At 50.0% G+C, this 70,059-nt stretch overlaps 3 protein-coding genes and 2 long non-coding RNA genes across 7 annotated transcripts in view; 2 read left to right on the top strand and 3 right to left on the bottom strand.

Moving 5' to 3' along the window:
* IP6K2 (inositol hexakisphosphate kinase 2) overlaps positions 1-11,299 on the bottom strand; it is a 22,700-nt gene extending 11,401 nt beyond the window's left edge. Inside the window, exons 1-2 of one of the 2 annotated variants that reach the window (XM_015641160.2) lie at positions 11,211-11,299; positions 5,977-6,100 (exon numbers count right to left, since the gene is read on the bottom strand). The gene's annotated coding sequence lies outside the window, so the exon portion shown is untranslated. The remainder of the gene's footprint in view (positions 1-5,976; positions 6,101-11,210) is intronic. The other variant, XM_015641162.2, reaches the window with a different exon arrangement.
* A 27,145-nt stretch (positions 11,300-38,444) lies between these two features.
* On the bottom strand, positions 38,445-53,298 carry ABHD6 (abhydrolase domain containing 6, acylglycerol lipase). 2 transcript variants are annotated; one of them, XM_015641394.2, is made up of 10 exons: positions 53,193-53,298; positions 49,771-49,840; positions 47,960-48,107; positions 44,621-44,777; positions 44,108-44,221; positions 43,773-43,905; positions 42,374-42,531; positions 41,529-41,583; positions 40,996-41,096; positions 38,445-40,286 (listed from the first exon to the last, which is right to left on the bottom strand). In XM_015641394.2, the coding sequence occupies exons 3-10, from the start codon at positions 48,076-48,078 to the stop codon at positions 40,110-40,112; spliced, it is 1,014 nt and encodes a 337-aa protein (XP_015496880.1). In that variant the 5' UTR covers positions 48,079-48,107; positions 49,771-49,840; positions 53,193-53,298; the 3' UTR covers positions 38,445-40,109. The 2 variants fall into 2 exon arrangements, with proteins under 2 accessions (XP_015496880.1, XP_015496882.1); XM_015641396.3 differs by lacking the exon at positions 53,193-53,298 and adding an exon at positions 49,980-50,271.
* Positions 53,299-53,357: 59 nt separating this feature from the next.
* LOC117245052 lies at positions 53,358-56,976 on the top strand. The gene is made up of 3 exons (XR_004499213.1): positions 53,358-53,441; positions 55,918-56,058; positions 56,733-56,976. It is a non-coding gene; the product is annotated as an uncharacterized LOC117245052 (long non-coding RNA).
* Positions 56,977-60,151: 3,175 nt separating this feature from the next.
* Positions 60,152-65,726, top strand: DNASE1L3 (deoxyribonuclease 1 like 3). The gene is made up of 8 exons (XM_015640449.3): positions 60,152-60,380; positions 61,786-61,874; positions 62,470-62,562; positions 62,850-62,962; positions 63,450-63,562; positions 63,875-64,032; positions 64,872-64,968; positions 65,204-65,726. Exons 1-8 carry the CDS (start codon positions 60,234-60,236, stop codon positions 65,318-65,320), a joined length of 927 nt encoding a protein of 308 aa, XP_015495935.1. The 5' UTR covers positions 60,152-60,233; the 3' UTR covers positions 65,321-65,726.
* A 1,065-nt stretch (positions 65,727-66,791) lies between these two features.
* On the bottom strand, positions 66,792-69,287 carry LOC117245067. The gene is made up of 2 exons (XR_004499233.1): positions 68,666-69,287; positions 66,792-67,743 (listed from the first exon to the last, which is right to left on the bottom strand). It is a non-coding gene; the product is annotated as an uncharacterized LOC117245067 (long non-coding RNA).
* Between the last annotated feature and the right edge of the window lie 772 nt (positions 69,288-70,059).

Raw genomic sequence — 70,059 nt, 5'->3', positions numbered from 1 at the left:
GCTGCAGGGTGCTGGAGCAGACAAAGTAAAGCCCCTTCCCAACCAGGAAGAACCAGGTTGCAAGGTCTTGTGGTTTGACACCGGCACAATGCCAGGTACCCACAAGAGTCACTCATTCACCTTCCCCTGCCACAGCTGGGCAGAGGAAAGACAACAAGAAGTAAGGGTTCACAAATGGATATGATGACCAGGAGAAACAGTTCAAAGGTGAAACAGGCTCAACATAAGGTTGTGAAGTGAATTCATTACTAACAGAATCAGAGGAGGATAATGAGAAGTAAAATAAACCCTTAAAACACCTTCTCCCCCCAACCCCTCTCTCCTTCCCACCAACAGCACAGGGAGACAGGGCACAGGTGATTTTGGGTCAGTTCTGCACTGAGGTTTTTCTTCCACTGCTCCAGGAGAGGAGTCCTTCCCCTGTGAGACTGTGGGGTCCCTTCCACAGGAGACAGTTCTCCATGGACTTCCCTAGCATGGGTCCACTCTCATGAACAGCAGCCATATAGCACCCACTGCAACGTGAGTACCTCCCATGGGGCAGACAGTCCTCTCAAAACTGCTGCAATATGGGTCACTCTTCCATGGGGTGCAGCCCTCCAAGGACAGGCTGCTCCAGCCTGGAAGCAGGGCCCCCTCTTTCCACTGGGTCTCCCACTGGATCACAGCTTCCTCCAGGCACCCGCATGGCACCTCCCCTACGGGCTGTGGGTGGATCTCTGCATCCCCCATGCATCCCCCGTGGATCCCCATGGGCTGCAGGGGCACAGCTGCTTCACCATGGTTTGCAGAGGAATGTCAGTTCCGGTGCCTGGAGCATCTCCTCTCCCTCCTTCTCCATGGACCTTGGTGTCTCCACACCAAGGTCCATTGTTTCCCTCACAATGTTCTCACCTCTTCCTCTTCTCTGACTAGAAGCAAAACTCTGTGATTTTTTTTTTTTATCTTCTTCTTAAATACATCATTACAGAGGCATTACCAATCTCTCTCATTGACCCAGTTTTGGCCAGAAGCATGTCCATCTTCAGAGCAATCAGAGATTGGCACTGCTGGGCACGGTGGAAACTTCCAGCAGCTCCTCACAGAAGCCATCTTTGTGGACCCCCTGCTACCAAAAAGCAGGCCCAAGCAATACACAAAGAAACAGAAGAATGGCACAGTCAGCCAGCCAACAGGAGAGAAGAGTATCAGTGACCTATTAGATCAGCCAAAGAGAAAGCTGCTTCAGCCCAAAGAACATTCAGGAAGAAACAACAAGGTTGAGAACTGGCCACAGGAAGATGCAAGTAACAAGGTGGAAAACACACAGTATGTTTTTGAGAGCCCACCCTACCACCTGTTTCAAGCACAACACTGAAAAGGTACTTGAGTTGACTTACTCTGAGTTAGCAAGTCATTACATTGCTCCAAGAGAACGAACTTTCACAACTGAAGCAGAATAAATACATTATAAGAGCCTACAATAATACACCTATAAACCAAGAGTGGTTATAGGAATTTCTCAAGTCCTCATATGACTGAACTACTTGTTCCTTACTAATAATGTGGTACTTTACAAATAGCAAGGTACATTCCTCAAATCAAAGAAAGCAAAAGATGCAAATTTAGAGTATTAAAATCATTAGATATGTTAAATATGCTCAGGTTCAAAGGTCTTGCACAGCTTGTGATTAATTTTGATGAAAATCAATGCCATTCCTCCACACAAAACACTGTTTTATTAGCAAATATGCCCAGAGTAACATTAGCAATGATTTGCTTCTAACATGCACTCTAGCTACTGCTTGGTTCAGGAACTGAAGTTACTCTGATGTGTTCTGTTTTCAGGAGTTCTTAAGATTAGAATCTAGATATTCATATCCTCTAGCATCCAGTCAGCCGCCTTAGAACAGTATCAGAAATACATTTAAAAAATTAATTGCATCACATTAGGGAGCAAACATTTTAAAATAAATGTTTCTAATTCTTAACAGAAAAAATGAACTCTGAATTAATTTATCACAATTCTTTTAAACAATTCCTGATTTTGAGGATTCATTGTACCTCTACAAGTAATGCAAATTCCACTGTAGGATACTTTTTGAAGCCTTCTGTACCTGCAACAGAATTAATATAACTAAGTAGTAAAAGCTACAGTTTATTATTTTTAACTCATTGAGAGAAATAACTTTTTAACTCATTGTGAGGCAGAGCCCACATAATAATGTGCTTGTATGAATCCTACTGTTTTGGGAAAAATCTTAAGAGCAGCCCTAAATTTTCCATGATTACAAAAAGCAAACACTTATTCTGGTAACTAATACGGAGGGGAAAGTTTATCTTTGGTAGAAAAGCGCACTGACATTGTCAGTTCTCAGATTATTTTTTTTTTAATAAATTAAGTATTATAAGCAGCAAATAATTCAAATTTAATAAAGCAAACAATAGTCTTCAACACCATGAGAGGTAGAGGGACAGTGTCATAGCATCAAGGGAGAGGAAATACTAGAGCCTTTCTTTAAAAGAAAGGCTGGGGGAGGAAAATCCCCCTTTTTCATTGAGTACAACTTGAAACAGGCGGTTGTGATGACGAAATGATGCTGAGCTGTAACTTTCTCTGAAAGTCAAGGTTATTTAAGCTCTTTTGCAGCAAATCAATCAATATAATCATCATTAAGTTACACGACTTGTACTCAGGGATGAGTAAGCGCGACGTTTTGTAAAAACTCAGCAGAACACTTGCAAACTCAAGAGTAACTAACTCCTTCAGACCTATATATTCGGTCTATGTGTGCATTCCCTTTGGAAATAGAAACACTTTTACTATAGCTTTTAGTGGCAAATCATGAGGGTGCTGGGAGTCAGACACTGTAGTGGCACATCCATCATAACCACCTACAGACACAAAAAGCCAAGAAAGAGCGCATTTTTCTTGTTGCATGTTATGTGCTTGGGGCTAGACCAATAAAAGAAGTCACTTGATTCTTAAAAGTATTGATATAATGTCTTTTTCTTTTTTTTTTTACTTATCTTTACTAAATGGCTGGTAATTGCAGCTCTCCATTGTTGTAGTTTAGAAAAATTAAGGAACGTCTGCAGATAAATAAGGAAACTAATCCCTTGGATTAATTTCATAAATTAAGGGCTATGCACTGCAGAGGCACAGTGGTTGTCAACAGAAAATTCTGAGTTGGGAGGGACCCAAAAGGATCATCATTTACTTAATCATGCATAACAGATGGAATACAGAAACCCAGAATTACACATGAACTCATGCACAAAATTCCTGCAAAACACATTTGCAAAACTCTTTGGAAGCATGACGACTCCATAGCAGTCTTGGCCCATCAAGGCAGAAATCTAATCCTGTTTTTACCATTAGGTTTCAAAACATTAGCAAACAATGTCAGCAAACAAAAGATTCCCACCAAGGAAGAATGCATTTTCCTGCTTTCAAATTGCCAAAAAATATTTTGAAATGCCCTAGCTTCTTCTGAGGATGCCAGCTATATCACATCTAAAGGTACTGCTCCTTTAGATATTTCTTCCACTCTTAAAGGAGAGGGACAGTCCAAGAGCAGTTACAATGGCAAAGAACTCACAAGTGCTACATTAAAGTCCTGTTCTGCTGTTTCTCAGGAGTGTAAGACAGCACCCTGAGATATCTTTTCTTGTAACCAGAGCATCAAGCCTTTTCTATTCACTAAGAATTTTGTCTGTAATACAGAAACAAAAGACAATGCACTGAGGTAAGAAAAATGTATAAATATGCACTCTTTCAATGCAAAACATTTTTTTAACTAGCAATGTGTTTATCCTATCTCCTTTTATTCCCTAAACATGGAGTTCGTTTTGTCTTCCTTTAAATATAACCCAAACACAGATATAAACACTGTCACAGAGATTAAGACATGTATTTATACCTGAATATTTAACACCATAACTGCAGAGCCACCTCCCATACCAAAAAGACTTTTGAATACAGCTTTAACAGACAAACTGAAGAATTATGAGACATTAGGTATAACATATTAAGGGAGGAAACTACACACAAATCAATCTGAAGTTGCATAATGTTCTATGACTATTATTCCTCATGCACAATTATTTCTATTTTCCTTAAATCAGGTCTACACTATTAGGAGAAATTCAATTCCCCAATAGTTTTGTCTAGAAGAGCAAGGCAAGTCACTAAGGCCATCTCCAAGAATTTCTGGCTTTTTTTCATAAGCATGCACAGCAACCCCTCAGCTGCAATTTCTTAAAATTCAGCAAGGAGGTTATGTGCCCAGTGCAATTGGTATTTCAAGATGGAAAAAAAAGCAACAGCTTTCCGTTTTCTTGACACCATTTGTAATCTGTAATCTTAACACCTACATACACAAAGTTCTGGAAAAAAGCCAGTTTTACCTCTCAAGTGAAGCTATTTTATCTCCCTTTAACTAAAATAAAGCTAAGTTACTAAGCATATTCAGATAGAAAAAGAGCATGCAATTCTGACCCATGTAGTTTTTTCCGGGATTGTGTAATTTAAGAACCAGTCTCCTTTCCAAGTAAAAATGCCATGGAAATTAAGAAACCTGAACCACCAAAACTAAGCTACTTAGACTTCCTATTTAGAAACTGATCCATCTTAAAACGGTATTCTGGCATCAGCAGCCAAAATCACTAGCTGCTACAAAAAGACAGTACTGCCCTTTGTCATGGAGAAACCAAAATAGCACTCAGCCTTTAATCTTCTGAAAATATGACAGCAAGAGCTAAATTGTGCGGATTACACACATGAAAGTATTATTCAAGACACCAACACCCTCAAAAAATTCCACCATTAAGATTAAAATAAAACCAAGGCTATGCCTTTCTCATTACCATGAATTTAGCAGTCTGGGAACCGTATTTTGAGTCACTCAATGAAAGAATATGGAACCTTTGTGACCAGCCCTTCAGTTGTGACCCATTTGCCATATATGATAAGAAAAATAATGTTAATGTAGGACAAGTGTCCTTAATCAGTCCACCCTAATTTAACTACACAAAGAGTTTCTCTCCATGTAATTCCTTTAGAAAACCCAATTTCTAATATTTTTCATACCATAAGCACTAGGGGCCCAAAGGACAAGACTATTAAATTAAAGCTTTGATGCCTAAATCCTACAATCCAAGGTAATTCCTTGAGCAAGAACTTCCAAAGGAATGCACAGCAAAGATCATTAACAAATAAATCATTACAAGAAGAATGGTACTCTAAATGCACAGTTACCTATTACATGTTTCTCATTCATGTGTATATTAACCTATACCATTCAATACACCTCAAAAGAAGTTTAGTCCCTTGATATTGAAAAATTATTGAAAAGCAGCCCAAAGATAATCATCATGTTTTGGAATGCCCAGCCCCATTTTTAACTGTAGTTCTACAAATGTAGGTTCCAAGAATACTTCTGATGATTAAGATAAATGGAGTTTTTGCTCCAGAACAGCTCACATTAATGAGACACATTTAGTATATATTTTAGAACTGTATTTACGTTTCAAAACATCTCAAACTACTGCAAACACACCTCAATTCAGATAACACAATGCAGATTTGCATCTTATAGGGAAGAGTTTGTAAGAATCAGTGACCTTATACACCAACTGGGACCAATTACAGGCTTAGCATAATAATCTCTGCCAAAGAATTAATCCATTTTAATCTCAAACAGTGTACATATTCAAACAGCAACACAAAACCACTTGAAAAAAATCTTATCAATTTTGGTAATCTAGAAAAGAAAGCTTCATCAGGAGTTTGGCTGTATTGCCCTTACCCTTGCAGCAGGATGAAATACATTTAATGATACACAAGAGCTAGCTAGTTTAAACACCTCAGGGCAATGGGACACAGCTGAAATATGTCTTATTCCCTTAAAAACATCTGTTGCTTTAGAGGCAGTTTTCATAGCAGCCAGCAAGTGTGCACTGCACAACTGTCTTCAAAGAGACACCATTACTCACCAAAAAGGGAAGAGTCAGGCAGGATGATTGCCAAAAACCTATCTTTTCTTCAAAACTCCAGAACATAGCACCACCATCCACAGTGTGCTGATGTTCCGATTCTGCATTTCCAAAAAACAGCACACTGTGAAGGGGAAAAAAATATTTCAAGAAGAGTATGGAAAAAAGCACTTTATTTTATGAAAGCAAACTTAGCACACAGTGATATTAAAACATTATTTGCACTTTAAAACATAATCACGATTCAGCACTTAGGTTTAAATACGTCAAAGACTTTGTTTAAAAGGAACAACTTGAAGTCAGTCATCCTCTCACCAGGGAATTCACTGCAGCTCCATCAGCATTTACTTCATCTACCTTTATTCTCAAGAGACTACTTATCTATCTCCACAAATTCAAAATGACACCCCCAACCATTTTGTTCCCACCCTGCTGGAAATGATACAACTTTAAATTTTTTCTTATGTAACTTTGGTCAGGGTTATCTAGAACTATACTCTCAACTTTAATACTCACACATGTCTCATCAGAAAACTGACTGGCTCTATTAAGCCAGAACCAATTTTCCTACGGTATCTTAAACAGATTCCCAGTTACAATGACAGTTATATTAGTATGAACACACCTACCCATCAATTTAACCTTGTATCTCCTGTAAGTTGAATCAACCTTCTGAAACTGCTAACACCTTAGAAAGATCAAGATGATGCCTATCATGTCCGGCAGTTTCACTTCTCATTTCTGTAACCTCATTAAACTGAATTATGTCATTAAAAAAAATAAATTGCCATCACTGTCACATCATTGTCTCCATATATCCAAAGCACAAAGCAAATAAATTGCCCTTTTTCTGGAAAAAGATATGAAAAAGGAAAATAGCAAATGTCAAAAGAAAAGAGGTCATCTTCAGGAAGCATGAAATTAAGCAGCAAAATTAAGCACCCAAAATTCCTGATAAGGTTTCAGGCAGCGTAGAAAATTTCTGCATCACAGCACTGCATAGCTATTTGGATATACTTAAAGCCCTCTGTGCTTCAAGAAAATAAAACCATTTTTGCTATGCTCATTCTAATACAGGCTTTGGCATAAACCCCCCGAACTCTTTTTTCATTAGAAAAAGAATCTCAATAATTGTATCTTCTGACCTTGAGTCTGTTCATTTTAAGTCTCAACAACCTGAGGCACTATTAACCAGCTTAAGCAAGTTATCCAAATGAAGTGCTTTGGGTTTTTTTTCAGTTCCTTCCAATCTTCTGGATGCCAGCATGGCAGGACAGAAGATGGACCAAGAGAGGCAATATAGCTGAATGGCTACTATGTGAATTCAGTCTATTTGGGCTCTTAACTGGCAGATGAGCATGTTCTCAGCTCCAAACCAGGCTTGTGCCACCTCTTGCCCTATCATCCACCATCTCCTACCATCCACCATGGCACACACACAAAGCAAGACTCTCAGTGGTCAAAACCATTTTATAAGCAAGCCTTTCTTTTTCCAGTAAAAATGCAAAACTGGGGAGTAACTGGTTCCAGCTGTCTCCAACAGAGAATCCTCCACATGCAGGAGCAATCCAGACAGAGGGTCAAAGGCTGCACGTTGATCACTGATAACAGCAGAGTGGTACACTCTGTACCGATTATGAAGATTATCATTCCCTTATTCTAACACAGCCCATCTTTCAGAGACACAGTCAGGGCTAAAACAGCTTTGTGCCACACAAGCCAAGAATTGGAAGATTTCAGATTCCAAGCTCTGAACACCTGATTAAACACAACCAATGACAGACCTTCATTTGAACAAACAATTTTGTTTACATTATGCCTTCCACTATTTCAGATTTTGCAGGAGAAATTTCTAGCTGTTTGCAGCAAGTGGTACAATGTCAGACAGCTTTTTGCAGAAGGGGGGAAAAAAAGAACTATTTTGCAATAAAATAAGTTACTATGAAAGGCCCTAAATTAACATTATAATGAGATATTTCTAGAAAAAGTTATAGAAACATATCTGCAGTTATACCTTAAAACTCTTAAAATATAACTTCTTGGTATTTGTGAACTATCCCTGTATTGTTTCAAAGATGCATTGACCTTGGGCAAGACAGGAGGCCAGATAGAAGAATTAGCAAGAGGAAAAATCCTCTCCCCGCAATGGAAAATTTTCATCTCTTCAAGCAAGGCAGAGATGCTCAGCCGGACCTGCGTTGCCTGGAGACCAAATGCAGCTTCTTGCCAAGAGGGAGGAGCTAAGCATCAGCAAATTCAACAGCTGATAAATGGATGAACTGAATGAGAGGCAGCAAGGTTTTTCCACACCAGTGTAAAAACCTGACAGTTTTCAGATAACGGTTTGAGCCCATGCTCACTAGATCAACAAGAATTATTATGAATGTAAAATGTCAGCTTAAGAAAGCTTCAAACTGTTCTATATTTGGCTCTTACCCCCATACCTTGGGTACAACTAGAGCAGTGAATACCACACAAGATAAAAAATTTAGCTGCACCTCAGTTTCTGCCCTTTCAATCTTTGGATGTGGTATGTGAACTTTTGGAGTATGTTTCTACCCATTAAACAAGTTCTGTGTTTAAGCAAGGGTGCAGAAACATTAAGGAAACCAGTGAAGTACATCAAAAAGGAAGAGCCTATACCTCAGCATCAAAAACCACATCAAATCTTGTTTCACTTCAAAAACCAGCCTTTGCCCCCAGCCTTTCCCACTTGAAGCACAGCTCCCCAGGAAGGACAGCATCACGCATGTTAGAGAGGAGACACTTGTTTTGCCTATTCTGGTCCCTGACCTGCTCTCAAGCTCAGGCAGGCATTAACCCAGCTGCAGGAGCAGCACTCCTGACTTTTCAAAGAAACATATCAGCTATCTCCCAGTTTCTAAAGACCATCAAATCAAGAATCATTGAAAAGAACAGTTACTCCAGAATTTACCTAGATCTTATCTAATTCAATTCACTCAAAATACTCAGACACTAAAGAAACAGAGATTTCTAAAGAATGGTTTGTATTTAATTTATCCCTGTAGGTAAATTCCACAAGGATTTTGTATGTCACTAGTGAAGTAGATCTTTCACTGACAACCTGACAGCACACATTTCCCTGCCTCCAGCTAAACTAAAAGGGCAGACATTTGTGTGTCACCACTGCTGATAGACTGAGACACCCCTCAGTGCCTCGAGGTTTGCACCCTTCCAAAGAAAAAACATCCCCAAAATAACCTCACGCTCTCCAGCTGACTGGAGAACAACTAAAGCAACACCAACACCACTGATCTGCATGGAAGCTCAACCACTGACAGGCAGCAAAGAGGTTCTTCAACATCTTTTCTCATCCTGACTGACAAATGTTGAATCTTCCTTCAAAGCAACTGGTAGGGAAATAATTTTTGAGAGTACAAAGCCCAGGATGCATATGACTGACCACTGTCCAGTTTTCCAGCTGCTTCCAAACTACCATACCACATAGTTATGACAGCACTGATCTACCTTTCCTCCAAAAGAAACAGCATAAAGCTTCCATTACTTGTATAACTGAAGTACCACAGACAAGATAACAGACTGCTACTTCAGAAAAGCGTAAGTATCAAAGACAGAAAAGGCAGAAAAACAGTTTTTCAATTAAAAGAATGTAAATTTATGAACAGCTACATGGTCAAGTTTAACACCTGGATTTTCTTACAAACAAGCATATGTGAATGGCTGTAATCCTTTCCACAATCCTTAACCAGGAGATACTTCTGAACATTTAAGATTGTTTTTTAAAAATAATTTTTCCTGAAGTCTGGCAGTTAAATCACTGGGTTTATCCTTATTTACTAAAGAAAAAAACGCAACAGCACTCTGTAAGATGCTGAATCAGCAAAAGTAAACAAATTAATCAGTTCATTTTAAAAACACACATATTTTTGTGTGGATGCATGTGCACATAAACCCAGTTTCCATTCCTTAATGTTACCACTAAGTCCTGAAAGTAGAAATTAATTCAACTTGAAGAAAATTTTACAAGTAGTTTTTGTCTACTAAAGAAGAAAAATCACAAGCAAAGTGGCCAATTCTTGGCGGAAACAACCTTGATCTTGTTAGTCGCAAGTGTCAGATCTGAACTGTTCTACTACCATTTCAGTGCTGCAAGTTGAGTAATGACCAGTAACACATCACCTAAGAAGTTAAACCAAACATTAATATTCCACAACCAAATATTAAAGCAAAATTCTAATTGCAGTATTTGACACAGAACTGTCCCCTTAGACAGTCACAAAAAGCATGGGGACACTAGATGCATTTCTAAAACACCTGAGTATGTGGGACACATAAGGCACTTTGTCAAAAAAAAAAAAAAAAAAAAGGGCGGGGGAAAAAAAAAAGCCTACAAGTAAGGGCGATTAAATGCCAGCATATATCAGGAAAGGTATCAATGTTAAACAAGTGTACTTCTCACAGTGGAATTAAGGCCAAGGGCATATCAGGGTGTAACTACCAAGAAGTTGTTATTCTAGCAACAAAGATAAAATTTATTTTCTTAAGCTGGATGCCTATTTCCAAAGCCTCAACCGTGTTTTTGTTCAAACCGTCTGCAGCTCCCAATCCACGTTAACAAGGTATTACAAAATCGTGATCCTCAAACCAATTCTGAACAAGGCATCACCCAGAAGTTCAGAGTTTTACAGAGAAAAAGGGTATTCTTGAGCATCACATCCACTTACGCAACACATCCCGCAGCACCCATTTTTCATTTAGAACTATTATCGAGCATACCAAGCAGCCGTCAGAGCAGCAGCACACCCATCACCAGGGCAAAACGGACAGACAACGTCTGACGATTCACAGAACTGCTGAGTAACAGCGTGAGGCGACCACCAGCCCCGGGCTCAGCAGCCACGGAAGATACAGCTGCGGTCCCCCCGCGCCGAGCCCGGGCCAGCGCGGCCGGCAGCCCCCGCACCGCGAGCCCCGCGGAGAGCTCAGCAAGCGCTGTGCGGACGGGGATGCTCCGCGAACGCTGTCACCGCTGTCCCCCACCCCGGCCATACCCACATCCCCGGGGTGACTCCAGGCCAGGGGCCCCCCTCCCTGCCCGCTGAACCCGGCAATGCCCCGAGCATCCCCTCCGGGCAGCCGCCCATCCCCGACTCGTCGGGCCAGGCACCGATCTGCGGGAGGGCGGGGCTACAGCTATCCCCTCAGCGGCGACCACCCCGGGGGCAGGAGCGGCGGCGGGGCGCACCCGTTACCTGGTGCTGGGCCGGCGCCGGCGGCGGCCTCAGCGCTTTTGTTCCTCAGACGTCAAGATGGCGGCGCGGCGCGTGGCCGGCCCTCCTCGCTCCGGTGCGCCCCGCCCTCCCGCTCGCCTTCCCATTGGCTGGGCGCGCACCGCCGCGCGCTGATTGGGCGTCGCCGGCGGCGCTGTTGCCAGGGGAGCGGAGCAGGGAGTCCGCGGCTCGCTGCCCCTTCCTCGGGCACCGCGGCCGGTGGCGAGTGGCGCCGTGGGGACCAGGCACTCCTCCGGCTCTGCCAGCGGGCCCTGGGACACGGGGGGCAGCAAACACAGCGCACAGCCTCCGGCTGAGCGGGCAGAGCTGGGAAGCCGGCCGTGGCCTCAAGCTTGGAGGCAGCACCCCGGCACGTACAGGCTGGGGCCTGCTGCGTTCGCCTCCCTGACCTGTGTATTCCTCCTCCGCAGGCCGCAGCGGCCATGGACTGGGCTCTCCGTGACTTACCCTCAGTGCCTGCTTGAAAAGCATTTGTCCCTTGGTGTGCGACACACGCCTTCAGTTCGGACGGGCCCAGGGCGCGGCTGACGGGCTCCATCACAGCCTGCCCGCAGAGCAGGCACAGCACCTGCAGGGCCCTTGAAGCAGAGGGGGCTCGTAGGGCTGTGTGCCTGAGCTCACTGCACATCTTGTGCTTCTGTTTCTATACAGCAAAAATCTCAGGCTAACGCAGCTGGAAGTCCTGGAGGCTCCCCCTACTCAGCTTTACCCTGGATGACTTTCTCGGGCCAGTGCCTGATGTTCAAAATGCAATCACAGTAGTCAAGGTTTGAATGCAAGGCCATGAACTGCGGGTAACAACAGAGCCACCAGCATTGTAAGGAAAAAAGAATAATGAGATTATTGCAGTTTAAATTACTAAGCAACAGTCTCTCTGACAATGAACTTAGTAACGCTCTGCCATCTAGTTAATCACACTAATGAGACAGAACAACTCTACTTAGATACAAATTACTATGCATTTCATTTAAGTAAAGGTCAGAGAGCTAAAAGCCACACAAGCCACCACGCTTCTGCTGCACAACACACCCAGAAACAGGTATCCTCTTTTTCTAGAAGGGACCCAGTCTTTCTGGCTCTGAGCTGCCAAGGCAGGGCTGCATAGGGCATCTTGCTCAAACCTCCCACTCCTGCCTCCCGACTGCCTGCCTGTGTGTGGGCCTCCGGCTTCTCTGGCTCGGGAATGGCTCCTTGGTTTGGAGAGGTGAGCATTGGTTTACCAAAGAGGTTTAGAGGGTAAGAGATCTCTGGTTTCTAATTGTTCTAAAGTAAAAGCATAAGTAGAGTCTTGTGTAAGAGACAATTATACCCCTCGGTTCCCACTGCATAAAATTTTCCTCTTGTTCATCGGGCTGACAGTCAAAGCCAAGCAGGCCTGCTTGGTGAGAGTGTTCTCATTTATCTGGCTGGTACCATCATAATTACCTTGATATAAAAATCTGTTTTTGAGTGTGTCTCTCACCATTTAAACCTGATGACTTCCCTTGGATATTTGAACATTTTGGTTCAAATCTATGCCTCTTTGGGCTGAAACTGGTCTTGAGAGGGCAGGTCTATAATTTAATGAAGAAATCTGACTGGCAGTTATGACTGGAGGTTATTGACATGTGCTACTAATTTTAATCTCTGTCTGCAAGTCCAGACCTAGCCCAGGCCTCACATCTGATTTATATTCCCTTGCCACAGGGAGAGGGGATTTGAGGTGACCATGGGACCCTTCCCCAGTGGGTGGCTCCATGATCCCTCCAGAGGTTGGGAATACTCCCACATGCTCACAGCAGCAATAGGTTTCCTCAAGCCTCACTCCTCGCTGTACTTCTCTGCGTTCCTCTTAATTAGCGGGGGAGTAATTCCAAGCTATTCAAGTTACTTGGCATCTCCTACCTCCTCCACGATCAGCTTCCCTGATACAGTTCATGCCTGTAATAAGCATCAAGTTTAGCTTGGCAAGCCTTTCATTCCCACACTGCTCTTGCCTGCACACCTCCTAGAGTCACTTCCTAAACTTCCAGCCCCCCATGCCATCAGGTCCAGGATGAACCTCCAGCTAGCTGTGCTCCCAGACACACAAGGAAGGCTGATCCTTTGGCTGCATGGCAGTCCAGGTGACCCTGCAGCACTTCTTGAGAGCATTTTCCCCTGAGCAATGGCCTGAGGCCAACATAAGGAGCTTTAGCTTCAGGAGTCACTGTAGTAGCAAGGAAACTCAACCCTCCTCTTCCTCACCAAGACAAAGGACATGCAATTCAAGCCAGTGAGGATCTGCTCATGCAGGCAGTTTCTCTTGCTGCCAGAAGCATTCAGAAAACAAATAGGCAACAAATGTTCTGATTCCACAAACACCTTCCTCTCCCTTGTGTACACTGTGTATATATATACATATGTACAATTAAGTACCAGACTGACAGTTTAAAAGAACAAGCACTTCCTGTTATTTACCAAGCTGGTACAATACAGGAAGCAGCAGAGTAAGCTTCTCCCTCTTGGGCTGTCAAATCCACAGTCCAGAGGACACACCTTCAAGCATAAAGTTAATGCATTTTTTATTTTTTCATCTCCCATGCTAAGGATCTAAGAATTGAACCTTTTACAGGGAGCAGTGGACTGTTATAAAGTTCCCTAATTCAGTATTATTCTTACCATGTGAGGGTTGCAAAATTTCATGTATATGAAAACCGAGACCCTGAACCTCCCAAAATTCAACCACTTCTCACCAACTGAGTTTCAACCCAACTCAGTGTTCTAACTGCATATTCCTCACCAACAATCTTAATCCCATGCTTTGTCTGCATGGTGTGGTCTGTGCCATTTTTATGTGCCTGTGGTAGGTCAAATTAGTGTGCATGGTTCTAGTTATTATTTACTTTCAAAACATTTCATCAGAGGATGTGTCTGATTCAGGACTGAAAAAGCCAGGCCACTAAATGAGGACAGTGCTTAATGAAGTAGCAGGGAAACATCATGCTTTAAAGGTGTCTTGCACGGAAATAGATTCCATACTCTATCCTCAGTCCTTCCAAGGTCAAAAACAGTAATTATGAGAATGGAGCTAGGAGAAGAAGGACAGCAATGAGTTGGGATTTTTTTTGCATAGGGCAGCAGCAAAGCCAGCAAAGTCCCAGCAGTTCAGTCATCCTCTGGGCAACACTGTCCCTTGCCAGGCACTTTCTGTTTACTCCTGAGCAGTTACATATTGATGGGTGGGTCACATAAGAAAAACACAACTGGACTTTTTCTTACTGGATAGAAGCACAGCTCTGCAATTTCTCAAGAGCTACAGGGATGGAGTGCTGACAGCTGCTGCTTCACCAGGCAAGGTGTGAGGGATTGCAGGTGAAGGATCAGTGCTTTCCTAAAAAAGGCTCGAAATAATGGAAAGGGTTCTCTCAACCCCAAGTTCCCTTCAGCTGATCTGACCAGACCCAGGAACCACAGGCAAAAAACATCTGTAATTTATGGTTTAAGGTTTAATTTGTTGGCTGTGCTTCAGACAAGCAGGGAGCACCTGTGAGCCACCTGTGTTGGTAATGGGGCCAGCAGCAGTGCAGTGCTGGAAGGGACTGAGTATTACAGCCCAGCTGCCTGTGCTTGTTGGGTTTCTGCAGGAGTCTGAAATGGCTGCTTGTGCCCACATCCTGCTGCAGCCTGCTCTGCTGCCTTGGGAAGAGGAAGAAGTGCAATCAGAAAAGAGGGCAGCAACAAAGAGCTGCCTCTGAGCCAGCAATACACGCCAGCTACTGCTTGTCCCAACACAGGAGACCTTCAGCCTCCTCAGAGAACAAGGATTCTTGACAGACTCACTCCCAAATCCACTCCTGTGGGTTTCAGATGAGATCCCCAGCCTCAGAAAGCTTGTCTTGCCCATCTGCCATACAGCACTCTGGAAACAGTGTCCGTGGGCTGCTAACAGAGATCTGGCTTGGTCTGCTGACAATAAAATGCCAGTTTCAGCTGTGTCCCCTCACTGCCCTCCCTTCACCAGTCCTGTCTGCCCAGGCTGTAACTCTCCAGTGGGACTCCTACCTAGTGATCTGCTGTCACGGCAGAATTCATGTGCTATTGTAGGATGAAACAACTTGCCAAAAAACACAGAAAAAGAAAAATACAATGATAGCAAGTTCCCAAAGGTTAGGAGAGGCCAGAGGGTTTTTTCCATACAATCTTTTCTAAATTTTCCTGCTGGGCAAGGCAAAACTTTTAAATGCACAGACAGGACCCCAGCTCCTGGTGGGCACAGGTAACACTGGAGGTACACAGGGCCCTTGTGTGGCAAGGCACACCCTGGCACAGTGGCATCACCCACACATGGTCTTCTACTGGGCACTACTGGGAGGCTGTGCTGGGAATCTGTCAGGCTGGTGGGCTGTGTTTGGGGCAGCAGACTGCAGCCAGAGTCAAAATCCAAACACACAAAGGTGTGGGTCAGCTCCTCACTCCTGCCTCCCCTGTCAGAGCTGTGGTGCTTCATGGTCCATCTCAGCTGCAGCTGAAGGCAGAAAGAGCCGTCAGTTTGAGTTTCCTCTTGTGCTCGTAGGCTGAGGCAGCCCTGCTCCTCAGAGCCTGATCTCCTGCAGCTTCACTGTCTGATTCTCCTTCTTTTGAGCCTCCCTTAGGCACTCCTTGGTGAATAAGCTCCTTTTTCCATCCCACAGGGCCAGGCAGTGGTACAAGGACCATTCCAGCAGGCTGGACTAATTATCTCCATTTGTATTATTATTTGTGGAATGCTTACATTTATCATGGGGGTGCTTAGGGCCAGATCCCTGTGTCTGGGATTGCGCTTTCTGCTCCAGGTTGTGGCCAGAGACCTCAGTCTTGGTTGCGGCACCCAGACCTTGCCCCACAGCACTGCTCTCTGCCCTCTATACAGTCACAATTTCATGAGTTTGCCTCCAGTGAAACAGGCCCGCCTCCCAGCACGCACAGTAGCGTGACTAAGAGCTGAAAGTCCTCAAGAGAACATTTTGGGAACTTCCCAAGCTGGGTGATACTGGGCTTTGGCTTGTGTCCTGCACATGCATGCCCCACCATACTACCCACCTGGTACTGCTGAAATGTCACCAGCACTGCTCAGTGCAGCACAGCAGTGCAGACTATTTAGGGCAGGGGTAAGTTAGTTCAGATATAAACATCAATCAAAATAAGCTTCTCCTTCAGCTGCTATAAACCTGCCACCCCTGGCCTTTGAATGCCATTTTTACTTCTGTGGACACTTTGCACAGCCTGGTTTTGCCCAGAGGTACACCACAAATCCCACTCCCACTTCTGTGGAATCAGGGCTGGTCTCAGAAGATCTTTTGGGAGGTGTCTGCAGGCAAGAGAAGGTTAAAAGCTTTTTATCAGCAGCTGCAGACATCCCTCATTGAGTCCCTCAGGTAAAGAACTGGTTAAAATTTCTCATCCTCATTCAATATAATTCAATATTAATGCTTGCAAGATTTTACACCAGTAAGTCCAATGAGAGAAATAAAAGCTGTCAGAAATAGCAATTGAGAGGGGATTGTCTGTATTTCACACATCACAGGGTGTCTTTTGTGCAGGAAGGAAAAGGCTTCTGATGCTTCACTCACTACAATCCATCTTGCTGCAGATGGGCCAGGTGTTGTCTGCAATACCTCCTTCCTTGCAGAAATCAAGCGTAGCTCCAGCTTGTGACAGCACAGACTCACCAGCAGCTCTGTCCCCTGCCTGCCAAGCCTGAAGAAACCAAATAACCACAGTCTCAGGCTGCAGATGCTCCAGCACTAATGCCCACTGAAGGAACCAAAGCCTCCCTCCTTTTCCCTTTCACCCTTCAGTGTGCCCCCAGAGGCAGACCCCCCATTGCTCTTGCATTTTATCTCCTGGAGAGGAGCTTGGATGTGGGTTTCCTCCTGTTCTTTCCCCTTGTCTGCTCCTCCTGTTGGTTTCTCCCTGAGCAGTCATGCACATTACTGCAGCCATCAAGGAGGAGATGATGCTGTTGAAGTCAGAACATAACCCCATGTACCTTTTAGCTTTGCAGATAAGCATTTTCATCCCACCTTGAAGGGGAAAACTCTGCCGGGATGGTGTAAACAAGGAGGTCTAGCTCATATGAAAATAAATCTAGATCTCTTTAGTCAGGGAAGAGCAAAATCCTTCCCTTGAATTGATTTGTTCCCTCTGAAGAGCTGATGGTGCTGAAGGCAGAGCAGTACTGCAGAGCAGGCTGGCAGAGGCTGTGAGCTCCAGGACTATGAGTCCCCTTGGGACCATGGCCACGGAGGAAAGCTCAGCCTCATGTGATGGGCACCATGGAAGAATGGGCTGAACTACTGCAGATTCCACAGTTAGATCATGGGGGCTTCCCAAGCAGATTGCTTCACTCACTAGCAGACCAGTCCCAGAAAAATATTGTAACGTGTGTGTCCATGGCTGTGACTTGCACCCTCCTGTCCCTTGCTGAAAGCTCTTAGTCCTTTCCTAACACCCAGGTTTGGTTTTCTCCACCAGCTCTCCCCACCAGCTCTCCATGGATAAGAATGCATGCCACAAGACCCACATGAGAGTTGGGAAGGATGGGGATAAGCAAAGCTGTCTCCCAGCTGGGGTGAACATCTTCCACCAGGCCTTCAGGACCCAGGGAGCTGGCAGCAGCAAGTGCTCCTGGCCCATTGCCCCTGCAGCAGCAGCATTCCAAGCAATGCCAAGTGGATAGACTGAATCAGCACTGATTGGGAGTGTAATTTCTTGTGAATTCAGTCCTCCCATCTATCCCTTCCCTGCAGTTTCTCATGCTGCTTCAGGAACTCTTCCTCAGGCTATTTTTAGTACCTGGTTACATCACTGCCAGCATCTGCTGCTTTGAAACAGGCAGCGGCTGCAAACATCCAGGCATCAGCAACCGTGAGCTGTAAGCTTGTAAGGATGGGAGCTTTATCACTCAGCCAGCAGACAACCAGGCTGCACTAGGCAGCTGCTGGATGGAGCCTCTCAATCGTGTCCAGCAGACAGGAGGAGCACCCTGCCACAAGAGCCCCTGCTTCCCTCAGGACTGGGGATGCTTTCTGACAGCACTGCCATTGCCTAGCTGTGCAATACCAAGCAAGTTAATTAATCCTCTGTGCTTCTCTTTCCAAAGACAGCGTTTATGCTGACCTACTTCTTATAGAGAAATTTGCAAAGGGTTTCAATGCCCGTGATGAGCAATTGGCACCAAAAGCACTAATTATGCCAGCTGTTCACAGAACCCAGACCACTGCTGAGCCAAAACAGGAACATCATGGCTCTGGAGCAAGTAAAAGAGCAAGCTGCTATGTCATGGAAGTCATGATTTCCAGCCTGACGACTGGCTTGTGCTTTTGGGCTAGAGCAGTTCACGTGCTGACCAGCCACGTGGAAGGGTGGCTCAGCTTGTAAGGTGGCACAAGCAGCCACGTGGCGAAGAGGAAACTTCACCTGTCACCTCTTTCCAAAGAGGACATGGGGGTCCCTGCAGCCCCTGGGTGGACAGCTGTGGGCAGCTTTCCCAGGGCAAGTGATACAGGCCTGGGGCAGCAAGGAGGGGCAGGGGATCTCCATCAAGCCATGGGCATGCCAGAGAGGCTGCAAATGCTTGGCATGCCTTCCCAGGCATGCTGATGCTGTCTCAGTGTGTACCAGCACCTCTGGGGCCCTGCAGGGGCTGCCTGAGCCACAAGGTGTTTTAACCTCTCTCCTCCCCACCTCTCAGAACTTCCCTGGTAGCCAGCTACAGAAATCTGTGCCAGAACCATACACAGAAATTAGGAAATTAGGGGATCTAAGCTCCAAGCAGCCTTACCCCAGGGCATCCTGTCTCTAAAGTCATTCTCTGTCCTCCTCTTGCATCCCAGCTGGCCAAAATCCCTCTCCCAGAAGCATCTGGCCAGAACAAGGGCTGGAGCTCTTAAGGAGGAAATTCTGAGTTAAATTCCTTCCTCCCGAGTCATTCGCAGAAGGGAACAGCATGTTCTCCCAGAACAGAGATGACATCTTGCTGGCCTCCTGCTGCTCTCCAGCTGCCTGTCAGCACGGGGCTAAGGCTCTCCCAGTGAGGCAGCAGGAGGGGTTGGCCAATGGAGAAGGACTGGAGGGTGTATCATGGTATATCCTGGTACCTCTGCCTGGGGAAGGGCTGGCAGGGGGTTCATTGTCAGCAGCATGGGGCAAATACCTCATCAGTAAAGCTCAGCATTCCCCAAGGGGGAGAGGCTATAGAAGGTCATCAGAGAATTGCAAAGATCCTCTCCATCTCTCAAAGGAAAAACAGGAGATTGCAGATTATGTGTGAGCCCAGGATAAAGCAAGTATCACAAATTCACAGAATAATAGAATATCGCTGAGGAAGGCACCCACAAGGATCATCAAGTCCAACTCCTGATCTTGCACAGGACAACTCCAGAAAGTCACGCCATGTGCCTGTGCATTGGGCACTTTGTGATCTCTGGCAGCTTTGGTGCCATTACCACTTCCCTGGGGAGCCTGTTGCAGTGCCCAACCACCCAGTGGGTGAAGAACCTTTTTCTGATATCCAACCTAAACCTCCCCTGACACAGTTCCATGCCATTCCCTTGGGTTCTGTCACTGGTCATCATAGAGAAGAGATCAGTGCCTGCCCCCCTGCTTCCCCTCAAGAGGAAGCAGTAGATCACAATGAAGTCCCCCTAGTCTCCTCTTCAGTTACTAGTAAGGGCTCAATAATCAAGCCCAGAATTAAGAAGAAGAACTGAAGCCTCATCCAGTGCAAAACCACAGCTATATGAAGGCTGTGAGCCCCATCCCAATTCATACCAAGTTCTTCTGAAATTCAGGAATACTGAAACAGTTAAAGCAGCCCAAGGAAGCTGTTCTGTATTTACATTGAGCTGCTTAAAAAGTAAACACGGCGTGAGGGCGTGCAGGCTTGCCAGCAGCTGTCACTGACCTCAAAATCAAAGATGCTGTGGGCTGATCCAAAGTAGGGCAGGATTCATAAGCTGAGTGAGTGCAGCAGCTGTGCTGGAGATGGGAGGAATGTGAGCTGTGTCTGGCATGGAGCAGGGCAGCTGCCCCCCTTCCTAGGCCAATCTGTCAGATGGGTCATGGAGATGATGAAGTTTTCTGAAAAAAAAAATATTCCTGATGATTTTCTCTGTCTCTCATCTCAGAGATGAGGCAAATGCTGCCCTGATCTGGGCAATCTGTGCAGGGATTATTAAACCAAACTGTATTTGGGCCAAGGTTAATGAAAGAGCCTGTAAAATCCTCCTGGCTGCTGTGTTTTGGTTCCCTCATCGCAAGCGGCTTGGCTCTGTGCCAGTGGGGAGGCACGGGGCCCGTGAGGTGCACACGTGCTGGGAGACACAGGGAGCTGAAGGGGCTGGCACTGGCTTTCCCATCCTTGGGAAGCTGACAAGAGGCTCACTTCATGCTTGCTTGTGAAGCCTATGGCACACCTCTGCTGACAACTGGCCGGGGGACACAGTCTGTGTGGCTCAGCCAGAGCACACTCGGAGCGGCTCCAGTCCTATTTGCCCTATCCCCAGGCTTTTGGAGCACAGCTTGTGCCACCTTGCCATGGTTGGTGTCACAGAATCAATCCACAGTCGATTAACATCATAGACAGAGCACCCAAGACACGTGCAGGTTCCCATCCAGAAGAGTTTTCCTTCAACCTCTGCAGAATCCCAAATCCTGCATCTCTATTTGGGCAGCTTCAGGGCAGCCTCACTCTTGTGGGCTGCCCTGGGGAGGATGGGAAAACACACTTAGGGTCTTTTGCCCCTTATTTAAGGTGAACAGAGAAGTTCTTCAAAGTGTGAATTTGTGGTTCTTCATTTTCCTGCCTTATCACTGAGGGCTTTGGAAAGGGTGAAGTGGGGACATCACAGCATGAGCTTACACATCACCTGACAGACTCCTTATCACTGTAGCAGTTTCCAGCATCTCAGTTAAAACCAGTAAGTCTGCAACCATCAATGCAAAGAAAAACTAGGAACAATGGCACAGCAGTCTTAAGGGCAATAAGGTTTTTTTCTTCTATCAGCTTGAGGCTTCCCAGAGCCTGCTGCCTAAATCTGCAGGGAAACCCAGGCTCTCCAATCCCAGCCTGTTCCCCAGGGCTCTCACCAGGGTGCTTCCCCTCCAGTGCCAGCACCTCAATAAATACTGGTTGTTCCCATCAAATTTCACTCACACTGGCTGGTGATGCCAGCCCTGCTGGCGAGTGATCAATTCCCTATTCACTGAGTCATGGAAATTCATCCAAAATCACCCCAGATCAATAGAGACAGGATCCTTAAAGTGTCCTAGGAGGTTGAAGGCAGAGCTTCTGTGGTGGCCCATGGTCTGGAGATGCAGCACCATTCTTGATATATCAGCCATCTGCCCTCATCCTGCATGGCAGGTCCATGAGGAGCTACTGCAGTTGAGATAAGCAGAGCCCATACCCCATCTTTTGTCTCTTCAACACCCTCCTTCCAATAAGGCACAATTAACTGTTTACTTAAGAACAAGGATAATTAACCACCCAAATGGTGACCAAGGAATGTGAGAATCACAATAGTCCCTATTATGGAACACATCCACTTAATGGAGATCATTGTTCTTCCTGGCCTTAAAAACCTGGCAGCACACCCCAGAACTTTCACCCACTTTGGCATCAAAATCCCACAGGGAACTGGTATCCCTCAAGGACAGCACCGGGAAACAAGGCTAGCTAGTGCACACTCTCCATGGCAAGACCAGAGCAGGGCAAAACCACCAGCTTGCCAATATTTCTGTTCAACATAGGAATCGGTACTAAAGGTTTCCCAACCCAGAAGATCACTGTGCAAATTTGAATGCTGTAAATATTTGACTTTCATCTGCAATTTAACCCCGCCTGCATGCAGCTGAAAGTAATTTCTCAGTAAAAAGCTGACTTCACTGTGCCTCAGGCTAGGAGTTGCACTACCAACCCCCAAACTCTGCAGAGACTGCTACCAAGCAGACATCCCTGGCACCCCAGTGCTCATTGTCAAGGTCAGCTCAGTCCCTGCCATCATTTCCCATGTCCTTAACTTCCCAGGTGTGCATATGTGATGAGGACAAGGAGACCAAAGGCCCCATAATTTCTGCTGACTCTGCCATCCTATCAGAGCTGCAGGCTTTGCTCATCCTGCTCCCCACCTTGCAGCCATGCTGAGGATATTCATGTCACTGGGCCACACTTGTGAGATGCTGGTGGTGTCACTCAGCTGCCTTTGGCGGACACAGCAGCCACCTGTGTTTACCCATTCCCATCTTGTGCTGGCACATACATGATTACAGCTTTGAGTTTGAGCCACCCATCTATTTATAGCAAACGCCTTTGAGCAATGTGCTGACGCTTCCTGGGAGTGTTGCTGTGCCAGGCCAGCCAGCCTGGCACCTCCTCGTCAGAGATGGCTGCATGGTGACTGTAGGTGCACCTACACAGCAAGAAAAGCTCCTATGATGGTCTCCCTGCCATCCATGACACACTTAAAAGGCTCTGAAGGCACGCTTGGGAAATATGCTGTGTTCTGCTAATATGCAACTGAAGCATGGAACACCAAGAGACTGCATTGTCTCTGTCCATCAGGACAGGGATCTGCCATGCTGCCCAGCTGCTCACAGCTGCTGTGGAGCAAGGTCACAGCCTGAACAGCTCTGCTCTGCAGTTCCAGGACAGTGGGAGCCAGGCAGTGGGGCCTGACACACAGCAGTGGGAGTCTGGGGGTCAGTACTTGGAGGACAGAAGAGATGTGAGTGAGCAGCAGAAAGGGATGCTGTGATGAGATTTGGTCAGAAGCACCCTCAGAGCTATTGCCATCAAGAATAAAAGGAGGAGACAGCCCCAGACAAGCTCACCCACCCACTCTCATTTCCAGAGCCGTAAGGAAATGTTACACAACCATTCCAGGAGGCTCTCTGCTGACGTCATGCCTGGGCAAGAAATGGTAAGAGCTGGGCACATGTAATCAGGAGCAAACCCTATTTATAGCACCATATAATAAGCTACATCTGAGAGAGAAGATGAAAGGGAAGATGAGTCAACAGGGTAAACGGGAATGAACTTTCCTCCTAGCGGGGCAGTCAGTTCATGTAATGAGAGACATTACTGGGAGAGCTCTCCCCAGCAGCATTACTTCCAGTGAATAAAGGCTGACAGCCATATCCTGCTCAGGACACATCCAACTCCCACAGAGGCAGCCCTCAATGCACCCCTGGGAAGAGAGGCAGGCAGCTATTCAGTTATGGTTCTTTAGCTTCATCCTGCTTATCAGCTCCTGACTTTCTCCTTTCTGGAGGTGGGGAGAAGCTGGGGGCTTCAGCATGCCCTGACTCATCCTTGTGCACTCATGCCATTTGCAATGTTCCTGTGGGATTTCTGTGACCTCATCCAGCCATCAAGAGCTCACACAAGGAGAGGGGACATCTAAGGATGACCACATCTCAGGAGAGGGGATGTCTGCCCCTAATGCAGCATAACCAAGGTTAGCTCCAGAGAAAAGCAATCCTGAGCTTGGTTGGTGGAGCATGTGTTCCAACCCAGTGAAGCAAGGGTTAACCATTGGCAAGGGTCTCCTTGGGCACAGCCCTGGGGACCACCAAGTCCCCTTGCCAGCTCAGCAAGCAGTCCCTGCCCAGCCCAGTCACTCATAACATAACATGATGTTATTTTTAGCCTCCTCACTCAGCCTTTCATTCTAAAGCCACCCATGAGAAACATTTCCATTTTATCATGAAAACAACTCTGCTGCAAAAATAAATTATGATGACATCAAAGTGCTAAAATAAAAGGGGAAAAGAAAGACCTCCTTACACCAGGGAGCAAGGAGGGCAGAAGGGTGGCTCTGCTTCCTCCCAGCAGGATGGACACACAGAAATCTCCTGAAGCTCTTTCAGAACAAAATAACAGTGCAGCAAATGAGAAAAGCACGTTAAAATGAGAGAGGAGAGCTGCAGGATGAGTGGATACACTGGCAGCGATGCAATGAGCCATCATGGGGCAAATGGATCTCCTCCATCCGGGCTGGGGTGGCTATGCCTGAATTTCACCAGGGTGCGTCCCAGGGTAAATTTTGGTTGCACATTGCCCCCACTCTGAGTCCCCAAGAACTAATGAGCACCAGCCCTTGTCTCCTTGCACCTTTCCAGGTCATGAGAAAGATGCTCTAGTTAATGCCAGAACTTTTGCTAACCCATGGCATTGGGAATGCAATGTTTCTGGGGTGCTGCCAGCGCTGCCATCCTGCTGCTGTGCCAGCTAACAGCATGTGCCACCTCCCTCACCTGGCAAAACTGGGAACACCCCAAGCATGGGGGATGCTGGGGTCACCTCAACCTCTGTACAATCCCCCATGCCTTGTACTGGAATGCTGGGGGATGTCCTGGTGAGACCCTCTGTGTTCTTTCCCCATCCTTGAGACCCCAAGGAGCAGCTGCTGCATCACAAACAGCCATACCATGCATACCAGTCCCAGGCCCCAACACCTGCCCATGCCAAGCTCAGGGCAGGCAGCAGAGATGCCCTTCTGCTCTCATGACAGCCACAGGCACCAGAGCCCTTAAATGAGGGCAGAGGAAGAGCCAAGAGCCTGACCTCCATTTGACACCACAGTGGGTGAAACCCAAACCTCAGCGCACAGTGTCCATTACCTAATTAATGGGTTATAATATGCCTGAGGAAATAAACCTTTCCCAACCCAGTGGCAAGGGCTCTTGCAGGAGAGAGGAGGCAACACACATGTCCCCACACCAGTATTCTCTTGTATACACAACTGGGCAGGAGCAAGTTCTGGGCTCAGCTGTGCTGGTTTCAGCAACTCAAAGCCTTCAGCCCTCTGCAGAAACTGCAGGGGAAGAAACCCCTAGAGGATTAAGGCCCACTGCCTGGACCCCCAGGACATCTCCCACCACCCTCACAGCACAGGGAGGGGGAACAGACAAAATTGGCTGTCAGCTGCCAATGTTCTGGGGAGAAACCACACAGAAGCCACCCCCTAGGCTGGTGACGCACAGAGCAAAGCCCAAACCGTCTGTCCCAGCACACTCACAGCTCTTCCCAGCGTGGGGTCCTGCATGCCCCGAGCTAAGCAGCTAAGCAGGGACCATTTAATTGTGGTTTATGAGACATCCCACTGTGCTGATGCAGAGGGAGGCAATGGTGTCCCATACAGGCTCGTGATCCCAACAGATGTGACATCACCTCCCTGCTGTGCAGCTCAGTGTGGACTGGGCTGTGCTTGCTTCTCTCAGGGCAGCTTGAGTCAAAGATGTAATGATTTTCCAGGAAAAATCCCTGCAATGCTCCTCCTCCACAGCCATCTGATGCTGGAGCCTGCCAATGGCTTCTCACAAGAGCTCACCTGCTCCAGGGTCCTCTGTCCTGGGCAGCCAGGTAGGGCTGAGTCAATTATTTTTGGAAAATGTTGCAGATTTACCTGGATGGGAAGGGAATGCTGAATTATGCTGTCTCCCTCCTTCCCCCTGCCCCACCTCTATGCATCAGGGCTGACACCCCTCAGCTCCCTGTTTCTGTTAGCAATTAACTGTACTTAGTGGAAGGTCATTCCTCAGTCCAATTTCTCAAAGAAATTAAGAAAATGCCCATGTGTCATTACTGACAATGACATCAGCCTATGTTCACCCCAGAGAAGTAGGCTGGGGTGACACAGGCATGGGCATCCATCCACCACATGTGGTGCAGCCTTGAAAAATGTCTATGATGAAACTGGTGAGGCACTGCTTGGCTGGTACATCTGCACAGCTCTCCTGAAGCCCTCTACTTCAGAACTGTGCCAAAAAGAAAGTGAGAAACTGGCTTGGTTTTACTCTCCTTGCATTAAACAGACTTGCTATCTGGTTATTTTAAGAAGCTGGCATGGCCAGATGTACATGTACTTTCTTTGAAGTACTGACCTGTGCCAGCTTCCCCTGAGCCATCCAGCCCTGTCATTAGCAGAGGTGCAGATGTGGGGTTTGTGGGTAGCTCTGTTTGCTTTGGGTGCCGTACCTGCTCCTGCATTCCTTGGTATCTGCTCCTGCAGCTCCAGCTGGACACTTACCAGGGTGCAGCTACCCCTGAGGGGTTCTGACCTCCCTGGTGCCACATTCCCCTTTGCTCCAGTTGCAGATAATTTCAGACTATACTGGCTAAAAATATAGACAAGCAATTAATCCCTTTCTGAGAGGTGGGACATTCCCCTCTCTGCAGAAAACAGGTGAGGACGTGAAGCCAAACCATGCCAACATAAAGAATCCTGAGCAAGTAAGGTCTGACTGACAGGTCCTGACTGTCAAGGCAGCACATTTCTGCTGGTCAACACAGGGCTGAAGTTCACCCCTTCCCAAGACACGTCCTCTGTAGCTCAAGGTCATCTTTCACCAGATGGACCCCTGTCCCTGCATAGCCAAGGCTCAGCTCCACCATTAACTCAGAAACAACAATTTCTAGTGCTTAATGACATGGGGCTTCTGTGGCCTTTGGTGCTGGTACCCTGGTGTCCCACCATGGAGTTATTTTGTCCTGCTGACCATCGTGTCATTAAGTGCTGATCCCAGAGGCAAAATTTGAGTCTCTTTTGACCACAGGAAAGCTGCAATGGGGCTGGAGCTGAGCAAGGTCAAGCACTACACCTAATGGAGAATATCCCAGCAGCCACACAGATGAAGATCCAGAAAACCTGCCAGGTTCCCTGTCCTGCCCCAGCAGGCTCCATTGGTCCCATCCTCTTCAACACACTGCAGGGGCTTCTGTCAGTGTTTTGCAGCACTGGAGAGTCCCTCAGCTCCTAGCAGAGCTGGCACTGGTGGCATGTCCCATATCCCCCTCAGAGCACATAGAAACTCGCCAGAACAGGTTTGCAGCCCAGGACAGTCCGTGCTGTTCCCACGGCAGGTACGGATGTCGCACCCTCCTCCCGGCTGCCCGAACATCGCCGCTCTCATTAACGCGGCTGCTGTTCCCATCCGGCTGCCTGCGGTCACACCTCCGTGGGCGGCACGGTGACACGCCGGAGGCCTTTCAGCACCTTGTGGTGACGCTCAGCATCGATCGGAGGTGGCACTTTCTGCCACCTCACCTGGCAACGCGGGGAGCTGGAGCCGCCTCCCCTGCAGCTCGGCTGCCTGCTCTGCAGCACGCAGCAGCACTGCCCGGCTCTGGGCTTCCCTGCCTGCCTGGGCCACACAAAGGACCTGCAGCACAAGCACAGATGAAGGGGATGTCCTGTAGCCCGGCTCTGGGCTTCCCTGCCTGCCTGGGCCACACAAAGGACCTGCAGCACAAACACAGATGAAGGGGATGTCCTGCAGTGGCAGCACCTGGACCCCTTTACATAGCATGTCTGCTGCCAGGCCAGGGGTATCACCACCCCACATGCTCCTGCAGCCTTTGCAGGGGGGTCCCCAGGGTGTGCCGACCCCCAGATTACTGCTGCCGAGGGTGGTGACTCGTTACCAGTGCTAACATCCATGCTGGGGACAACAGCAGTCATTTAGGGCATCATGAGAGTGGTGGGAGGTGGCACTTCTCTTCCTGCAGCACTGGCCACACACATGAGTTTTGGGGGGGTCTGTGTGTCTAGCCACATGGCCCATTTGGGTCCCAAGCTTCAGTCCCGAGCACAGTGGGCAGACACACAGACATACAAATCCCCTGAACAGCACACGAGCAGATCCCTCCCTGCCAGCACCCCAGCCCTGCCCACCCAGGATGGAGGTTGGACCTGGCGCAGGGCTCAGCACGGAGTGAATTATCCTTTATTGCACAACGTTGGAGCACAGCGGGTTTCCTCCCTCCTGCTGCCCTGGATTTCACCCCTCCCTCCCAGGCCTGCCCCAGCTCCTCCAGCTCCAGCTCATTGGTGTCCCTGGCTTTATTTTAGTGCACGAGACCAGTTGTTTCCCTGTCAGACGTTCATGTTTTTATTTCCCTTTCGGCTTCCCAAATTAGCACGGACAGGCTCCTTCACTGTTTGCCTTGGAAGAAGATGCGTTGCCACAAATTATTTTTGATTAAGGTAAACAAAACCTCTCCTCTCTTTTTTTAACCCTGTCCTCTTTGATGTTGGTGGCTAATTTCAGTGCTCAGAGAAGCGAGCGCAAGGGCACTGGCTAGGGCCCAGCACAAGGCACTGGGAACACTGTGGGCTCCGTGCCCTGCCACTTCTGCAAAGCCAGCCTTTCTGCAAAGGGCTGCTTTTGACCCTGAGACCCACACCAGCCCCAAGGTGTTGTATCACTTCAACAGCAGCACCTACACCTCTGGTTTCCAACCCTGCTGGCCAGTGGTACAGCAGCTGGTGCAGTACCAGCCTGCTCTGTCCCTCCTGCACTGCTGCTGCATGTACCTGCTGGGGACAAGGACAAGAGCCAGGCTCCCCACTGGCACACTGCAGATCACTGCATCATTTCCCTCACCCAGCATGCCACCACACACATTTCCCAATCTGGAGCAGCTGGGGAGAGAGGCAAATGGCTGCCACTGCCATCAGGCATCACGCAGCCAGGCCAGAGGAAACCACATCTTGACATCACTGCCCGGTGATGTGTATGAGGACAGAGGGCTGTGTTGTGAGGGGACAGCACCCATTCCCAGCAGGTACATGCAGTTGCAAAAGAAGGGATTTGTCCCAGTTTGGCTGTTCTAATTGGCTAAGCCAAGACATTAACTGGTGTAACAATTTCTTCCTAACCTGGAGGGAACAGTGCAGGTTCCTATGCCAAATGCCCAGTTAGTTGCTCACCCTCTTCACTGACCCAGCCAGCCCTATCACATTCCTCTCAGACAGTTTCTTTTGCTGCCTTCATCCCAAAAATCCTCTGCATTTGCAGCTGGGAGAATGCACATCTCCATGGGGATGGGGAAGGTTGGCACAGGGGAGCAGCAAATTCTGGGTGAAAGTATTAAATTATAGGGTGCCAGGAGCCCACCCTTGGTGACTGTGGAGCACCACAGGGGCTGCAGTATGGCACAGAACATCAGTGTGGGTGAGGCCACAGGCAGGAGGAGGCTGGGCAGCCCCACAGCAGCCCCTCTGGGCCAGGCCCTGCAGCTGTCACAGTGCCAGAGGATTTTCGGGTAACACATTGGGCAAGGCCCCATGTCAGAGAGGGCGCGTGGGGTAGTGTTTATCCAGCTATTTCTGGTACCTGTTTTGCAATGGGACAGAGCCTCTGCACCTTTTGGCACGCAGCTACCTTGGGGGCACAGCCCTTCTCAGCATGACCAGCATGGGGGGCCCAAAGCAGCAGCTTTGCATCCTGCTGCAGTGACCCCCCCTTGCAGTGGGGTCAGCCCCCAAGAGGGAACAACAGTGCCCCCACCGTGCTCCACACCCTGCGACCCACCTCGACATATGCATGGCTATTTATAGCTGGGACTGATGTTGATTTGGATCAAGTGGAAGATAACAAGGTTATTTTTAGGTTTATCTCTCAGCTTGTGAAGGGAAATAGGCTTTGCTGGCTCAGACAGGCGCTGCCCAACCTGTCGAGGCACAGTCAGGTTCTGGGACAAGTGACCCCAATGGCGGGGTTGGAGAAGGGACACACTCTGGATACAATGAGGGCACAGAGAAGGCGGTAGAAGGGGCCTTGATGCACTGGTTTCCATCCTGTGCCACCCTGCCTGCCACCCTCATCGAGGGAGCAGCAACACAGAGACCCCACAGCTCCACAATCTCAGGTCTCGAAGAAACCAGAGCGCACCATGTCTGTGCCCCTCAAGCCCCTCCATCCCTCCTGACAGGGTGGGCAGGTGCCCAAAGGGATCCTGTCCCTCCCAGTATGGCCATCCCCTCACTGGGACAGCACGCTGGCACTGCAAATTCTTCTGGGAAGGTGGTTTCAAACCAAGAGCTCCAGCTTGGCAACATCCAACTGCCAAATCTGTTCCTTTAATTACAGAGTCCTCACACTGGGCTGAGAGGCATCTAAAAATATCAAAAATACTAACTCATCCTGTAAGGCGGCATTTAGCAGAGAAAGCCACCAGAGAAAACCAAAGCAACAGCAAGGGAAGCTTTTTCCATTGGGAAAGCTCATGGAATCACCATGTTCTCCTCTAAAATGCTCTGGTGAAACCACTGCTTTGGAGGGGGGCAGACAGCTTCTCTATGGCTGCACATTCCCTTTGTTTCAGCTCCCTGCATGAACCCTGGGGGCACAGAGGGGCACAGCAGGACAGGGTCTGAGAGAAGCAAGAGGATGCCACAGGTCAGGCCAGACTCATCCCACAGGGTGCCAGAGCCTGTAATGCCATAATATCTTATATTTGCTTTTAGATTTTATATTTCCTTTCTGATTATGCAGAGGTGATGATGTGATTTGATTTGGCCACATCTAAAATGATTTCAGCATCTACTGCCTCAGGCAGTGACCTGTCTCATATGCTGCCAGCCCTACAGCTGAGACAGGGTAAAGCAGCGGGCAGTTGCAAATAAACTTTCAAACAGGCAATTTCTGAACAATTCTAACACCACATGGTGCCATTCAACCCAGCCTGTGGCAACAGGATTGCTTTGCAAGTGCTTGGAGAGGTTTAATGGTCAAAATTTGGTCCTGCTGAAGGCACACTGGCAGGGCTGCAGGGGGATGGGTGTCCAGCACCAGGTCTTGGGTGTTGTCAGCTCTGGCATGGGACCTGGATTTACTTTGGGGCAGATTTCTGAAGGATATGGTGATCATTAGGATGGGAGGTGGCACAGAGCCTGGAAACGGGGTACCAGCTGGAAACTGGTGACAACGCTGGAACAGTCACTGCAGCTGCAGTAATGGTCCCAGGAGACTGATCCCCAATGAATAAATCTTACACAAACTACTTCTGATTTCCCCAAAAGAACTCAGAGAACCTAATTTCTGCTGGTATCTGGAAGGGAAACAGGGAGGCCCTGCTCTCACCACCCACCAGCCTTTGTCCTTCCACAAAGGGAAGGGGACAGGACACCAGCTGTCCTCAGCACAGGGAGAGGTGTGCGTATGGTGGGACCAAGCTTTGACCACAAACATGCTGCAGAGGAGCGCCAGTGTCACATCCCATCCCTGCAGCCTCAAGGGCACATCCCAGGAGAGATCCTGGCTGTAGTTCAGTTTTTGATTTATGGCAGCTTTTATCAAGAAAGCTTGCTGTGCTCTTTATAATGGGGAAAATACAGATAGGACCGTACAAAGGTTTCTGCCACTCTTTCAGTCCCTCCCAGCACCACCACTGGAGGCTGACACTTTCCAGGGCTACTTTCACACTCAGCTCTCTAAAGGTTTGTGCTCTCCAGAGCTGTGTGACATTCCCATCCCAGGAGCTGGCTGATGCCACTGCAGTAGTTTGCTCCTTTCCTGGGGATCCCTCAGTTTCTTGGAGCAATGTGAATAACTCCAGCTGGACCCACTGGCACAGTCAATAACCTTCCTGGGTGTAGGAACGACTCACAACCCCAACACTGACACACAGAGTTTTAAACATGTTTTAAAATTTAAAAATGTTCCCGCCTGTGCAGCCCTGAGCAGGCAGGAGGGTGGTTCCTGGGCACACTGCCTGTCAGCTCTTGGTGGCCTTTTGCACAACAGCCTCCCTCGGTCATCAGGGCAAGATATCAGGCTCCCTGTTTCCCTGCCTGGCACGGGATTCCACCCAGGAGATCTGGAACTGACCTCGATCTGATCTTTGGCAGGCACGCTGCTCACTCAATTAAAGGCAAACCCAGAGGGAGCAGTGTCCCTGGGCTGTGGTGAAGTCAAGTGACAAGTGGTTTGTGGCATGTCCAGCACGAGGGCACAGCCACGTGGCTCCTGGGGACCCTAGGGATGACCTAAATAACAGCCTGAGAAAGCTTTCTGCGGGCAGCTACTCACTGCCTCATCTGATCCACCCTTCCCAACCCAGCCATGGACACCTCCCAGGTGCTGCCTTTCACTGGTGGGCCACTGGCATGGTGGGAAGGGCTGGAGGCAGTGAGAGGAGAGCACTCCTTCCCCATGGCACCCACCCAAGAGCCAGGGAGAGCACCTGGCCCATCTCACTGCCCCTCAGTGCCAGCCACACGTGGGTCACTCTCCACAGCTGGTGATGCCACCAGCTCTTGGTGCCCAGCACATGGAGATGGGGAGAGCCTTGCCCGACACCCCACTGGTGACAGAGCACCTCAGCCCAGGGATGGCACACGTGCCAATGGCACCATGAGCATGTGGGCTTCATCCCTCAAGCCAGGCTCCTGCCAGCATCAGCAGCTTCTCCAGGGGTTCTTCCAAATGCTGCCTGTGCCCTGATGCCCTCTGAGCCATGGTCAGCATGTCAGCTGCACAGTTCGTGCTCTGGCCTCTGGGTTTTGCAATTTTTCCCTGCTTTCCCCCTACATGCCACAAACAGCTTCACCTTGGGAAGCTCTATCACCTACATCCCTGTGCCTCACTGGAAGCCACAAGCAGAAACACAGTGAGATCAGGTGTACACATACATAAAATGCCTGAAATCCAGTAAATATGGGTCTTGCTAGAAAGATGCTGGTTAGAGCACAGTGCTGTGCCTTTCTCTTTTTCCTGGCTTCACCTCAGGAACAGCAAGGAGAGGACCAAACTGGAGTGGGGAGTAGGGAAGTGGCATTTGGCAGGTTTCAGAGCAGAGTGGAGCTCACATCTCAGTCCTGTCTGGCCAGGAGCCTGAAGCCCCACAGGCAGGGCTCACGTGGGGCTCTACACTAGTGGGATGAGATCAGCTGTTCCTTGCCTCCAACACAAAGTCTGGAGCAGGGGTGTTGGTACCCAAAGCCCAGGGCCCTGTGTGTGTAGGGGATGGATGAGTGGGCTTGTACCCTGGGCTGAATTATTACATAAGAGCAGAAGCACATGCAGGCTGCCAGGCAAAACTGTAAATATTATTTGTGCCAGAATCCCGGCTCCAGAGCCAGTGGGACTGGGGAGTTGTGCTCAGGGGAAGCCAGGGCTGGACAGGTGAGGGCAGCTGGGGTGGGCTCAGGGAGCTCCTAGAACAGGACACAGCATTTCAGGGCAGGCTAGGCAAGGTTCATGCCCCCTCTCAGCCTGTACTATTCAAATTCCTTGTTTGTGAAAGCAAGACCCAAAACAAGCAAATAAATATTAACTGAAAAAACAAAAGCCCTGACAAATCTCCCAAAAATTCTCTACGTGGGCTGTACAGCAGTTGCACAACAGGAAGAAGCTGTTGATCCCATTTTTGTGTGCTGGCGCCGCTCTGGCCTCCACCCTGAGCCGCTAGCTCAGGCTTCAAACACAGCTAAACCAAAGTCAGGCACTGAGACAGAGGACACTGCCAGGTGTGCTGTGGGCAGGTGTCTCTCCCATTAACTCAATCCAGGTCGGTAGCTCTTGAGCACTGCAGGGAGAATTGCAGGAGCTCTTCTGACCACAGCTCTCTGGTTGCTCAGATAGGAACTACTGGCAGGGGAGTGGATTCTGAAGAGAGATGCAGAGAAAGGAGAGGAGAATGCTGCATGGGCTCTCCTGAGCTGTGTGGGATGGGAGGCCTGACATCATTCCTCCAGGGACAAAGGATATATCATCCCCACCTCCTCCAGGCCCCCTAGAATGGGAGACATGAAATGACACACTTTTAGCAGTGGTGGCCTGGCCCAGCATTACCTAGTTTTCTTTTCACATCCCTCACATCAACCCCCTCTGAGCCAGAACCCAAGATCAGCATTTGTGAGCTGGTGACAGCATCCTCAAGAGCACAGAGGGGTTTGCTTGCAGGGCAATTTGAGGCTCTTACAAAACAGGTTAATTATTTAACTCCTTGCAGGGGTGACTTGCTCTTAAACTTCAAAGTCTGGTCATCTTATGGAAGGAGAGAATTTGACCCCAAGAGCACCCAGTTCTCCAAGCATGAGACAGGAATGCTGGGTTTTGTCCTTGGACAGGTAACACATGGCTTGGGGGCACATGCAGGACCCTGCTCCCACAGAGAGAGACCAGACCCTGCCCAGACACCAGCCCCAAGCAACGAGCTGGACCCATGTGGGTGCAGTTTGGAGCAGGGGGTGCAGCATTACGGCTCTCTCTGCTCCCCTCAGAGTGCTGCAGCCCCCTGCTCCCCATGCTGGTCCCTTGCTGCCACCTGGTGCCATCTCACCACAACTGCTGGGGAGCTGGGATGTTGAAATTCGGGATGCCACAGGTTTCGAGGATGGGGACCCCTGGGCACAAAAGCACTTGTGAGGTCCCCATTCTCAACACCCATGATCCCAAGCAGCCCCATGTCCTCCAGCCTTCACCTGGATCTGCAAACAAGCCAGTGACCTCTCCTGCCTACAGGGTCAAAGGCAGGACTCCAAATATTTCCCAACCCCATGGACACCACCATGGGTTATTTACGCTAAGGCAAATGTGTTCCAGAAACTGAATCTGGTCTCCGTGGCATCCCCGAACTGAGGAACGGAAGTACAAAGCACCTTGAAATGGTCAGGGTGGTCAATAACAAGAATTAGTCATGTTACTCCAAATCAATTTTCTTTTGCAACAGGACCTGGAAACAGAGAGAACAGCAAGGACCATATTTCTTTACTAGGGCTTTTGCTCAGCAAGATTCTGTCATTCCCACTGGAAAAAATCAAGAAACTCAAGACTAACTCAACCTGCAAGATGGCTGCAAAACATGCAGAAAAATTCTTCTCATCAGTTACCCGTGGTTCCCTGTGGAAGGGGGAGGAGACAGTGAGAGATTCTCCACAGCTCCATCAGTGGCTCAGCTGAGACTGCCCCAAGGGGATGTGCTGGAGGACTGTGGTAGAATACAGATGACCTTGGCAAAGAGATTTAAAAAAGGGGTGGGCAAAGGAAGATGTAGTTTGGGAAAGAATTATGCAGTATTCTGCTTCCAGGTATGAATTACCAGTGTGCAAAAGCAGGCTGGGGATCAAGGTTGAAGGAAAGGGTGACTCATAGGCTGAGCCACCTCATTTGGAGTGGGGGGTGGTGGAGGGGTTGTTATTGTTACTATTTATTTATTTTAAACCAAACCGACTGGGATGTTTGCCCTCAAAATGCTGTCGCAAGATACCCACTGCTCGAAGCCAGCAAAGTGTAAGGCCAGATCTTGTGTGCAGCTGCCTGCATTATCCCTCCAGGTACAGGAGCAGCTGGCAAAGCCTGCAGGATTTTATTCTGGACACAGGAGATCTGTGAACATGAAAGAGGGAGCTGTGAACATCCTACCAACATCCGATTGGAATAGAAGTAATAAGCTTTAATTTCAACACAGTTTCAGGGTATTCATTAGAATGCCCTCTGGGCCCGTCAGCTCCTGGGGAACTGTGGTGGAGTGTCCAGGACCAGTGGGAACATTCAGGCTCATACAGGAGATGACCTAGGGATGGCCTGGATGGTCTCTGAAGATTTCTCCCAGCTCTGCATTACTATTATCCCATCAAATGGCTTTGGAGCATCGTAGGCTGTTCATTCAGTGCACAGACAGACACTGACCTGGCACTCAGGCTCTCCTGGACATTCCCAATGCTTGTGTGGAAAAGGCAGAGGCCATGGAAGACCTGAGTGAAGCCTCCCCTGCAGCTGTGCCTGTCCCTTGAGAGGACTTTGCATTATCCACCCAGGAATGCAGCTCACCTGCACAGAGGTGAGCCAGAGCCTGGGCCAGGGAATGCTCTGGAAACCCATGGGGAAGCACAAATCCCAGCACTGCTGCCAGAAACCTGCCCACTCACCCAGCTCCTGTGCAGCTTTCCCGGAACACAACAAAACAAATAAAATCAGTAGAGCAGCACACCAGAGCTGGGTGTGGATCCTGCTCTCTAGAGTGAAACGCAGGTTTCTGGGAAAGAGAGGGGTTCTGAGAGGAGTGAGATGGCACTGGCTGCTGTGTGCCTGGCTCTCGGCAGCCACTGGAGCCCTTGTCACCTTGTCAGAGCACCCTGCTCGTGGCTATTTGCTCCCACCACAGACCTGGATGCTCAGCAGTAAAACAGCTTGCTCAGAGGCGGTATTAGGTTTTTTTTCAAGCCAGCCTGTTGTGTTTTGCAGCCTCTTTCCAGGATGTAGTGAAACAGCCTTAGCAAGATTCATTCAGCCTAGGAGTCTGTCTTCTCCGTGTGAAAGGAAAACGGAGGTTTGCCCTCCATGGAGAGGAGCCGCATGGAGCTGCGGGCAGAGGCAGCAGACAGGCAGCGCTGTCGGGCAGGGAATGGCAGGGAGAAGTGGTTCATGCACAATCCCAAACCGCCCCCAAGAGGCTCCTGTTCGGAAAACGGTTTCCAGAAGGAAAAGCAACCAAACCCGAACCCTTTACCAGATTCTGAATGTTAATTCCTGCATTCGCTGCAAGTGTCAGCTGGGGGGTCCTGGCAGGGGACATGTCCCAAGGCAGCCACAGGCAGCACAGGGAACGCGTGCCTCCATCACTACAGGGACAGGGGCTTGGGGCTGCGGTGCCCCCTCTACAGTGGGTGAGGGGAGCCATGCTCCAGGACACTCTCATCCAGAGGACTGTGACACACATTGGGTCAGGGGAGGGTTCAGCTGAATGGTGAGCTGCCAGGGTGGGAAACCCCAGAACAGCACCCAAACCATAGTGCCAGACCCCCCGAGCATCACTCTGCCCTTCAGAGGATGCTCTGTGCAGATGTGTGCTGTGAAGCCCTCCCACAAGGAAAAAAAAAACAACAAAAAAACCTCTTTTTCTGGGGAAGAAAGGGAGAAAGATTCTTTTCCACTGCAGACAAGCATCTGTCTGCAGCTGTGTGGAACAGGATCCAGCCCAGGTTTCCCTGAAGGTCCATGTTTCAAGGCAATCACATTTTCCATTTCAGCATCAACTGGGCACACACCAAGTACCCAGGTACTTGGCTGCCACCAGCTCTGTCCCTCCTGCTCCCAGTGACACCCCAGGAGCAGGTGCCACCACAGACTTGGATGCTCAGCAGCACAACAGCTTGCTCAGAGGCAGTATTAGATTTATTTCAAGCCAGCCCTGTTGTGATTTGGAGCCTCTTTTCAGGATACAGTACAGCAGCCTTATCAAGACCCACAGCAAACAAGGGCTGTGTGTGAAGCTTTACCTCCATGAGCCTCATGACCCAGCCCAACCCCAGTACAGACCTGGTTTAGCCAAACATGGTTACAAGGAAAGGAATACTTATACCTGGGGCAACAAACCAAAGGTACACCTCCTCCCTCCTGACAAACCAGGATGCTCAGGCTATGTGCAGGTGCCCAGTACCTGGGCTTGCCACAACTGGAATCCAGTAGTTTCCTTATGGTTCCATCAGTTGTGCCCTCAAGACACAAAAACCCACCAGGAGGAGCAGGAGCCTCTGCCCCTTCCCAAGCCCCACACCTGTACCTGGATGGTGACTAGGACTCACTGGGGGCTCAGTGAGAAGGGGACAGCAGCCAAAACCAAGGGAGTAAGCCTTCTCTGGTGTGGGGCTTTTCTGGCTCCCAGCAGGAAATGGTGTGCTGGCAGGTGCAGGCAGTTTACATCCCTGCCCCTCCAATCGGCTCAGCTGCTGTGGGGCCAGTCTGGGCCCCCTCCAACATAGACCTGAGGGTTTTTATTGCTGAACTACAAGAGGCTGCAACATGTGATGCAGACACTCTGAACCACCCCAACCTCAGCGCCTACCTGTGAGGGAGAAGCCCCCTCCCACCTCTGTGCTGTAATCATAAATAGGGTCACCTTGATGCATGCATCCCTGCAGCAGTGGAGCAGTGGCAGGGCACGGGCAGGGTGATCAGAAGCCAGGAAGATTCTCCTCAGCCCTCCCTGCAGCTCCTCTGGCAAACAATGCAGCTGCTGAGGCTCAAGAGCCTCCTGGGGAAAGGAGAAATGCAAATACTTTTGCCTGTAAATTGATGTAATGCTATTCCTAGCACAGTGTATGAATTCAGTAAAACAATAATAGATGGAATTGATATTTAACATGCTTGCAAGTGTTTTAAGAGGAATCTTGGTGCTCAAAACCTAATTCCCTTGCCCCTTGAAGTTTTATTTTCCTTCTTCAGTGTTTGATGCCACCTCCTCCTAATAAAATTCAAAAAAGGGAAATGTGTGTTGTCATTGAAGAAATGAGACTTGAGCCTTCGGGGTCTTCAACATCTCTCCTTCCATTATGAAATATTCCTTGAGCCAAAACGTGCATCCCCCAGAAATGTGGGGAGAAGCAGCAGAGCAATACCCCTGTATCATCCCACACCACAGCCACCTTCTTCTTCAAAGGGAAAAATAGTCATTGCACCATGGACTCCTTAAATCACTAGATTTTAATAGCCATATAAATCCTTTGCATACAGCAATCTGTGGCATGAGAAACCATATAGATACCGAACAAGTTTTTCTGGCTTTTACCACATAAAACTATCAGCAATTTTGTTTTTTAAATCAATTCCTGTAGTAGAAACAATAACCAAGCAAGTAACAGCAAATTTCTATTTTTCTAAAAGAACAATGTTTCTTCTCTTAAAAAGAGCCAAGAAGCTGACGGGGAGTTTCAGATGTATGTACAGATCCGGGTACCTCAGGAAGCTGTCAGCACCGCAAGCCTGTGCTCCCAGATCGGGGGGGGAGGACACTAACAGCACCCACTGTCACCCCCTGAGGAGGGCTGGGGGTGACTGAGGGGTGACAGCCACCTGCTGCTTTGCCTTTGAGGGCACCACACACTGCCTTGCCCTCCAGCACACGCTGGTCCTGCCTGAGACCAGGACCAGCGCTCTGTCCCTGGGACAGGCAGTGAGGGACCACGCCTGGAGAGGTGCAGGATGCACCTGAACATCACCTTGCAGGCTGTAAAGTGCAGCTTGCCTGTATTGCCTGTTTCTACCTGCAGTTTCTCTCTGTCAGGAGTTGTAATCATGGAGAGGATGCAGAAGCACACGGTACCTTTCCCCACCACCGCCCAGCACCTCGCGGGCCAGCTGACCCCTCCTCACCGTTCCTGTGCTGGTCACACGCACGGCCCCCTCCCACCCCTCACGCCTGATCCGGTGGCATTGGCTTTTGCAGAATTCACAGAATTCATTAAGAAAATCGTTATTTACATCCAGGTGTTCAGCAGCACGATGTGATAGAGGAGCTGAGACAAGAGTTCACCCGAGGTGGCTGAATCACACCCTGGCCATGGGCTTATTGCTGACTCGGGCTCAGGGGCCAGTCGCCCTGCGCGGTTCCCACTGCCCCGGTAAAGCTGCTGCCTGCACCCCGTCCTCACTGGCTGTGTTCACCCTCAGGTAGAACCAACCCTGGGCAAGGTGGGCTGTGCACAGACACCACACCCTGGGCAACGTTAAGGCATTACAAATACACAGGAGCTATTCAGAGATTTAGAAAAACCCACTCGGAGTGTAAACATTTTTGCACATACAGTCATTGGACTTCCACACATGACTTCCACACATGAAGTTTTCTGTTGTTTTCTGCATAAATCATGAGATAAGGAGCTACACAAAGCACTCAAGCAGACGCCTGGAGCACTTGGGGGTTCTCTTACAGCACAGCAGCATGCAACACGATGGACTCTAAGTAGTAAAAATATTGTAAGTCTCAGTCCAGGATGCTCTCTCCTTCCTACATTTCATATATAGTTTATGTTAATGTCATGAACAACTACGTGCTGGTAACCCAGGTAAGATGGGTGGCTGTGTGATGAGCACTGGGTGATTTCAGCTCATTTCTACCTTACGTCTAAGTAGGAAAGGGAGATACTCTGCTTCTGTTCCTGCATCTATGGAGGTTGCTCAATGACCCCAGGTTGCTGTGCCAGTGGTGCTATAGGTTTAGGTATCAGTGATTCTGCCTTCCTCAGGGACTTTGGCACATTGACCCCGATTCGTACAAGATCCCTGAGAACGTATCAAAGCTGCAGTACTTTACAATTTAACCTGGCATGGGCACTTGGCTCCCTGCCACGCTCATGCCTGCTTCTTGTTGTTATCTATGCCATGCAGCAGCGCCAGGAACTCCAGGATGAGGTTGGCTGTCTTGCGGGGCCGCTCCACCACCACCGAGTGCCCACAGTTCTCCAGGATGTACACGTGGCAGTCTGGAATAGCGTTTGCTAAAGCAGTGGCACCAGAAACATCCAGGACCTGGATGGCAGGGGAAAAAAACAGTCACTGCCACAGTCAGAGATGGGGTTTGCTGGACACTGCAGAAACCCTGTTGGGGTCCAACTGAGATGTGGAGCAGGGATGCAGACACAGTCGTTGTGATGCCAGCATCCTGCCTGGGGGCAGGGCAGGGAGGCTGCATGGTGCCAGTCTCAGCATGCAGCTGGGAACTCTCTTGTATGCTTTTTGGCTGCTGTCTCAATGCAGTGGTATCACTGCAAGCAAACACTTGCATCTTTGCAGTTATAGAGTGCTCTGCATGCCTGCAGTTTGCTTCCTCCCACATCTTCCCTCTCACTCCTGCCTCTGAAACAAACCCTAAGATTTTGCCTCAAAGCCTGCCCACAAATGGCACATCTCTTCCTTGTTGCCAGGACAACTCTCTTTGCTGACACTTTATTGTTCTTCCCAGCCCTTGCCTGCTTCAGTGCTGGCACCTACCCCCCCGCCTGCCCCCTCGCACTCCCCAGCCCTGGCACTATCCTCTCCTCCCTCTGGAAAGCTGGCTGTCAGCTTTCTGCCCACCATCCTGCTGAGGACGTGTGCCTAAGTGCACTGGGGCCGGGGCCACAGGTGCCAGCTCCCTGCAGAGCAGTGCACAGCTCAGCAGCACAGCCCCACTGTGCCCCGTGGGCAGGCAGGGCAGAGAGGGAGACAGGTCTGTGGTGGATGTGCAGGGGCTGCCTACCTGGTCCTGCTTTCCCCAGATGACCTGTGTCGGTGCTTTGATCTTGCTCATGTGCTCGTGCAGAGAGTGCCTGGACTTTTCATCCACGATTTCTAAAAACACTAGTGGAGCAAGAGGAGAGTCAGTCCTACAGGGAGATGTTTTGCCTTCCCTTCTCAAAGGGGGCTCTGTGGGCCAGTCCTGCCAGTATCCCCTCCCTGGGAAACACATGCAGAGATGATGGGCTGCCAGCAAGCCCAGCTGCAGAGGGGCCCTCAGCCAAACCATCTCCTCATAGGTACTTGTTAACCCAGATGGAAGGGCCAGGGTGAAGCAGCAACACTGTCACTAGTGGGGGTGGCAGTGCACACCAGTGACCAAGGTGTGTCCCCAAATCTGTTAATGACATTGCCCCCTCCCACCCTCAGCAAGACAGCACGGGGCTGCTGGGGCCCACCCATGAGCTGGGGACACGGGGACTGGCAACAGCAGGTCCCCACGCCCCGGGGAACCTGCTGGAAAGCCAAGTGAGGAGGCTGCCACCACGCACTTACATTTCCGGTAAAATTCATTGTGTGGGATGCGAACGTCAACAAGGCCCTGGAGGATCTGCAGGGAGAGCAGAGAGAGCTGCTGGAGGGGACCCATGCCCTACACAGGGCTGAGCATGCCCAAGAGCACTCAAGAGCAGCCCTTGTCTCCCCAGCAAGTCTGGCCCCAGCATGAGCTTCTTCCTGAGCACCTGGGTCTGTTGAAACCATGCTTAAGCAACATATATTTCAGCAACAAGTAATATTGTCTTTTATGATGTAGACTTGATTTTTGCCCCTGGCCAGCAGCCACCTCAGCCATGACTGCACTCTTCTTTTTTGCCAAAAACACAAAAGGTCTTGGCATTACCTTACATTTTTTTTTCTTACTCTCCAATCTACTTACTGCAGACTTCCTAAGGAAAACTAGTTTAATAGCCAGCCCCTCACCAAGTTCCTCTCGCTTCACAATGACGCAATTAACATTTCCATCACTTTTACTTAAAAAGCAGAGAACAATCCCCCTCCACATCAGACAACAGCTGCCTTAGTTATTTAATGCTTCCTGCCAGCCATATTTACTAAAAAACCCTTCTACATCCAAGTCTGCTGCCAAAAACTTAATAGGAGGAGGAATTCCAGCAGGGACTGCCAGAGGGAGCTTGGAAAAGAGGGCTTGAAGGGAAAGTGCTGGAAAAATGCTGGGAGTGGGGCTGGGTGTGTCTCACCTGGGCGATGGCAGGGCTGGCAGCTCCAGCTCTACTCCCAGAACTGGGAGTTTCCACCATGTAGGCTCAGGGAAAAGCAAACCTGCTCACCACCTCCAAGCTTCCCTTTCCCAGCTGCCACAGCCAGCATCGGCTTCTCACCTGCTGTGGCACCTTGAAACGAACGTAGGAGCAAAGCTTCAGCATGTCTGCCATCTCCTCGGGCGTGGAGGGGATTAAAGGGATCCTGTCAATGCGTTTGGACTCCTGCAGCTCCCGGAGCTGCTTAATGAACTTGCTGTCAGTGGTACTGGGCAGGCCTGGGTGGAATGAGAAGGAGTGAACAAGCTGAAACCCAGATGAGATCTCCCCCAAACAGCTCAAACAAGAAAACATCCTTGTACTGATCCTCCCTCCTCCTTGCCTCTGGCTTCCTGCCTGCTCACTCTTTAAAAAAATTTATAAAAAGAGGGGAAGAAAACATCTGTACATACAGCTACTTCAATATGCAACCAGAGATACCCAGCCTCCCTCCTGCTCCAGGGTTTGGCACCACCAGCCCCGCAGGCTGGCACGGCACAAGGTGCAGACGTGCATGACTACTTCAGCAAAAGCTACAGTGCTTATTTTTATGCAGTCCTCAGATGCAAACACTAGTGCCCAGGCTGCCACTGCACAGGGTTGGACAGAAAATTTCAGCAGCCCCATCTGCATGTACCGCTGAGGAAAAATTCCCCAGAAATTTAATCTTGAACCTTTCTGCAGCCTCCATGCAGAGGTTTCACATCCAGAAACAGCCAGAGAGGCAGTCACCACCTCTCCCAGAGGGAAGTGGGAACCCAACGCCCCCAGAGCCTGGTAGCTAGGTAACATTTGCTTTGTTTCATTCCTTAGTGCTTATTTGGAAGCTGCTTTCCTTGTGTGGGAGGGGAAAGGAGCTGCTATGACAACTGGGATGCAGCAAAGCCTCCCTGGCAGAGAAGCTCCCTGCCTGCTATGCCTCCTGCAGCCTGTCATGCCCAGGCTTCCCTGAGCCCCCTGTCCAGGGGATGCTGGGGATGGAGGAGATAGAGGGGACACCCTGCTGACCTGTATCCAGCCCTGAAGTGCTCTTCTCACTCAAGGCACCCAAAGGTGGGAGATCAGAGCTCTCCAGCTCCCAACACCCCAGGCCTTCAGCACACCAGGGCTTTCAGGAGGCCAGAATGGGGAGGCCATTCCTGTTGCAGTCTTAATTCCCTCTCCTGAACTGAGAGGCTGCAGACATGCCTTGTAAAATGCCTGCCATCCCAAGGGAAAAGGCATTTTCCTCCAGAGCAGAACTTGTCCCATTTGCCCTGGTCCTGACTCTAACCAAAGACAGTGGGGCAAATGTCAAACCCCTGGAGAAGGGTAGTCAGCTCAAAGCTGTGATTTCCTCTTGTGCCTTGCTAGAGATTTCTGGACTGCAAATACAAATTATTTCTAAATGCATTGCACTATACATCTATGCTGCCTTCAGAACTGCCCTGGACTTTTGCACTGGCTTCTGCTTGCCCTCTCTCTGTCTCACATTGCCCACCTGCAGGACAGATGAGGGTCAGGCTGCAAATATCTTCTGGGTACTGAGCAGCATAGACACCAGCAACATTTCCCCCCATGGAAGTGCCAACCAGATGAAAGGGCTTTCTGTTCAGCTTGATGCACTCCACGAACTGGCAGGGAGCAGAAGGAGCATTGTTAGGAGAGAGGAAACAACAGCACGAGGTCAGGTCATTAGAGAAATTCAACTCAAAAGCTTGAGGCTGGTGGCTCTGGCTGCCTGGGAAGGGAGGGAGTGAGGCCACACAAGGCAGACTCACGGGGCTTAGCATCCTTCACGTCCCCTGCAGAGGTGATGTGATGCTGGAGCTTTACCTGGTGTATTCTCTTAGCTTGCCCACTAATGGAGTAATCATCCAAGTCCGAGCGGGTCGTGCCCTCGTGCCCAGGCATGTCCACACATACCAAGTGCAGGTTCTTTGGCAGGAACTGAAGAAACAAACCAGGGGTGGTTACAGTGCAGGGAAACTGCTGCAAAGCCCAGGATGGGTGGGAGTGGGGTGGTGTCACTCTCCTCCTGGCAGCCCTGGCTGCTTGTGCACCAGAATAAGTTAGCTCATGTACCAAGGATGACATGGTGAGAGAGCATGGCCAAGACTTGCTTCCCATGGAGGCAGCAGGTGTGTACTGCTCTTCCCCTGCAGCTCGGCATGTTATAGGGGTGAAGGGATGCAACAAGCCACGGGCATGGAGCTAAGCAGCGTGTTCCTAGTGTGTTCCAGCAGTCATCCCATCCCATGCATGCAACCATTGGTCTCCCCACACTGCCCCCAAGCCCAGGACCATCAATTCTCAGTAAGGAGCAACATGATAGAAATGGAATCCCACCTTGACTATGGAGAGCCACATGTCTTTGTGAGCTGAGAAGCCATGTAACATCAGGATGGATGGTCGGTATCCAGGTCTTCCTCTATAGGAATAACAAAACTGATAGTCATCGTAGTTTGCATATCTAACCTGCATGCCCAAGGCTCGGCGCCAGTACCTGGAAACAAGGAGAAAACACCAGTGAGAAAGACAAGACCAGGGCCCAGTCACGAAATAAGCCAGATGACAAGTCTGAAGGCAGCCACAGATTTGTTGGCTTACTAAGGCCAGTTCTGTTGGGCTCTCACTGGTGCCATAATGGGACTACTGGAATTACCCCTGTGCATCTGGTCCCTGGACAGGTGCAGTACTGGTAGCTGGCTGCACTGCAGGTGGCTTGTGGAGACATTCTGTCTGTTAAGAACTTAGAAAAAATACCCTCATTTAGCAATGGAAATAGGCCAAAATAACAATGGTAAAAGAGAAAATGCCCAAAGGCTGGTGTGAGGACAGAGACTCAAGAGACAGGGGCAGCACATGTGGCAAGGCACTATACAGGATGGGCAGGCCAAGGGAAACAGTTCTCCCAGGTGGATAAGGTGGATCTGCCACAGAGTTATTTGGACACAGTCCTGCATCAATGGGAGTACATCACCCCACAGACAAGCACAAACTAGACAGCCTTTGAAAATGTATTTATACACACACAAAGGACTGGAGTGGATCATCCTTACACTGGGTTTAGCACCCCAGAAGATAGCAGGCTAACCCCAAGGCTGTTCCTCTAAAAGCAGAGGCAGACAGCTCCTGCCAGCATATGCTTGCAGGCTGCTCAGAGGATGCAGCAAAACTGCCAGCCAGAAGGACCTGGGCAGAGATTATCGGTGACACTTTGGACACATGATGTGTACGTGCAGCCCAAGGCAGAGAACACGGTCCCTTTGTCTGTGTTTCCTCTGTGCTCAGATATAACCCTTGTCAGGACAACTACTGGGCTACTCCTGGTGGCCAAGACACTGGTAAATACTTTTATATGCCGTATCAGAGTTTATTTAAGACACAAGAGCAAGGTCACCAACACTTCTGGACTGTCCTACCTCTCTGCCCACTCAAAGCTTATGCATAGTGAAATCCTCTTTTAGCATAATCCCTTTTTCGAGGGAGTTAGTAGGACTTAAGCAGCATCTCAGCTCTGTGCTGGTCCTACAAGGAGAGGTGAATTTCTCCCTAATAAGTGTCTTAAGAGTCCTTGCCTCAAAGGCACTGGTGTGAACTACCGATGGGCAAGATGATAACATTTTTAGCAACTGATCCTAATGGATCAATTCAGAAGAAGGCAAAATAATCTGTGCAAAGCTGAACTGATCCCTCACAAGGTGTTAACTCACTTAGTGGCAGCAGCTAAACTGATTAACCCCTGCCGCAGCACAGGCAGAGCGGTCCCAGGGCTGGGGTCAGCGGGGCAGCCCTGGATATCCTGCCAGGCAGGAAGGCGCATTAGTGGCAGGGAAAGCAGTGAGGCCGTGGCTGAGGGGGCCCAGCATAACCCTTGACTGCGCCAACTGAGGACACACAGACTGGCAGTGAGGAGAAGGAGGGGCCAGGGAATTATGGAAGAAGGGAGAAGCTTGCCCCAGCACCTCTCAGGAACAGTGCTGCAAAGCTGGAGCTGCATGGGCTGAAAGAGGAGGGGAGCATGGCATGCTGCCTGCACCTCTCCTGTCTCTGCTGATGGGGAAACACAATAATTTCACTCCTCAAAAAAATCCAACTTGGAAAGAAGCCAATAGAAAAGGAAGAGTAAGGGCAAACCCACGCTTCTCATCCACTGTCCCTAACAAAAGAGGTGCCTATGACACACAGCGAATTACAATTACTCCTGTAAGAAACCCATACTGCCAGAAATGCTGGAGGAGAGAGAGAGATGGGGGGACTACACCCTTCAAAGGAAGACAGTCCTTCTGACCCCTGCTCACATGCTCCCTCCCTCACCCAAACACAGACCAACCTGCCCACAGTGCATTTTCACTCAGCTCCTTATCTGCAACCCCAACAGAACAAAGGCAGCAGGAAATCCTCTACCTTCTACTCAGCCTGGCTCTTCTCAGCTCCTGGCATCACACCCTGCACCTCCTGTCCTGCCACCCCTACCTGTGCCTGCTGAAGGCTTCACCCTGACCACACACACTCAGCAGTGCTTTCCAGGGATCCTCCTCAGAATCTCAGTCCATCAGGGTCCTCCCTGGTTTCCACCAGCCACTCATATATCCAAAGAAATAAACCACTTTGACTGCCAAACCCAGTACCACCCAGACATCCATGGGGCAGCAGAAGGCTGTGACACTGCCTGCTCTCCTTTGCAGACTGGGTTTTCATCCCATGCTCCCTCCTCTCTCAGATGCTGTGAATAAAAGGATGCCAATTAAAGTGCCTTTAGAAACAGGCTTCATCCCACTGCTGCACCTCAGTGCTGTGGTGGACAAACAGCTTCCTCTCACAGGAGGTGGATTTGGAAACATCCCTAAGCTGCACTGTAGGAGCCAACACCTGCCAGCAGCACGTGAGGGCAGCCTGACACACTGCCTGCTCTGCTCATGCTGTCTGTCTGCTGCTGCCTGCTCCACACTGGGGGATGAGACCCTGCCCCGACTTCTGAGGGGAGTTATTCCAGCTTTTCCTTGCAACAAACCCAGAGAGGAAAGCTGCCAGTGGGTTTATCACTAATTTCCAGGGACAAAGGAGGACTGAAGGATGTAGAGCTTCCCTCCTGGTATCAGAAAGGACAAGATTCAAGGGGATAAGGAAAAGCATCCCTCCATCTTCTCTGATGCTCCATTCCAGAAGAAAAAGAGAGGATGAGAAAAGCTTCATGCATAATCACTAATGAGGGAAAGGTCCCTGGCTGCTGAGCAGGCTGTCAGCTGGGATGGAGCATGTGAGCCCAGGGACACCCACACCACGGCCACACTGATGAGGTGGAGATCACCAGACTGCCACGGCTGCCAGGCTGGTGGACAGACTGCAACAGCAGTGCTTTTCCCAGTCTGTCCTGTCCTTGGGGAAAGCAACCCAAAGAGGTTTGGAGAGATCTTGCAATCTGGCACTGCAGTGGCAGCCTGGCCAACTGCCCCATGGCACAGTAAGAGGCCTGACAGACATAGGCCTCAGCAGCAAAAATGCAATAGGAAAATGCCATTTTCTTCTCCCAGACATGTTTAAAGCTGCACACAGCTGGCATGGCCCTGGAGGACCTCAGTCACCTGCTGTTACTGCTGTCAGGGGCAGAACACCCAGCTCTGTTCACACCCCTGTGACCTGTGGGGCCCTGCTGGGCACAGATTCCCAGGCTCATGCACTCACCAGTAGTAGATGCGGATAAGCGCCGAGGGCCAGAGGAGGAACGAGGCCACGAAGGCCAGGATGGGGATAGCCAGGGTGCCGCCGGCAATGACAAACATGTTCAGCACATCCAGGTCCATGTTGCTCTTCACTATTCAGCCTCACCTGCCTGCATTTAGGGAAAGTTCTGAGGTTAACCACCAGAAATCATGACAAGTCCTTGCTAAATGAGAACTGTGCTGCCAGATGAGGAGGAAAGCAGCTCTGCAAGAGGCAGATATCACTCAGGAGAACAGCAAAGTCTCAGTTTTAAAACCCACCCGTTTCTTCTGGCTCCTTAATGGATCTAATTACTGCAATGTTATCCTCTCAGGAGAGCACATCTCAAATGAGCAATGAGCCTCCTAACAGGCACAGAACATGTCCGAGATGACAGGGCACAACATGGTCCTTGGGGCACTTTGCAGACACAGGAAGTACAGCCCCCTGAGGGGTGCAGGCAGGCACCATGCTTCTTTTTGGAGCCAGGTGTCCAGCTCTGTCTCCCTTCTCTCCCCCTGCCTAATCCCAAATCCCCAGCACACAACCACTGACCTAGAACTGATGGGTTGAGCCCAGCTCTCATTACCGCTCTGCACAGGCACCAACTAATCAAGGAAGCAGAGCCTATTAATGGACTCTGGAACAGAAGGAAACAACTTGGCAGGGCTCTCTTTGGTGTCCAGCCCTTATCAGAAACAAATTTATCCCCACCCCCACATCCTCACTTCTGCCCCACATTTTGCACTTGGTGTGGATACCAGGTCCCCATCTCTGCTCCTCAGCATCTTTCAGACAAGTCTCAGGGGCAGCAGGTGGAGGACAGTGGGAGCAAGGGCAAGCTCTTGGAAAATGTCATGTTTGACCCTGAACTCTTCCTACCACAGGCAGCTGGGATATATTTTTCTCATTAAGAGATTAAATGCTGTCACACACACATCTCCTCTAATTCCCCCTGCAAACCAACTCACGGCTCCCCCTTTCCTCGGCACTAGCACTTTTGTCCCACATTTGTAAAACAAAATATTCCCAATGTCTGTTCTCCCACCAGCCACTCACTCCCCCCATCACCACCCCCACACTTCTCCGTGTCAGGACAATCAGATTTTTTTCCAGCTTCCTGCAAGACTCCCAGTGGAGTGTGTGTGTGTGTGTGTGTGTGTGTGTGTGTATGTGATGCCATGAAACAGGAACACAATCACCACGGTCACAGCCTCCCGCCCCCAGACACCATCACATGGGAACACACTGGACCCCCACATCACACTCAACCAGAGAAACCGATACCAGAACCTCTGAAGCATCAGCCAGATTTGCCCTCTTCCCCCAGGGAAAATAGGAATAAGTGAAATTTGAGGAATACTGTAAATATTTCCATCAGGCACCTCCTTAACAAAGCCAAACCTCATTTCCGTCTTCAAGCCTGAACAACACGTCGTTATTCATTTAATTAACATTTTTTAGAAAGATCCTTGATCTCGGCATGGCTTGTTCATAGATAAACGCTTTATGCAACCGATAAACCTTATCCATGCGAGCAGGGCTGCGAGGGAGCCGACCCCAGAGCACTCGCTGCCTTTTGCTATGTCACTAGAACAGGGCAGAAATTAAGCACGGGAAATCGCCATTGTTCCCGCTGGTGACCCGTAACGAGAGAAGGCTGCAGGAAGCAAAAAGCGTGGGACGGTGGAAGCCCCTGCGCTCCCTGGCACGGGGTCAACACCTCAGCCTCCACCTCCACACCGCTTTTAGAAAGCTAAACGAGGAGAAAGCCTTTAAAAAGCCCGGCTTACCTTGCACAGTTCCCCTCCTCCTCTCGGCACAAGTCCTGCTCGCTGTGGGCAGCGGCAGGGTCTGAAAACACTGTCAGAAGAGGAAAAAAAAATAAAAAAAACAAGGTCAAAATCGCAGTCCTGCTTTCACTCCTCCCTTCGGGCTCGGCGGCCCGGTGAGTTTGGGGTATTTAAAGCACCAGCTTCCCTTCAAGACGTCTCATAGTCACCTTCTGACCAGCCTCTCCCCAGCTGATGTAAATATGGCCTTCCGTACAATAAAGCCCGCTGAGTGCACTTGTTCCAAGCAGGAGCAAAGTGCAAGCTGCCATCGGGGAAGAAGCGAGAGCCGCGGCGGGGAGCGCCGAGCCCAGCAGCCCCGGGCAGGGCTGCGCGGACCCAGCGCCGCGGGCTCATGCTCGTCCTTCAGGTGATTACTGCTATTAGAACAAAGCCAGCTAAGCTGCTTCTCATCCCCTTCCTCTTTGTCTTAGAGGTACTTTTCCAAGCGCTGTCCGTGCGCCCCCACCGCACCCCCCGAGCCCTCCCTGTGTGAGACAGGCTGGAGCAGAGCGCAGCCGCGGGAAATCGCTCGGGAGGCAGCAAACGCTGGCCCCAGCTCGCCGCCAGATTTCGGCTGTGAAATTCACGGGGGACGATCAATAGGAGCATCGGGGCCACGCGGCACGAGTTCTGGGGGCTGCTTCAGGCCAGAAAATCCCTGAGAGCTCCCCTTGCCAGGTCCGGGGGCAGCCGGGGGCCGCTGTCCCCATCCCATTTCGGCCAGCCCCGCTCAGGGCCCCGCTGGCCACGGGCGCCTGGAGGGGCGGGCAGGATGCTCGGGGAGCCCCACGGCGCTTCCGAACCTCCTGCGTGGGCAGAGCATCGTCACTGATCTCCACGGCTAACTCCGATGGAGGAAAATGTCAGCAGGCTGAGCTATGCAGTCAGGGGTGGCCACCATCACCACAGTGCCGAGCAGCCCCTGCCCGATAAAGCCACCCTGTACCCATCAGTGATGCGGGGACACTGGCTCTCCAAAGCCTCGTGGGAGCACCCACAGTGGCATTGCCCTGAAGTGCTTTGCCCATTGGGGGATGATAACCCTCCCTGCTGCCCTGAGACCAGGCACCATCACCCCAGGCCGCAGCACAGACCTTTGCTACTGGCTAGAGAATAGCTTTTTAGGCTGCTGTGGGTTTAAAAAAAACAAACCAAAAAACAAGCCCTCTGATAACAGCCATAAGCCTTCATACCACAGTTCATCCATCATTCTGAGGTGCCCTGTGACCAAGTGTCACAGCAAGTGGCCCCAAGTGTTGCCACTGCTTCTCAGAATGATCTCCACACACTTCATAAATTAACTTGCAAACATCAGTTGGGCAGCTCTGATAAATGATGTGTGACCATGGCGGTGATAACACTGAGCACACTGCACGCATGGCAGGACATGGCATGCCAAACCAGGAACATTGGTTCCTGTACTGGCAACAAGCACTAACCACCACAGCCTGCATCCCAGCTGGGAGGATCCCCAAAACCAGGCACTCCAGGTAATGGGATGGTCCCAGGAGGGATGCTAAGGGGAGGCTCCACTTCTCCATTTGTTTGCTACTTCCTCTCCTGTGTCAGATTCGAGTAAGGGTCTCAACATCTGCAAAGAGAGGGACCAACAGGTGGAAGGGGTCTGTGTGGTCACTACAGAGGACAGCATGTTGGGGGCACTCCCAAGGCCATGAGACAAAGGTATTTTTCCTCTTTCAAGCTCAGTGTGTCTTTCCAGGGAGGCTGGGGAAGACCCAAGAATGTAGCTCAGGTGTATCTTTAATTTTTTCCAAGCCCCACAAGAGAGGCAGTAGCAGCACAAAATCCATCCCAAGGCAGAAGGGCCTTGGCTTGGAAGAGGAAACTGGCAGCTGATGTGCTGGGCAGTGCTGAGGAAGGCCAGGCAGGGTTTTCACAAAACAGGAATCACATGTGTGCTGTCACTGCCAACATTCAGGCACAAAGGCTGTCTTGGACCGTGCTCACTGGGACTGGCTTGCACAGCTGCTATTGCACCCGGGGTTTTGCTCAGCCCACCTGCACCCAGCACAGTCCATGTCTCCCTGATCACTGAATAGCCAAAAGCTAAGCAGCACATTTAGGCATGTGTTAATTTTTTTCTTTTAAAGATCTGAAAAGGAAAAAGGATCAACCAGTTTTAAGATACCACTGTAGAAATAGGGGCTTTGAGGGACCTTGGAGACTGAGGTGGGCCCTCCAGAAGCCCTGACTCACACCACTAACCATGTAATAAGAAAAACCCAAAACATGAAAGTGAACCCTTTCCCTTGGAAACTCCCTCACCCTTGGATCATCTGTAGCCAGAAAAATAAAATTGACTAATAACGATGACATAACAACTGTTGTGATTCCCCAGTGGGGTAGTTTGCTGTGGGATCCTTTAGGTGTTAATCACAGTGAAGTTGTAATTTAATATCTGAAAGATCTCTGTCTGTCAGTCAGCCAGCTCTCAATGTTAATCTGGCCTCTGGTGAGCTGAGAGTAGGAAATGTGCCCTTTCACCTTCATTTATTTATAGATGGCAGAAATGCAATCATTATTTCTTCAGCAGCGTTTCACAAAACGTCCATCTGAGCAATTTGTATCTGTGCAACACGGCTCCAAGACGAGCCACAGAGCCTGGGCTGGTCCCTGACCCTGCTGCTGTACCCCAGGCTGGGAATATGCAGGGTATCAGCATCACTGCCAGCCAGCCTGGGGACAGGGTGGATGAAAACCATGACCCGAGCAGGCTGTGCTGCCAGTCAGCTGCTGGTTTAGAAATTCATAATGTGCCCATCCTCCTTCCGGACCCCGTCGCCATCCTCATCCTGCCGCACACGCACGCAGCAGAGCATGCACGGCACATCTGATGTCACGAGAGCGCTCGGACTCAGCCGTCTCCTGGGGAGGGGGTAGGAAAGAGTTCGGCAAGGATGAGCTGGGGGTATCCAGGGGCCACATCCTGGCCCCTTCGCTCAGCACACAGCCCCTCCGCTGCCCACCCCCCCCAAAGCATCCTCCTCCGGCAAAATGACAGCATCCTCCGAACAGCAGCAGCTGAGCCCACAGAATCCTCACAGAATCCTTTAGAGTCATAAAACGGACTGCTTTGGAAGGGACCTTAAAGATCATCTTGTTCCAACCTCCTCGCCACCAAATTATTAATTGTTGGGGGAGGGGGGAAATTAAAAACATATTAATTAAATACTTGAATATATATTTTAATGTTTTTCTTGGATTTCGTCTTTGCTCGCGATCTTCTGCCGACCCGCAGCAACACCACAGTTGGGACTGGGGAACACCCGGACTCCGGAACGGCCCCCCCCCGCTCACTTCCCCCCCCCGCTCCTGTCATTGCCACCGTCAGCCCCGCATGCCGTCCCCCCGCCTCTCACCGTGCCGATCCGAGCCGTGCCGGGCCGTGATGGCACCGCCGGGCGGCGGAACGCGGCGGCTCCGTGCGCCCTCCCCCGCGCCGGTGCGGCTCCGCGGGGCGCAGCGAGAGGCGGGGATGCGGCTCCGCGGGGCGGGATGGCACCGGGGGATAGGCGGGACACAGCCGGGCTGGAAGGGGGACGAGACAGGGGAGAAAGCGGGAGTTCCAACGCCGTGCAAGGGGGGTGCGGAGGGGCTGCTTTGCCGAGGTGACCGGGGGAGACAAGGGCTGAGAGATGGATACAGAGGGGGGATGTAGAGGGACCTCAGTGGAGATGCAAGGCGGGGATGCAACGAGGCTGCAAAAGGAATGCAGGGAGAAGTAATGGGGCTTCCATGGGGACTGCAAGAGGGGTGGAAAGGCGAATGGAATGAGGGGATTCGGTGGAGCTGTGATGGGGATTCAGTGGGGTTAAAGCAGGAGATGCCGCTGGGCTGCAGCGGAAGAGCGAGCGGTACAAAAGGTGTAACGCGGATTCTGGGGGGATAATGTGGGGGTACGAGAGGGGACACAGAGTGCAACAGAGGGATGTGATGCGACTTCAGTGGGGGTGTAAGGGAGGGGTGCGAGTGGGCTGCAGGAGGCGGGCAGTTACTCCAGGTTAGGCTTACCCTGACCCTGGGAAGATGATTCACCCCGCCAAGGCAGGGTGCAGTCGCTTGTTGCGATTGCGAACAGCCTCACCACGTGAGATGTAAAAGGGGTTATTGCGAGGGACACACAGCAGGGAGCCAAGAAGGATGCAATGAGGCTACAGAACTCTTACAGTGGGGTTGCCATGGGGATGCAACAGGGATAAAGAAGGGAATGTGATACGGCAGCAACAGGGTTAGCACAAGGGGACACAAGGGTGGATACAAGAGGGATGTTAAGGGGATGCGATACAATTTCCACAAAACTACAAAGGAGAGTGCAGTGCTACACCCCACAGAGAAACCTCACAGCCCCCTTGCATGAGGCCTGGGAGCCTTGGGGCAGGGGACAGCTGTTCTCAGCTCTGGGGAAGGGCTGTGATCAGGGGTGTTCCCATGGAAAGGACACAAAGGTTGAAATCAGAGCACTGGTTGAAATCACTTATAAAAATCCTGTTTTGGGTGTAAAAGTAAGACTGTCACTTAGGTTACAGATCTATTACCTTCCCAACAGATGACACTGCTTTCAGGAGCAGGATTTCAACTTGCATTTTAAAATCTGTGATTTTTCTTAAAACTGACAACTGAATCATTTTGCTATAAGCAAATTTACTTTCATTCCCCCTAGGTCACATATCAGGCTGGTGTGTACCTTTAAAATATGCAAAAAATTATGAGAAAACTTAATTAAATTGGAAATGAGATCAGCTCCTGAGTAAATGCAAACTGGGTCAAATCCTCACCCCACCTGTGCCCTGATAAAAGATGTCCCTTTGGTCTGGCAGGCTGGGAAGGTGAGATAATTGGTGTAAAGGGCTTTCCAGGTCAGAGTTTACTACAATAACCATAAGCTTTTGATAACATGAACTTTCAGAAGAGATTTATCACCAGAAATTGAGGGCTTTAGGTGGCCTGGTGAAGTTGAGGCTGAGCCTGTTTTGGGTTTTCTTTCTCAGTCAAAATGGGCTAAACAAAGCTGAGCTTCCACTAAGGTGACCTAAGTGGGCATGGGAGGTATTTCACAAGCCTTCAAACATTGTTTGCTGTCAGAGTTGTTTGTTCAACTTTCTCATGTGTGGCCCCAGGCTCCCGTGGGACACACGCAGGGCAGTGCTGGCTCACAGACCATGGATTGCCCACCGTGGTTATTTCAGGCCGCCTGGTGGGAATGCCCCTGGATACAGTCATAGAAAATGATGGCACTTAAAACAGAGAAGCTGAAGCAGAGATCTGCAGTGGTTTTGTGTCGAAATACGGCATGAGCTAAGCAGGGAACCCACTCCTGCAAGCTGAGTGTGCAGCCATGGGGAAGAACCACTGAGAGTCTCCGTGGGTGGCGATGGCTCCTCTGATCCAGGCTCTTCCAGAACAAGGCCACAGCCCAACAGGTCACAGCCCTGCTGCAGGAGGAGGTTTGCAGCACTGTGATCACTGCCAGCAAGGCTGGGGCTGCTCCTCAGCACAGTGGAGGAGATCTCAGGCACTCGAGATGGCACAGCAGGGACAGTGCAGGGACAGCTGGGCTCCTTGTGCCCACAGAGAGCAGATGAGCCTCAGGCTTCAAAGGAAGCCCCAGCAGCTCTGTGGTCCTTAGGACCCTGAAAAGCCATGTTTGGGGTGGTTGCAATGTGGCAGGCCCAAATTAAAAGCCAGTGCCTGTGCTGCCTTGCATGAGTTCTGTTTCTTTTCTCAGCCCACAGACAGCTCACCACACAGCTGTGGCAGCTGCTGAGGACAGAGTCACCCCTCTGTCACCCTCTGAGGCTGCTGGCACTTCATAGCGCCAGCTATGCTGGTCCCCAGCCGAAAATTACTCATTCCTAATGAGTCAGGAGCTGGGCTCCCACCAGCAGAAGAGCACAGCTTTGATCCTATGGGCAGGACAGACAATCACCACAACAATGACTTATGATCCAGTGAGGAACAAAATGTGTCTCTAAATCAGAGCAACCACATGGTAAAAAACCCATTAAAAATAATTGGAATTAGCTGTCGCATGACCCCAGAAACCAGGACACGAGACTTTTATGTAAACAGTCTTGTTTTCCATAGGAAGGTGGCAGCTCTGGCTGAATTCAGTCCAGGATGGCTGTGGAGAACTCCGGCTCCTGCCTCACCAAGCCGAGAAGCACACTAGGTGAAAGGTTTCCATGTTATTTTCCACTGCTGTCTGATGGATCCCCAGAGTGTGTGGTGAGGCTGTTTGCAATCATAACAAGTGGCTGCACGCTGCCTTGGTGGGGTGAATCATCTCCCCGGGGTGGCTCATGCCCATCTATCGCCACTGGCACAGTGGTGGCCCTGTGGCACGGTCCATGAGCAGTGCCCAGGGCGCCGTGGGCACGGGAGGGCAGGCGGGTGCCAGCTCCTGCAGTGGGAGCTGCTGGTGAGGAAGGCCTTGCTGTGCCCTGTGAGCTGTGTCACTTTAATAGCACCAAAATTCACTCCCCAGCACAGGGATAAGGTCTCGGCTCACCTCGTTTTGGAAAGAACAGCTCTGGGTGAGCTCAGGGGTGAATAACTCCTCTGGACACCACCTTGAGCAACTGCCCCGTCACTCTCCAGGGGCTTCCTTGCACAACCTGGGACAAACACAGCAACAATGCTCCTGCCTTTTAAAACATCATAAAGCAAGACCTACTTGCCTAATAACAGCCTTAAATAATACTTTATTAGCTCTGCTCAAAGTTAATGCATACATTATGTGCATTTTAATTACATCTTTAACTGCTAACAATATGGATGTACTTATTGGCAAAAAACCTTGTTTGGTGGCTGCAATATCTTTATGGGGGATTAACTTCAAAGCCTCATCTTGTTGTCATGCACCAAAGCCTGTATTTCAGATTACCTCTGCTCTCCTACAGCCCAGCTCAGCAGCCTCCTTCAAGAAACTGAAAACATCATGAAATATTTTTCCTTGAACTGCCTTGTAGTGGGCAGGCTGTCATGCTTCAAACCACTAGCTGAATGATGCTTACATATTAAGTTGAAAAAGAAAACCCTATCAGAGTCCTGGACCATCAAAGGAATTGTGCCTTGACAGTAATTAATTAAGTAAAACACTTACCTTCCAGAATTATAAATAAAAATTGAGTATCAAATATTTGATTCAAAGCATTCCATGTATCTTTCACACCAAGTGCTTTTACCTTGCATTGCACTGAAATGCCAGAGGGTCACACCAGGGCAACTATTGCCATTATACTGGTAGTGAAACCACTTCCCAAATGACCATGTATGGTCTGCAGCCCTGCTATGAACTTTAGCAATACAAAATGGCTCAAGTGCTTTGCTACTTATTAACTTGCAAGTCCAGGAGACTGTGATAAAATACTCTGCCTGATGGTTGTAGAGCCCAAAGGTATCTACTTTTCATTTGCGCAAAGGAATCTACTTTCATGGTGATGACATCTTTGGGGCTGGCCCTTCCTGGACCTCCCCCTGTCATAGCAGATATTGACAGAGTGCAATTTGTGTAGAAATGGTAAAAAGTAAGAAACGTGTGACACGTTAAAGCCTGGTACGTGGAAGGGGAGGCCCCTTGCCCAGAAAACAGAGCTGTGGTGGCACCTGGGGAGCACCAGCCTGGGGGTGTTGGTCCCCACATTGTCCCTCACACCCAACATCACCTCTGCCCACGCTGCCCCTGGTTCCCTGAAGCCATCTCCTCTTTGGGGGAACATGCTAATGGGGATGTCAAATGGGGTAGCAGGAACACCTCGACAGACTGGGGCTCAGGGAGAGCAGAGCCTTTGCACCCTTTGTTGAAATGGCACAGCAGCACTGGTGTCCCCAGCAGTGCCAAACCCCTGAGCAGCACACAGACACCATATCTTTCCTACAGAGAAGAAATGAAACTTTAGCCAAGCCCCAAGCACCCCAAGGGTGCTCCCCAGTCATGGAGCATCCCGTGAGTCATTGCTGCCCTTCAAGCCCAGAATAGGCTTCCTCTACCAAAGTAGAAGGGGATGTGGGCTGACCCCGCAGTGTCTCCCTCCAGCCCTCCCAGGGAGGCACAGGAAACCTCAGAGATCCTCTCAGTCCATCTCTGCCAACAAAAACAATTTTGTAGGTTCCCTACAGGCAGCCAGGGCTGCAGCCAGAAGGAAGCAGCTGTGCCTGAAAGGAGAGGAGAAACTCCCAGATGGCTGCAGGACTCACACCCCACTGTCCCGTGGGCACCCTAAGCAGGCGTGTGACACAGGGACACATCTCATCCATCCCACAGCGCCTTCTGGGGAGGGGGAAGAAGATGAAGGGCTGAGTTGCTGCTCCAGAGGTGGTGACACACCAGCCACAGCCCCTCTGCACCCAGGACTATCAGCAAAGCTTCACCAAAGGGCCCTGGCAGCACCTACTCACTGCTCGGAGCTCTCACCCAAATTGGCTTCTGCATTCCCCTCAGCCTCCTTAGCTGCCTCTAGTCCCCAGGGAGCAGGGAGAGGCTGAGGAGGGGCTTTATTAACGAATGTTCCACGGGTGCTGCTCAGCTGGAGAGACCGTCCCTCACCTGTCATCATTCCAGGTGGGGACAGGAACCCCAGACTGTGTTGGTTTCACCAGCAGCCTCTTGTGCAAGAGCAGGGCAGCCCTGAACTGTCAGTGTTCACGCACCCACATCAAGCCTGTTTTATGATCTGATAAGGAGCAAAGAGGACATGCACAGAAAGTGCAGTAAACAGGGAGTAAAGTGCTGCAGAAAGAAACATGAGGTCCCTGTGTCACCCCCAGGTCGACTGGCTGCTGTTCATCCCCCTGATAATGCCTGGGGTGGAGGAGAAGGGGGTAACTGATAAGCCAGGAACCCTGAAGATAAACACAGCACTGACAGCCATGGTTCAGGGTCAGAGCCTTCATGGGCATCACAACAAGCACTTGCCCTTTTGATGCCAGGGTAGCCAAAACAAGCCTGATTTTAGGGTTTTGATGACTCTGACCCTGAAGCTGCAGCTGCTGTCGCAAGCGCTTAGCTCAGGCTGCGCTTTTAGCAAGGTTAAGCTGGAGATTTACACCCCTCCAAGGCCGTCACTTTCCCTCCCCTCTCTCTTTATTAGTTTCTTCCAGAGCCTGTCCTGCCTGGGGGCAGCTCCTTGGAGACACAGGCTAGAGGAAGCACCACCTAAGCCCTGTTATTTTGGAGGATCTCCTGCCCACTCCCCAAGTAGCTCTGCTGGTTGGTAAACACTGGGGTAATGTGGTGACACGTCCCTTGCTGGCAGCCAGTGCTCCAAATTCCAGTAATGCCAAAAGGGATTTGTGGTGCCTATTCCAAGCCTGCAGCACATTCTCTGGAGATTGTGCCTTCCCAGCAAGTCTTGATGCCACTGCTTTCAGTTGTGCCATGTCTTTGGGAGCCCTTCCACGTGCTGTGCTTTGTGCTGTCTCCCTCTGAGCCTGTTCAGTTGGTTCAGCACTGGCAGACGTGTCCTGGTGCCTCTGGATCTACTCTGGATCTGCTTGGGCAGGCAGCCTGGGTGCTCCTGGAGAAAGGAAGGAGGATGTGGAAGTACCCTGTTAGCACTGGGAGAAAAATTCAAGACACTTAAAGATGTCATTTGGCTTGAACTCTTGTTACACCTCCTGCCTTTATAACTTGATTGAGGGCCAAAAAATTTATCTGTGGCTGAGGGCTGACACATGGTGGGGGATTAAGGGGGTAGGGGGATAGTTCCCCTGCAAAAGCCACCTCAGGGGACCAAGCCATCCCACCTACAGCATCCTCACTCAGGTGTTGTTTTAACCAAATTCATGTCCCCCCTTCCACCACACAGCAGCAGCCAGACTCACATGCACAAACCAAGACTCCTGTGCTGGGGACACTTGGCCAGGAGATTGAGGGGCAGTGCTAGGGCATCATGTATCTGCCCATGGCTGCCTGGCAGTCCCTTCCAATGGGCTCCTGGTGCCCTCCAGAAATCCCAGTCTTCCCCCTGCCCCCTTCCAGACCCTTCCACCATCCACCCCTTCCACCTCCTGGTCTTGACCTCTGGGGTGGAATGGCCCAGGGAGCCTGGTCCTAGTCTAGCCCAGAGTGGTCCCAGCTGGTGCCCAGTCGTGGCAGGCATCCCACAGCTGGTGTCTCCCTGTGTGGAGGGATGCTGGGTTCTGGTGGAGCTGCTGCTCTGCCAGGATTCCGAGGTTGGCTCCAAAGAGCCTGTTTTCCTCTCAGGCAGAAGTTCAAAGTCTCCATGCTGCTTTGTGGGAGATGGAAGTGAGGGGAAGGAGGAAATGGTGATTCCTGTTCATGATTGACACAGCTGACTGCTCAGCCTGACCTCCCAACAAGCCATAGAGGGACGGATGCATAAACACACACACATACATATTTACAGGCACGCTCGCAGCAACTCATTTTGCCCAGCTCCATGAAGATGATGCTCTTCTTCTTCTTCTTCTTCTTTTCACTCTTCCATTTCAACCCATCGCTGAGCCTAAAAATCTGCTCCTTCAATGTGAGGTCTTTTGGAGAAACTAAAATAGCCAGACCTGAAGTCGTCGATGCTGTGGTAAAGGTACGTTTGTTTGCCTGGATGAGACTGACACTGAGCTTTCTAGGGTTCCTTAGATGCACAATCTTGCACTTTGTTCGCCTTTCACAGTTAAATATGTAAAAAAAATAAATTTAAAAAATATCGTACTCTTGAAGTAAAAATCAGCCTGTGGTTGAACAGAATGTATGTTGTTATCTTAGCCTTTGTGGAAATATAACAAAAAAAATATTTGCTGTTTCCTTTGGAAATTGGGTTATGAAAGGAGGAAAACCTCAATGCACAGTGAGAATAATTTTCATTTTGAATCCACAAAGCTTTGTTTTGCGATACTTTATTTACTTCTACTTCCTTATGTGCTAGTTATTCTCAATTATTCTTGTCTAATTAAACCTATTCTCAAGACAGCAAATAGTATCTGTCACATTGGAGCCTGGTAGAAATCTGAAAAACCCAATTGCCAGTTTCTGTAAGCAAACCCTCACCATCATGCTGCCTCTGCAAAAGCTGAAGGTAACCCTGGTTTTTAAAAGAGCCACCATTTAGATTTGTAGCTTTGCAAATACCCTCCAGGACTCCACAGTGAGGGAGGACGTGGAGCTTGGTGTCGGTGAGGTGGCTGTGTGTGCAGAATCCAGTGAGGATGGCACCCTAAAGCTGGGTTGTGCTCCTGTTATTGCAATCTGGCTGGGAAGACAGGTTTGCTTGGCTTTGCATTCCCATTCTTCCCGTGGGCAATGTATACTGAATTTTGGGGTCATGTAGATATTGTGGGGAAGTTTCAGGGGGCAAAGAGGGGCTTTTTTTCCTGACAAAAATCACGCACAAAGTTTAAAGAACAATGAAAGCAGGCGCAGAGGGAAGCCCCTGAGAATGTTGGCTTCGAGATGGACTTTCCCACGGGGAATCCCAGCAGTAGCTGTGGGAGATGAGCCTTCAGTCCCCCTGAGGTGTGCAGTCCCCTGGTGTCAAGACCCTGTTTTCAGACAGGGTTTTTTTTGGGCTCCAGGGGCTACTTCAGAGGAATCTGCAACAAGCTGAGACAGGTGAATGCTTCCCGTGGGGAAGGAGTAGGGAAGGGCAGAGGCATCATCCCAGCAGAAGTGGTGATGGTGGAATCAGGCTCACAGGAGGGGCTTTTGCTGCCCCTTCCCCTCCAAACTTCCTCCTCAGGGTCAGGTGCCAAAGTTTTTCACTAAATCTGAAACTATTCTGTTCCTGGGTTCCCTCTCCCAGTTCCTGCTGGGGCGTGCAGCAGCTCTGAAAGCAGAAAAGCTCCGTTCCAGCCCCTGCTCCCCTCCCACGATGCCAGGCTGTGTGTCCTTTCACAAAGGACTTCCCCCATGCCTGTAACCACTTCTTTCTAAGCCCTTCCTAATCCTCTAAAACCAGGCGTGTGCAAACTTCCTCCTGCTCCTTCCCCTTGCAGATCGTTTCCCGCTGTGACATTATGCTGCTGATGGAAATAAAGGACAGCAAGAACCGTGTTTGTCCTCTCCTGGTGGAGAAGCTCACCAGGTAGGGTGGCCATGGGCAAATGGACAAATATTGGCCTGTGTTCTGCTCAGTGCCACTTTACTGGGACAAAATCTAAGGTTCTGGCCTCTGTCCCACTGTCAAGGAAGGACCAGACTCCGGCAGTCTCGCTGAGGGGCAGGAGAAAAGGCAGTTCCAGCCCACTGTAGAAGATATTTTTAAATCAGTATTACCGGGTTAAATTCAATTTGCTACAGGGAAGTTCCCGAAGGAATAAAAAAGGAAGGGGAAATGCCCTCACCGGGCTGTCATCAGGCTGCAGCAGGACAGCCACCTTCCTGCAGGGCTTGGAACTGCTTTAGATTAGAGATTGCTTGCCTGGACAATTCAGACATCCAGAGGAAACAGCAGCGTTCAGCTGGCTGGACATGATACCCAGCTGAAGGAGAGACAGAGGCTGCAATGATCAGGGAGAGGGTGGAGTGAAGAGCTGGGGTCCAGAAGGGTTTAGTCTCTGTACCCATCTGCCTCTGAGGTCAGGCAGGCAATGCCCAAACCTCTGGGCACAGGCAAAATTATCTCACTTCAGCCCCTTGTGAGTGCAGAAATAAACTCAGGAACATCACTTTCCTTCCAGTCAGCTGAAGGGGGCAAAGGAGGAGTACAGGTACGTGGCCAGTGAGAGGCTGGGAAGGAACAGCTACAAGGAGCAGTATGCCTTCCTCTACAGGTGGGTGAACCCCCTTTGCCAACAAGCCAAGCTCCCCCTGCCCTCTGGGGCACAGCTCCTGGAGATGGGCTGGACACGGTGGTGGCTTTGCTGTGAGGGAGCCAGGGAGGTGCAGGCTGTGCAGGTGGGTTGGGCTGGATGTGGGGACCATCCCAGCACAGACACCAGTGTGTCTGCGTCCATCCCAGCCCGTGGCCTGGGGTCCAGACCAGAGCATGGAGTCAGTGTCAGACATGTCCCAGTGTGCCACGAGTGTGACATCCCCTGTCCTGTTCATTCTGCTGCAGGCAAAATCTGGTATCGGTGAAACAAACCTACCAGTACCCTGACACCCAGCCTGGGGATGAGGATGTCTTCTCCAGAGAGCCCTTTGCCATCTGGCTGCAGTCTCCCAAAACCGGTGAGGTGTTTCAGGAATGAGCCATTGTCCCTCTGTGAGCCAGCACAGCCACACTGGCTGCACCCAGGCACGTCAGAGGCTCCAGAGGCTGCATCCAGACCCCACACTGCTTTTCCTTCCAAGAGCAGCATTTTCCCTTCAGGCCTGCTGCCTCTGGGAAATCCCAGAGCCCTGGACATCCCTGCTGGGAAAGCCTCTGCTGCTGTCCTGGGCAGTGGGTTGGTGGGTGCATTCCATGCTGCTGGGAGCAGTGACTGTGTGGGTACTGGCTCAGGATTTGTCTGCACTGGCACAGCTCCTGAGGCCCAGCTGAGTGCCTGGGGAGGGTCACTGTGCAACCACAGAGATCACCCTGGTCTACAGACAGAACAGAAGCTGTTTCTTCCTCAGAAAAGAGACCCCTTGCTTACAAGTCAATCTCTGTTTCTTTGTGACTCATTCTCTGTTTAACCATTACATTTTTCTGTTCTTCTGCCATGTTTTGAAGCTGTCAGTGAGTTTGCTATTATCCCTCTGCACACCAAACCAGACACAGCAGTGCGGGAGATTGATGAGCTCTATGATGTGTATTTAGATGTCAAACAGCGCTGGAAAATCGAGGTTGGTTTCCACATCTGTGTCACTAACAGGGCTTTGGTACTGAGTCACTGGCCACATTATTCATTATTCAGAGCTGAAAACCTTAAACCCACTGATAATGCCCCCCCAGGTTTTGAGTATCTCTTTGGTGTATTTTCATTGAGTTCTCCACATTTTATACAGTAATCTTGATCACCTAATAAAACTATAATCAGCATGCCCTGATGAGCCCAGCAGAAAGGAGAAGCCCCACTGCATCCATAAAAATCCTCATTGGTCTTCTTTTGAAAAGCTGTCCTCATGATTACATTTGGAAACCCTCCTATCTTCCAGAACTTCATCTTCATGGGGGACTTCAATGCTGGGTGCAGCTATGTTCCCCAAAAGCAGTGGAAGAACATCCGTCTGAGGACTTACTCCGAATTCCTCTGGCTAATTGGTGACAAAAATGACACAACAGTGAAGAACAGCACCAGATGCCCGTATGACAGGTAAAGGGCTCACTGCCAAACCACCCACTGGTTATGACTCTCCGAGAGAAAAATTGTATCAAAAAGTGTCAGTGACCATCAGAGGAAACAAATGTACAGGAGGCCATCAAAGGTAAAACAGTGTTGTGGAGAAATGTGATCCAAATGCTTCTAGTCAGGAGCACAAAGCCCTTTGCAGACCAGTCTGGGTGGGATTTACACAGAACCAGCCATGGCTGTGGCTCAGGTGGGGACGGATGACAGGACAGCCAGCAGCACTTCTCATCTGCAGGGAGCCCTGCAGACACCTGGCAGGAGATGCTGCTGCCTTCTCCATGCCAGCCTTGCACCATGGCTTTTGCTCTCATGTTTGTAATTTGGATTGACAAATGCACAGTGAGGTTCTGCTCGGGATGGGGAACCTCACCTTGCCCTGGACATGTGGCAAGTGCTGCTGCCACTGCAGTTCCTCAGCAGGGACAAGAACACATCGGCTATCAAAGCCCAGGGCCCTCTTGGAGGACAAGTTTCTGGGTCTGAGCAGGACTTCTCTGATACTCCAGTTGTTATCCTGTGATTTTTGTATCCAAAGCAGGGCTTTGAAATTTGCAGCACTGTTGGGTGGGTTTAGACAGAAGTAATTTAATGTTGGCTTCCAAGGCCAGCGCACACCAAGGTATTTATGTGCCTCGCTGCCAAGGAGGCACCTAAAGGAGCTGACATCTCTGGGTGGGCAGTCCATGGGTAAGGACAAACCACACATAGGTGTGACTTCATCTCTCTGGCCACCAGCTCAGTGCAATGTGGCTACCACAGTTTGGGCACCCCATCACAGCACCCCATTCCGTTGCTCCTTGCAGGATTGTGGTCAGTGGACAGAAGCTCATCCAGGCTGTGGTGCCACACTCTGTCAACATCTTTGATTTCCAGGAGGAATTTCAGATGACCCAGGAGCAGGTAGGCAGAGCACAGCCTCTGCAGCACTGGGGAAGGGCTGACATGGGAGCTCAGAGCCAGCAGCATCGCGGCAGTGCTGGACACAGACCTGCTGTGAAACCAGGTCACTGGTGGCCATCTCTCCCAAACTGGTGCAATGCTCACATGCCACCTCCCAACATCCAAGCACTGCACATCCAGACAGGCTTGGAGAGAGTGTGGGTGCCTCCCAACCCTCTGTGCTGGTGTCTTGCAGGCGCTGGGAGTGAGTGACCACTTCCCAGTAGAATTCGAGTTAAAAGCAAAAGGTGGCTTTTTCAACTGGCTGAGATCAAAGTTTTCAAGGAAGAGGAGACCAAAGAAGAGCCACTGATCGAGATCATGAGCACGCTGAGTCCTCCTACATGGCATGGAAATACACAGATGCCAACAGATCTTGTGTAAGAGTGGTGTAGAAATACTCACAGCAAGTGCAATATTTGGTGGGTAAAAATCCACAAATATTTTGTTAAAGTTTGAATATTTTGAGTGAGAAGGTGAATTAAACCTTCACGCTGTTTTTTCTTCATTGTATAGAGAAATAAATCAGCTAGAAGCAGCACACTGTACTTACTATGCTGGTCACAAATGTAAGGAGCTACTGCAGGGCTAAAATACTTCTGTGTGCTTTACCTGCATCACCTGAAGGGCAGGGAGCTCCACATGTTCCCACGGGCTCTGGAGCTCTGCCATTCCTCTGCAGGGGCAGAAGGATTAAAAGGATCTTTTTTTGCATCATGTGTGTGTGTGCCTGTGTGTTTATCCTTCAGAGATGCAACCAGCGGGGACATGAGGCAGTACCTGGTGGTTTACAATGTAGAATACTGCAGAATTTAATGTATTTCTCAGTGAGGGGTTTAAATTGGTCACAGAATACAGGGATTTGGGAAAGACAGAAAGAAAAGACAGAGGGACAGGCAGTGAGAGCCCCTTTTCTGCACTGTCCCAGCTCAGGGCAGCGGGAAACTGATAGTTCTCGGCCCTGCCCACCTGCAGACCTCAGGTGAGATGTCCTAGGGATCCCAGGTGATGCTGCTGCCAACAGAGTGTCATAAAACTCACATCAAAATCTGATTTCAGCATTCTGACATGGAAGTGAACTGCATCCCCTCCTCCAAAATAAAAATCTCCATGGCAGCTCAAAGCCCTCTGATGAAGCAGACTTTAATGATGATTATTTAATGTAATGGCGCAGCAATCTGTTTTCCTAGCTCAGCCCACAGGCTGTATTTAGTGCAAACCAAACCCTGTCACACAGATGGCATCTCGAGAGTGGGAATAATCCAACTGTTAGTAGAGACAAACATTCATCTCCCTTCATCAATGCACCCCAGGTTGTCTGCTGAAGGGGCAGGCAGGGCAGGTGAGTGAGGGAGGGAGGCTTTGTGGGGAGGAAAACAGTTTGGTCTTTGTGAAACACACTGTTCAAGGAGAAGAATTATAGGAAAGAAAGTCAGGAGAAAATTATCCCAGGGAGTTGTGTAAGGCAGACAACAAATCCTCCAGCTTCTAGTAGCAATTAAACTTGAAATGATACAGCATTTTATATGCTCCCTCACTTAGACTGCAGTCAACACAAAGGAAAAAGCCTGATTTAGAACATTTATACTGGGATTTTTATAGAGATGCCACTGCATGGCTGACATCAGTGATGGTTCATGTGAAGGCTGAAATCAGTCTCTGGCCTCACATATTGCTTCTATGTAAGCACTTTCTGTCTCCTGGCTTTCAGAAAGGAGCAGTTCACAGAGAAAGAAATCACCGTCCAGAAAAACAATAACGGGCACATTCAGTCATGAAAAAAATATGTAATTACAGCTAATTTTTACTGGAAATATTTATCCTTATTTGCAATATTTGCTATAGCCCTTTATCCAGCACTTAAAAATAAGAGATGTGGCCAGAGAGCAGCCAGGGGAGTGATGTCAGTGGCTGTCGATCCAGAGCAGTGTGCTGGGTTTGGCTGGGACAGAGCGAATTCTCTTCACAGGAGCTGTGTCTTGGATTTGTGCTGAAAACTGTGTTGATAACATGAGGATGTTTTTGTTGCTGCTGTGCAGCACTTAGGCAGAGTCAAGGCATTTTCTGTCTCTCACACCATGGGTGACTTGGCTGGGGATGCACAAGAAATTGAGAGGGGATGCAGCCACCACAGCTGACTCCCACTGACCCAGGGAAATCCCATATCAAATGGAGTCCTGCTCAGCACTCAAACCTTGGGGAAGAAGGGCTCATCTTGCAGAGATGCTGAACTTCTGACCCACACAGAGACATCTTAATGCAAAATGATGCTCCTCCATGGAGAGCTGTGGGATTCATAGCAGAGAGACAGCATCTGCACTCACATTGCATGTTCGATAAGGGCTGGGAGGTGTCCCAAACTCCTACTGTCAGCACAGTCTGTCTCTCTAGATATTCATTGGACAATATTATAATTACATCCTAAAATACTTCACAGTTCATGTCGTCTCTAGATTTCCCCCCCTGGGGATCAATTCCCAGCTGTCCCAACTGCAAAGGGGATTTTAAGTTGTTCCAGCCTGCAGGAGTCTCAGTATATTCTGCAGCCAGAACAAAGTTTCTCTTTTTGATGAATAAGGCTTCTTGAGCTTTATTTATGATCAAACAGAAGTTTTTCACTGGGAGTCCAAAATTCCTGGAGAGACTTTGTCTCATGCAAGCCAGATCTCAGATTGTGGCTGGGAGAGAAACAAAGAGGCTCTTCAGAAGCGGGAAAGTGTTTTCTCCCCAGCAGCCCTGTTCAGGCGAGAGCACAGAGCAGAGAGGGTTCAGCTGAACAAAAAGTGCCAAGACCCCCAATCCCCCAGGCTGGGGTCCTTGGGAAGCCCTTCTCCAGTTCATGGTACTGGAGGCATCATCCTCACTTCCCACAGAGCCACAGAGACCCTCCCCAGCCTACCGGAGGTCTCTCTGCCCCTCACCTCACAGAAACCCACACAAGGAAGGTTTTTACTGCCCTGGGGGTGTAAGTCTCTTGGCAGGGAAACCCCCAGGAACCCACAGCAGCGGCCCAAAGCAGGGCTGCCTCTTCTCTACAGCCTCAATTATCTGTGCTGGATAGGTTTGTCCATCTGCACCTTCACCTGAACAGGGCTCATGTCCTCGTCCTGGCCTTGGCACTGCTCCCCACCGACCCCCAGCCCTGACACCTCTCTGCCTGTGCCACAGTGAGAGGCCCTCTGGCCTGGGGCAAGGCTCTGCCTACCTCCTTTTGCCTCTTTTGAGCTACTGGCAGCAATGAGGACACAGGAGAGCTGATATAGGGACCCACAGGGACCCACCTGGCTTCTTCTTTTGGGGGCTGCACCTAATATCCAATCTAAACCTCCCCTAGTGCATCTTGAGGCTGTTTCCTCATCCTTGCTACCTGGGAGAAAAGGCCAACCCCCACCTGGCTACACTCTCCTGTCGGGTGTTGTAGAATGATCTGGTCCCCCCTGGGTCTCCTTTTCTCCAGGCTAAACACCCCCACCTGCCCAGTAGCTGACTACTCCTCATAAAACTTGTACCCCAGACCAGATGTACACATGTCCAGATGTTTGGTCACATACAGATGTGCAGCAAACAACTGAGCCCAGAAGGGCTGTGTAGCGCTGTCACACAGCAGGGCCGGTAGCACTGACAGCAAAACCAAAGGCAGGAAAATCAAGGAGCCTACCAGTGTGATAGCAGCAGCTGATCCAAGCTTGGCTGTTCCATGGCTCCCTCTGGAAGGATTGTGGGCAGCACTCGTGCCCCAGGCTGGAGCTGGCCACTCACTGACCAAGCATCTGCCACGGAAGATGCCCACGAGTGGAGCTGGGGCTTCCTGGGGCAGGAGTGCTCATGGGGTCCTCCAGGGGAGCTTCCTTCAGCGCCCTGCAGCCAGGGCTCAGTGGTCCTTCTCCCCTTCTCGCTCTCTCCCTTTGCTCCCAGCAAGCCCGGGAGATGGAGAGCAGGAGGTGAGGGCAGCACTCATCTTTCTCTTTCTTACCTCTAGTCAAAAGAAAAACAAATTTAAAAATCACTTTCCCCCCTCCATCTGTGGGTCGTTAAAAGCGCCCGCAAGCTCGCCCAGCTCCCTGCCCGGAGCAGCGCGTTTTCCCTGCGGCAGGGAACACACAGCCATTGTCAGCTCCCCCTCTAGCGGCATCCCCGAACTCCCCAGCTGCGGAATTCCCCTGCAGTTCACACCCGGAGCCCGCAGCAAACTCAGCCTCGGCGAGGAAAAGGAATGTCACCTCCTCAGCTGGGAGCTCATGGATCTGCATCACCCCGTTCCACACACTCCTCTTCACTCATCGCAGACAGCCCAGGGCTGACCCCAAGGAGTCCCTGGGCCCACTCTGTTCCTAAAGGAGTTTTGCAATAGAAAGGGAGCACTTTGTTGGCTTGAGGTCTGGTTTTTCATTGCCCACAGTTATTTAACTGGGAAACATGGCAGGTTAAAGAGCACATCCACCCCTGGGACCCCTTGGTGTCCCTGCCTTACCTGCACCAGGAGCACAAGGGCTGCTGGCTCGGTGACCACAGCCTTTCCTGCCTGTCCAACCCCTTGGGATGTCTTCCAGTGACTGTGCTTCTGCTCTTTGGTGGCTTATACCTGGTTTTGGGAAAGAAGTGAGGCCGTTTTGGCACCAAGGCCTCCATCCCCTCTTTGTAACAGATGCCACCGACCCCTTTTCCAGTGCCAGGGAAAACTGCAATCATTTTGGATCACAGGCTCTTTCTGCAACCACAGAATCATAGAATATCCTGGGTTGAAAGGGACCCACAAAAATAATTAAATCCAACTCCTGACCCTGCACACAGCAACCCCAAAATTCACATCATGTGCCTGAGAGCATTGTCCAAAGGTTTGTGAACTGTGGCAGGCTTGGGGCCATGACCACTTCCCTGGGGAGCCTGGTCCTGTGCTCATCTACCCTCTGGGTGAAAAAACTTTTCCTAATATCCAACCTTAACCTCCCTGAGCTGGGTTTAGCCCTCACCATCATCCTGGAGGCTCAGGGACACAACCTCTGCGCACTCACCTGGTATAAAACCACAAGTGCCCTTTCTCTGCAGGCTGGT

Source organism: Parus major, chromosome 12 (assembly GCF_001522545.3).
Source record: "Parus major isolate Abel chromosome 12, Parus_major1.1, whole genome shotgun sequence".
Taxonomy (NCBI): Eukaryota; Metazoa; Chordata; class Aves; order Passeriformes; family Paridae; genus Parus; species Parus major.
This window is presented reverse-complemented; position numbering and strand designations above follow the sequence as displayed.

Bases quoted from the DNA above. Each gene is read 5' to 3' on its own strand.
- ABHD6 (XM_015641394.2), bottom strand. From the start codon at position 48,078: ATGGACCTGGATGTGCTGAACATGTTTGTCATTGCCGGCGGCACCCTG. The intron at 43,906-44,107 runs GTAAAGCTCCAG...GCTCCCTGCCAG, and splicing joins AAGCTAAGAGAATACACCAG to TTCGTGGAGTGCATCAAGCT. The intron at 41,584-42,373 runs GTGAGAAGCCGA...CTCTCCCTGCAG, and splicing joins GTTTCAAGGTGCCACAGCAG to ATCCTCCAGGGCCTTGTTGA.
- DNASE1L3 (XM_015640449.3), top strand. From the start codon at position 60,234: ATGAAGATGATGCTCTTCTTCTTCTTCTTCTTCTTTTCACTCTTCCAT. The intron at 61,875-62,469 runs GTAGGGTGGCCA...CTTTCCTTCCAG, and splicing joins CTGGTGGAGAAGCTCACCAG to TCAGCTGAAGGGGGCAAAGG. The intron at 64,969-65,203 runs GTAGGCAGAGCA...GGTGTCTTGCAG, and splicing joins TTCAGATGACCCAGGAGCAG to GCGCTGGGAGTGAGTGACCA.